Here is a 72,089-nt window from a genome sequence, read left to right on the forward strand (position 1 = left end):
TGATATTATTCATAATTTGAAGATTCGTCACTAATTTCCTTTCATTTATTTCTATTTTAAAAACATGATGCTCATTATTTTACTGAATGTACAAAGTGCTATCTTGAATTCGCAGTTAAAATAAGGATAGTTAGTTGTGACTGTCTGCATTGAAATTCTTATGAAAAAGTAAAGAAACACCGGACCGAATAGGTCTTTTAATGAAACTTACAAAGAAAGAAAACGGAGTATAATTCTTACCTTTTTCAATCTTAACAAATCTTATCACTTCGTTATCCTCTCGTGGGTGAAGCAGAACAGAAAACATTTATAAAAGACTCGTCTTGTCATAATGGTATACTTAAAAGTAACAATTTCAATTTTAATTTTAAATCCCAACAAAAATCGAAATAAATTCGAAAAAGGTTGAGACACTTTTCAATATTTTGTCTATTCACACATTATGAATGCCGCGGGATCGCACTTTTTCCACCAGCGTCCTGAAAATTTCTAAAAATTCTTAAAAAGTTTTGAAAAAATTCCAAATACCAAGCCCTGCTTTTTGCCTAACTGACTGAATAACCAACGAACAATTACATGAAACACAAAGAGACGTTGTCCAAGACGCAACGGTTATTAGCGATTTTAGCGATTCAATCAGAAGTCATAATTGTGGACGACAACCTAGTGATGAAATTATTTGTGTTGCGGTTGTGTTTCGAAACCACAACACTGGCAATTCAATAATTCAATGTGAAATCTCGACTTACACCCTGCGATATTGAGTTGTTTTTTACCGGAAACGTCCACACAGTAAAAGAATTTCAGCCAAAAACAAGAGCGAATGTTAATGGTTTTCAATCTGTCAAAAACCCTAAAGAGTGAAAGTGACGCAAGTCCTTGTATCTACTTATAAAATAACTGATATCGCTGAAGATGACGCACTCTGTGTCTCAATATGTTTTAACACAAATTTCAGTAGCATTTTAGAAAGCAATGCAACGAAAGAAATTTCACTTTTCAGGAGTCAGCATCAGAAGCGTCCACATACACAGTGAAACGTAATGAAGCTTGAAATTACAATTTTAATGTGACAAAACTTAATTGAATTCCAAATTCGGTCATCCTATGGGATATATATGGTATTGTGTTTATCAAAAAAAAATCCACAAAAAATGTATAAAGCATTCGCGCAACACTTGACCCGACTCGACCAATATCATTTTACAATTTAGTTTCATATTTTTATACGAATGGAACAACAAAGTTTGCAATAATAAAAAAGTGGCACGGAACCATCAAAATGGGTCTACTCTTTTATTATGACATTTTAAATGTTCACTTACCTTTTTTTTCATTTATATTATTCCCTGACAACCGTACAGAGGGAATAAAGGAAATATTACATTCCTGTGGGTTACGATGCTTTCGTCGGAACATTTGTTTGAAAATATGGAAAATGGAGTGCAAAACGAATCTGACTTTCACTATAATTTTCGAAGATAACCCAAGGAACAACTCAGACATTGATTACAAATTCCACTTCCTGTATTTGAATTTCATATGTGGCGCATCGTTTCGATTTTTTACTTGTATTATTTTCACTGCTACCTCTACCTCCAGATCTACTAAACATGTATCATAAAACTATATGCACACTATATTGTACCAAAATATTTAACCAGGAATTTCAATCTAAATAGGAAACACTGCCAAACGATATCATGACGCGCATACTTGTCGTATCCTGTGTTTACGTGTTGATATTTTCCAAATAAAAGTTCAGAACTTTCATAACCTATTTCTTCGCAACATTCTCCATAAAGTACACTATACACTATACACTATAAAGTAGTTTAAAAAGGTCTTTCCTGCAACTCACGATTTTTAAGCGCCTCGCTCTGCACGGCAAAAAATGAACCTGGATCGTATTGATCGCCCCAATTCACTAAGGATCTAGCTGTCATTGACAAACGCGGTCAGTGCAGTGCTTAGTGCTGACAACGTAGCATTACAACAATTCTCAGTAACGGAGAGAACTAATTTTGAAAGCTTTGAGACCATCCTTAGAATAGATTAAGTGAAATACAATATGACTTCTCCCTTTGCCTCTTTCATACGACTCGACACTAGGGTAGTCTGGTCGCGCAATTTTTACTTTCAATATATTCTTGTGTTTAGCTACGCTGTTAGATCTACCAAAAATCCAATTTAATTGTCTTTGGTCTTTGGTCTTTTGTGTAATTTTTAAAGGGAAGAAATAAAAGCGATAAATCTAAAATAAGAATTGATCACTTGAAAATTAAAATGATTGCAGGAAAATAAGAATGTGATCACAACCAGTTTTTCAAATATAACACTACGAAATAAGATTCTATCAACCTAAAATAAGAAGTGATCACAAGTAGTACCTACCACCCGCTAAATCAAATGTGATCACTAAAAATAAAGAATTTGATCACTGAAGGTAAAGAATTTGATCACTAAAAGTCCGAACGAATACACATAAAAAGCGTTTTAACACGCCGAGCGATCCGGCCCATTGCCCCGGAGCGAAGCGGAGGGCCGCAATGCGAGCCGGGCGCCGGAACGGTGTTGGTAACTTAGGAGTTAATTTTTTTTCTCTCGCATCGTCTAATAATTAGTCTGTGTAATTCATTGCACATAAAAAGCGTTTTAACACGCAGAGCGATCCGGCCCATTGCCCCGTAGCGAAGCGGAGGGCCGCAATGCGAGCCGGGCGCCGGAACGGTGTTGGTAACTTAGGTGTTAATTTTTTTTTCTCTTGCATCGTCTAATAATCAAACAGAATAATAGATAGCATATCCTTATTTCTTGCAATCAAATTTTTTATTTTGCACGATCATTTCTTTATTTTTTGTAATCAAATTCGTATAATTGTAGATCATTTCTTATTTCGAGACGATCATATGTTAGTGGTAAAATTGCATATATTTAGTGATCAAATTCTTATTTTTTGGTGATCAAATTCTATTTTTATTGCTATCATAAAAAAATTGTGATCATTTCTCTTTTTCTAGTGATCATTTCCTATTTTCTTGTGATCATTTCTTATTAAATAGCTATCACTTTAATTACATGCCATTTTTAAAGGGAAGGAACGGATTTCGAGATAAAAATACTATATTTGGTTAGTTTAGTGAAGAAGCCAAGCTGAAAAAAGATTTACCCATGGCTCCGACGCAGGCCATAAAAGTTTTTACTAATTTCAAAGTCACTTTTAAAATTTAAATTTTTTTTGTGGACCTTTGGCTGAACAGAACCCAATAGTATTTTACATTACTAGGAATAAAAAGATGAAAAGAAGAGTTTTCGTGTGAACGTTGTTAATCCGAGGCGAAGTGGCTTCGGTCAATAGACTTACGTTATCGAAAAGTGCAAGATACGGTTTTCGACGCATGTAAAAATATTTATGTTCGAAAATTACGGCTACACCAATACTCTCTCTAGCAAACAAACTTCGTTTTGCCGCTGTCAAAATACCACCTCATTACTTTGTCTGTAGAATCGTGCACTGTTGACTATTTCATAGTAGCATGTATGTGTTTGTATTTGATCCGCTTTATGAATTTAGGTTAGTTTTATATAAATATCATGTGGAGGTTTTAACCTTTTTTCCTCCGATTTCCGGGATGCGCTCTTAGCAAAAATGTTTATATCCTTTGTAAAGGGAGATCGTGTTCGTTTCAATCTTTGTAGATGAAGATTGATTCTCATTCATGAAGTTTAAAATTTTGTAAAATGAATTCTGGCTGAATAAAGAAACTTGAAACTTGAAAACTGTTGACCAATTTCTAATTTTACATGTAAAATGCAAATGCTACGTTACGTTGCATTTCTACCACCTTATGCTCAAAACAAACGAGGAACTGAAAAAGTGTTTTGGTCCTAGTTTTCATTGACAGATGCAGCAATCGCGATTTTGAATAGAAAAAGTTCTAACTTCATTCGAAAATTTCGTCATGAAAAATAGGACCAAAACACGTTTTCAATGCCTCGTTTGTTTTGAGCATTAATGAATGGAGTTAGGTTGCTAGAGAGGGTATTGTCAACACTCTACTCAACACATATATTGCTGGATGTTACAAAATTGATGACAGAGGATAACGCGGTTACGAGCCCCTGTTTCTCCTCTCTCACGGGCAGAGGTTTATGTACAATCCACTCTTCTATTTCAGGGTTCCTAACTAGAGAAGATTGTTACTGTTAAAGGTGTGGAATTATGTCTTTTAATACAATATACAGGACAATTATACTAATAGTTGAGACCGTTCCAAAATGTCCGACCAGTTAGTAAATTTCTGCTGGACACTGTCAATTCATCCTCCATCGAAAATTTATATATTTTTTTTGTATTAAACAATCGATATGCTCTGCTACTCCTAGCATAGAGCAATAACAATAAAAATCCAATTGACATTGTTGCTGGCCCATTTTTTTTTTTTGAAAAAGGATCACATACAATATAACGTAAGAGTTCAACTGCAGCGTATTAATAAGCAAAACAGTGTACCACTGTGCGCCACAAAATGAATATTTCGGGTTTTATGGGGCAGAAAAAATAATAATTTTGTTGTTGGTTGTTTAATAAATGGAGGACATTTATTTATATATTTATAACGATATAATTTTTGTTTTAAATTCATTTTTATGTTGTTGTTTTTTTTTAAATTTATACAATTTATGTTTTGTTGTTGGTTGATGTTGTCATTAACACTAAATTTTAGTTATAATATTGGGTTGTTTTTTATTACAAATATGGTTCTTTGTTGTTGCTTTTTTGTTTATGATTATGTTGATATATTTTTTAGTTTATTTTTTTAATTAAAAATATTTTTTTTTTAAATTTAATGTTTCAATTAAATTAAGAAATAAATCTAGAGAAGAAATTAATCATTTTTGTTGTGTGGATAATACAATGTAGTTCCTCTTCCGACGTTGGTACGTAAAGGATGTCTACCCATTCCAATGCTACCGTTTTTAGACTGAGAGGCCCACATCCAAGTCCCGTATAGAGTGACGATTAGAAACGTATTCCATTTAATTACATAATCCGATACGAGAATGACTATCATTTTCAAGCGGTAGGAGAACGCCACGAGAGGTTAAAAGCCCAAATTGATGGCATTGAAGTCAAACTAAGAATGGCAATCATGTTAGAGTTACAGTACTTTCAAAAGTAACCTCACTTTAGTTTCGTTAAATGTTTCGTTAATTCAATTTCTGTGAGATGTTTTTTTTTAACGTGGATGGAATTTCTTGACATTCATAGCATGTCAAACGTACTTGAATATGATCTATTGAAAAATAACATTTTTATTGAATGATCTTTCGTTGGTGACATATCATATTTTTAAATTTTCGACTGGTCTGGTACAAGAGTTCAACAAGAAAATATATTTTGCGTTTAACAACTACAATGTGACAGATTGTGATGTTGATAATGTGTCGATAAATGAGTATTTTTTCGATCAGTTTTCGTTAGTGACAAAATTTACACCAATTATTTGACATACTTTGACGCATACTCTTATCGAAATGTGAAATGAATGACATTTGCGTCTTAATTTTTTTTTTTCCACACGAGCGGAGCGAGGACTGTTGCTAAAAAAATGAACTTTGTGGAACACTATGCACAATATACTATTTCAAAAACATTTTTTATTTATTACATCTTCTATTTCCTTTACTTTACTAACACGGATTTTTTCTGCTATGTCTGACGAATGATACTCGTTAGAGCACTCCTAGCTCTAGAAAATAAAAACCGTAGAACAAGTGTTTCTTTCCTGGTTTCTCGTATGAGATAGTTGAATAATGTGGGATAGGTTTCAAACAGTGGCCTTACTGATATGCATACGGGCTTCCGATTTATATTTAGTCTGATTCTTCAAATAATGCACACATTTGATTCGATTTATATCTATCGGTAGCACTGGAAAAAGGTGGCCGTCCATTATGTATATGACCAAAAGATTCACTTTTTTTATTTATAAATTCCAGTTTGTTTTAAATTTGTTTTAATTTCCATTAATTTTTCAAAACCTGTAATTCACAAAATACGTTCACCAGCCTTTATCAATAAGAGATAATTATTTTTCGTTTTAAAAAAAGTTTAAACTACGGATAATCAAGTAATTTACAGTGATAAGTTACATATTATAAATGGTTAATTAGTCGTCCGGTGCGAGTGGTTGTGGTTCAGTAGTTGAATTTTCTTTCATTTTTCGTAAATAATGCTAAATAAAGCAAGTCGACAATTTTTTGTTAGACCACTTTGGGGCTGTTGAACAGTCATTTAAATAACTGCGGAGGAAAAAATGGTAAGTCCAGGTCACTTGTACGTCAAGATACATAAATCACTTAAAAACTTGATTTTACAAAGGCCATGGAAAGCTCATCAAATTTATCTATCCTGAGCCTCGTTAAAACCGCTAATTACTAGTTTGATCCGGGTATAACACCCCGTGGAAATATGCATGAAACTTTTGTTTCGCCAGGGGAGCTGCGGGAAATTCTCAAATTATCGAAACATTTTTTATGCAATTCAGTGAGTGGATTCGTTACGTACGTCGTCTGTGTACAATGTCGTATGAACGCATTTTAATGTACTAGTGCAATGAAGACCTTGCAAAGGTTTAATCGCAAATCCAATCGTGCGACACATGATACTGACTTCATAATAAGACTTTCTTCATTGCATAAAACGTTGCATGCGATAACATACCTTCATGCCTCCATGTTGGGATGTATAAGAGTTCTTAACGGCAGACGATATCGTTCTAACAACAGAGTGTTTTCTTTGCTTCCTCTGAGATTCCTTTGAATCTTGACAGATGGCTGATTGTTGTGTGCTTGGATCGCAAAATCCCTCACAAACGACATCCGGAAAAGGTAATGGAAACGATCAGTGTAACTTGCAAAAAAAAAACTATCGAAATTACGAAAAAGTAAATCGATTTCTTTTTAACATCGCATCTCGCACCAGAAAGGCGGCATCTTTTCGATATGTATAATAAATGAATTCAATATCGACTTTTCTGTAAACGAAACACTTTGCTTATAATATATGAAAATTTGATAGCCAATAAAAAAGAGGCAGGCGGATAAGGATACATACAAAAGAAAAACATTTTTACATTCAATTTGTTGAATTGGAAGTTAAATATAAATTATTCTTAGACATAAATCAAATCATGATGCAAAGTATAGCAATGCATCCAATAAAATCTATAATTTCAATTAATAACAAAAAGCTTAAAGGAAGACTAAAGTTCGGAATAACAATCGCAAAATTATTACCGTTCGTAACCGGCCTCAATGATTCAAAACGTCAATTAAAAATCTTTCAACTCTAAACGACAGTTTGATATGTGGTAAGAGCCAGTTTTAGTAAAACGTTAGACATACGTCGACTTCATCGATGCAATGAATCTCATCAGCGATTTCAAATTGAGCCCGTTATCTACTCGATCGAACCCGCTATCCGTTTGATCGATCTCGGCATCGATACTCATTTAATGGACCTCGTTGCCGGTTTTATCGATCTAGTCAGTTGCATTCACCACTAAGAGCCACACCTCTAGATCTAGACCACTTTAAGTGGTATAGGGCACTTCGCGGAACTGTCAACTTCCGGAAGACTCAGACTGGTACAACGGGAATTCGGGCGATGAACGAAGGGCATTTTACAGAATTTCATTCAACGCCCGAAGTAGGTAGTCATTCCATCATTGGGACACTTGGTTTTATTAAAATGTTGTGTTTTTTTCGAGCTAAATTTTTCCTCTAAAAATACCAAGTGTCAACACCTGCAGCTCGCGAAGTGATCTATATAAATTAAGATTGGCTCACCTAGTTTGTGTATATTACGTAGGTGGAAGCACGGGGTTTCAGGGGGTTTCGAACATTTAGTTTTTTCATGTTGCAGATATTGCAGTGTCAAATTCTGTCCAAGATGTGACATATTTGCAAGGTATTGGCCTTTTTCACAAAGTATAATCAGCTTAACCTTCGTAAAAAGAATCTTGAATCTGACAAGAGCACGTGTGCCAACATGTAAAAAACAAATGTTCAAAACCCCCTGCTGAACCGTGGCGATCCTCTTGTCAAACGGACAGTACATAAACAAATTCCATCATTTATAACATATCTATCGTTCAAATTTCGTGAATTTCTCGGATTTCCTCGAGTGTTCCTACATTTTTCATCAAATTTTCAAGGAATAATGAAAAATTGAAAGTGTCTGTTAGCAATGAAACATGACCTTAACATTTCGATAATGAATGGTTCTCTTAATGGTATGTGTCACAGAAAAGAGTACCATTATCAAGATCTCTGTTTTGATATGTACATTTTTTATGCCTAAAAATGGAAAACCAGAAAAAAATGAATCGATTTTCGTGTGTGTCATGCAAAGTGTTTTTTACTGTTTTAGAATTTCCCGTTTTTTTTCTGTACTGTATTGCAACGTGTAATGAATCTATGTATTGGATTAAACCTTGGTATACAGATATATAGAGAGAGGCGCTACGCTGTGAATACAGTTGTTGTAGATGGTATACCTATATATTGCAAGTACACTGTTTTTTCTCGTCAGTTTGAACGTTGCTTTCGATTTTTTTTTCTCCCTTTTCTGCATTATCTTTCCTCTGTATACATTATTTTGTTGCATTTTACCCCGTCCATTTCGGTTATTTTATGCAAACTCGTTCTATGAATGGTCAAAGAGGACTTTAAACAACAAAAATCACTATTTGCATATCTATTTATAAAACAATGAAAATAGACGGTAGTTGAAGAGTATTAACGAACACCATATACATAATATAATATACATACACCCTCGACAATTTGGTCATACACACACAGCGTTGTGTGTAGATTTTGCACATAAATACGGTAAAATGGACAAATCTGATAAAAACCATTGGACAAAATCGAGGGAAAACTCTGGAATATTCACTCGTATACATCATAACATTCAATGGTGTATTTTTGTCGGTGGTGCTGCTGGTGTTGTGTCTACTACTACTGGCCTGATATCGTGCATTCCAACGATATACAATAAAAATGTAGAAATATATTTTCTTCCAAGGTTCGTTCATGTAGTCGCCTTTTTTTTAAACATTCAAAATAATTGCATGGGCTAACAGCCAGGCCATAGATACAATACAAAACGGTCGTTTCAACTTTAAAATACAATGCATAATTTAGGATATGAAATTGGATATAAAATCAGTTTTTCATTTTCATGAATGTTAAGACAACAACAAAAAGAATTTTCATTTTTATATGGTGTTCCCGCATTCGAAGCGAGTCTGGTCTTGAAAGTACAGAAAAATAATGGCTCTCGGTGGCTACCTCTTAGAAAATATATTTTCATTCCGACAAAAAAAAAAGAAGAGAGAATGCAACAATAGATGTGATGAGGGACCATTCATACATCACGTACGGCGGAGAAGGCATACCGGTTGAGGGGGAAATGATTTGGGCTAGTTGTGTACCATTATTTTCAAGACATTTGCATTTGCACGACAATTCGCCTTGGTATTTGTTGTCAATATTTACTGGGAAGCATCTCTGTGCCAATATCAAGAATTCAGATGCCGTATCGCAATAAGTCATTCAATTTTCCGTGTGAAAATGATTTACCGGAGTTGTTTCCCCTCGGCAAATAGGTTAAGTACAGACTTTCGCGATGGCAGCAGCAAAATTTTTCATATTTTTAATTCTAAATTCTAAAATTCGTAAAATAAACCGCGACAAACAGTGGTGCATCGCAGAAATAGATCATTTTCATTATACGGTACTTGTCAACGTAACCCAACTTAATTTTTCGTCAAGTAGTCCCTAACCTCAATTAATTGACGCTGACTTCGTTTAATTTACTGGTTTTTACATGAAAATCGTTCGTTCAATTCATTCGATATTTTTCGACATGTCTGACAGCTGGGATCGTGTCTGACGTTTGCAAGGTCATGAAAATGATCTATATTCCATTGAATTAATTCGAAAATTTTCAGATTACCATTTCAGGTGTTGTTTGAACGGTCGTTCCAGTCGTCGCTTATAACAAGGAACACCCAGAAAAAGAAAATTCATACAATACTCCGAGTATGTGTAAAATTCTTCGGAAAGGTGGAATATACTTCATCAATGTATATGATACATGGACAATGTCTTCGATACGTGGAACACGTTGAAAACGTAGTTACGTATTTCGATTGTCAGATTTGAATATTCATGTGTTACGTATTGTGGTGGAATATGAATAACTTACGAGTGGGACGGAAGCTAAACGCACATCAAGTATGTTAAACGTATATAGTGGATGCTGATCTCAGACATTGAATTTGGATCATATTTATATTACTTAACACGAAGAAGATGAACGGCAAGAAAAATATTTTAGTAAATTAGAAAAATTCTCGTCAAAATACTTTCATTTTTTATTAAGTAATTTCATTTTGATAATAAGTTGCGTAACTTATACGCCACACACGTTTACGGCTATCAAAGTACGCTTCAACAATACGAAATGTCCACCAACACTACTGTACTGCTACATTAGAAAGATCGTTGGCTCATGATTGAGAGGTCCCCGGTTCAATTCCCAAAGAAGTCAATTTTTAATTTAAAGTATTTGTTACCAATGACTACTATAATGTATAATAACTTCTATAAACTGGTAAATATGGTGTAAATCGTAGGTAAATTCAATAAAATTCATATTTTTAAATCTCTGTCAAAGAGAAATACGTCTCCCACGTATTATATTCGAGCCCGCTGTATAACTACCTTACCACACTTTTTAACAGGTGGCACGAATGATATACGCATAGCACGTAAGAAATTTCGCTCAGTGAAGAAACTCCAAGGTCGAAATCATTTTTTTGACATTTCAAACTGTTGGCTAGAGTTATTTTCGTTAATCGGCTAGGCGTAAAGACGATGAAAAAGGGTATCGGTTGATTTCCACATAAATTCAGTCAATTTTATATATGACGTCATTATCAATACTGACCGCAATTCTTAACTATTAGTGAAACAGTACTAGATCATGGCACGACATACTAGTTTACCATGAAATCTACAAAAGCGCCATTCTTGTTTTCATAGCTGAATACGGTTGTTTCGTGAAGTTTTACACTGAAAAATGCAGAAGCGCCACATTCAGCTAAAGAGAATTTGCTGACAAGTGGTGAAAACGTCAACAAGATCCATGCCCTACCGTTTCAGCATTACAACATGACCGTTCATTCAAACTACAACACATTCGCTCGAATGAAATGTGTTCGGATTGTGTTCACTATAGTGGGCGGTTTCGTTTCTGTTGCTAGAAATCTCTCAAAAATTGAACTGAACGAGCTTAAGGTCTTCACTTCTGGAACAGAATTTAAATTTACGAAAAGTACGTTTAGCTTTTCACATGATGTATGTGAACTAGTGAAAGTATTTTCGAACCTTCACAAGCCACAAATACCCATGTGATGGGAGTGACTTACTGCTGAGTTAGATCGCAACGTAAAAGTGACAGATGCACAATTGCAACTCCGAATTTCATTCACAAATTGCAATTACGCATGTGTCACATTTACATTGCTCTCTAAATGACCAGTAAGCCATCATAAATACTTGGTTAACGCTATGAAAGCATTTATCACATCAACAGCGAATATCTGTGTAATCACCACACACAATGCCGCACGAGTTAGCAGGTTTAGAGTGTAGTGATGCATTGAAATTGCATTTTCAATTATGATTCGCTAGAGCTGTTCGTGTGTAAAATGGTATAGTGTTCTTAAATCATTGTTCCAGTCAATGAAATTAGATAAGTAGGTATGGCCAGTCCATACAAGTCGGAGCACATACGGATTTGCATGGCGTCACCTCAAACGAACTCATTTCTAGTGGAAATTTGCACTAGAAATGAGTTCGTTTGAGGTGGCGCCATGCAAATCCGTATGTGCTCCGGCTAGAACAAATTTGAACGTTTGGCCATACCTATCAATTTACTTTCATTGGTTCCAGTACTGTTGCCGCCACGCCTTGATTAATGATTAATGGTAATTTTAAACTATATTTTATTGCAAAACGTCAAATGACGTACTTAATATTCTCAGGTCGAAACTGTCAATGGTCGAATATTTATCTTACGAGAAATTCGAAATTCGCCTAGAGATTGATATTTCATTCGCAGTACTTTTAGCGCCCGTTGTTGGTACTGTAAGGGGAGGACAAGAAGGTCTTTTCCGATACAAAATAATCGTTAGAAAAAAACTGTAATTCCATTTTTGAAACAGGAAAAATTTATATTTTAAAGATTTATCAATTTACCGAATTTTCTCGAACCTTCGCTGCCATTTCCTTTCATCTCTTCTACGAAACAAAATAACAGAACAAAAATCGATAATATTGACATAGTTTTTCTGCCGGTCGAGACCGATCCGACAGACTACATATTACATGGAGTTTATACGTTTTATCTTAAAAAGTTTTTAACTATAATTTCATGCACTTCAAATTAACCATTTACTGTGACGCTATCGTTCCATGTGCTATAGTTAACGCTATAGACGACGCAACAATGCCTAGCGCTGAATCAGGTGTTGTTTCCTGTAATTTGTGTTCGTTTTTTTGCTTAGCAAACCGATCAAATTTTCTCTTATAATTTTTCATTGATCACTTACAATACTTAATGTGCGCATTATGCATGCTGGTTGGGTTGGCGAAATGGAATCCGGTCGCGGTGAGCTGTCACGCGACGACGATGGTGATCCATTCGTTTTGTTGTCGTCCTGTGAGAAATTTGGTGACGATGTCAAATTGTAGGTTATCTGGTCACCGCTTAAGCTGGGCTCCTTTTCCTGGTTTATATGTGAAGTAAACGAAACAAAATCTCGATTAGTTCCAAAGGTCAAACGCGGTCAGAAAAAAATTGTTTGGCCTGAGATTTCAGGTCAGGTCGGGTCTTTGAAGCAACCTGACCTGATCTGAACCTGAATTTCTCAAACCTGTCCTCAGGTTTCAGTTTGATCTGAAATTTTATGAAATTTCCGTTTAAATATGTCAAAAATTATAGGTCAACCTGGAACCTTACCTAACAGGTCGGACCTGAAATCCGAAATCAGGTTTCAGGTCATTTCAGTTCAGGTCAAATTTCATTTAATCAAATTTCAGGTCAATCGGGTTTGAGGTAAATACTAAAATTCAGGTTGACCTGATCCAGGGCCTATTTTAAGGAAATTAAATTTCCAAAAATTCTCAAATTTTTCCACCGCTTTTCGTCATTTCATCTAAAAACACAACAGATTGCATCGTAAATGTTGTTTTTACTGCCTTTTAAGTTGTTTTTCATGTCTTTGAGCTTAACTGATTACTTTGGAATGAGATCTAACAGAAAACAAAATTTTGAAATTTTAAGAATTTTTGTGAAATTTGTGAAATTTTGGAAATTTTTGGAAATTAAATTCCTTAAAATAGGCCCTGACCTGATCTGTTCCGAGCCTTATTTAGTTCATAGTGTAAAGCTACGACGGTGATTTAAGACAATAGAGGGATTGTGTCGCAGCAGTGGCTAGTATTTGGTAGTTTTACCCTACAATGTATGTTACGTACAACGGCTTTGATAACGTTCAAAAGAATTGAGTTTTGTTTAGTGAAAAAGTTTGCGATTAGGTGGATGTGGATATTGCATATGGTTGGAAACATTTGTGTCGTAATTTAAATATAATTAAAGTTGTAGCAATGCCATTGCTGCGATGGGCGAAACTGTCTAGCCATGAGAGATGTAACATGTAAAATTTATCTGTCTGCTGAGTCAAAATCTAATAAAACTTTTGCTTGCATGTCTATATTATGAAGCAATTTATCATAATTTACAGCTACAGCTCATTCCAATGGGAAAGTAGATTTTCGTAAATATTTAATAAATAAATTTAACGCTTCATGTCAATCATAAAAATCCGTTAAGCAACGAAAATATTCTCTTCAAATTGAAACAAATTGCAACACAAAATGTGTACGACGCATACTTTCGCTGTTGTAGTAAAAATGAACAGACGAGAACAACAGCGAAATTTCCATTTTATCCATTTATCTTCGTCGACTGATAGAAATGTGTAAATTGTACATCAAACAGCAAATATATATTAAGGTTGGCAGTCTCACCTCTTTGCTAGCTGAACTTCGTGGGCTCAATAAATTGTCACTTAATTCCGGATCTTCCATCATTAAATCGCTGTTTCCATTCTTTGATATGTTGTTGTTGTTCGTGCTATCATTGCCTAATTCGTAAATGTTAATCATGTGGGCCGCCTGTGAATGTACCATCAAATCCCACGGATTGGTAAAATCATCTTTGCATACGGCGCACAAAAGTTTCGTTGATGGTGGAAACGGATTTTCTGTGGATGCAGTAATCGGAAAGCGTTAATACAGAGAGAATAGCTGTTCGGTAAGGGGAAAAGACTTGACAATTTGTGTTAGCTTATGGAAATATTGATGAAAGTTAGAGCAGCATCGGTAAACATTTCTTTGATATAACATTCAGTGAAATTCGGCCGAAAACCCAAGAGCAATTTTGCGTTGAAGAGATCGACAATTCTTCTGCGTTAAACACCATAACAAATTTGTGTCCTTGTTTTAAAAGAGCTTCGAACTTCCGTTTTATACCACTTTTCCTATGGAATTTCAAAGAAGCTCAAAGCTGCGTTTTCTATTGTAACCCAATTTGCAGCGTACGTCAAACAATGGAAAACGGAAGCAAAATCGGGCTTCTCAGCAACGCAATTGGTGTGTTTTTAGCTTTACCCATGTTGAATTATAAGATTGAACAATTCCAATCCACATATAATATCGACTTTCCTACATATACGCGTATAGTATAAGTACTGCCCTACCGTGTTAAGCCGAAATACCGTATCGCATTGTTTGTGTGCTTTGGAGAGCTTTCGAAAGCTTTGGGATTCCTTTGGATTCCATTGGAAAAGTGAAATACAAAAGAAGCTTAAAGCTTGCGAAAGCTGCCTAATAGTCAAGACACAAATATGAAAACTAAGTAGACTAGAAAAGAAGCTCAAAGCTATCCAAAGCTCTTTTTAAGCAAAGACACCAATTCGATGCGGTGTTTCGATCTAACGCGACAGAGTATGCCATAATCTGCATCATTCATACTGTCGTGTTAACCAAAAACATGGCATGTCTTTTCGCATTAGCTTTTAAGAGCTTTCGAAAGCTTCTGTGAGCTTTGAGCTTCTTTTAGATTCCATTCAAAAAGTGGAACATTCCATTAGAATTCAAAATAAGCTCGAAGCTCAAAAAAAAAATCGAAAGCTTTTAAAAGCTAATGCGAAAAGACATGCTATGTTTTTGCTTAATACGGCAGCGTATGTATCGTAATGCATCGTAAATAGAATTTATTGGATTCAAATTATTGGATCTTCCAACCGCCTTTGACGAACTATTCACGTTAAAGGTTAAGGTAAATCTGAATATGCCGGGGAGCAGTCGATAAATGACGTCCACTCTTTTCCAGATTCGCAGATTTCCAAGTTCATGATTTTCCTATACCTTTAGCGTGGCGTTTGAAACTTGGCCACATTCCCTTACCTCTTTAAAAGTAAATAAAAAAAATTTTGATTTGTCACTTAATAAGCTGAGATAATCACGAAACTACATTCGCGTCACAAGCATAGAAGTTGTATTGTATTCTAAAATGAATTTAAAGAAAATACTTACTCGAATTCACGAAATTCTCTTGACATTTACATGTGAAACGCAATTTACAGTACGATCGTTTATGGTCTAGTAATTCACCCAATTCTAAGAAGCATTCTCTGCAATTTCCGCAAATTAATGTGTCTGGGTTACCTACATTCGGAAGAAAGTTTTCTGTTTGATAAGTGTGTTCGTTTTACCATCTGATACTATACATAAAGAGCGCACAAAAAGTGTTGTTATGTTCAAAATTATGCCTTTCATTCACGTAATGATGCGACTCACTGATATTACGTTTTAATGAGAAATTTGATAATTTTTTACGTTTTCATTGTTTCTAAGAATTGTTCCAGCCAAAGTTTACCATTTAAGCGTTTTGTGGATGCATTTATTGTTCAGTAGGGGGGTCCAAAAAATAAAAGTGTCGAGGAAGTTGGCGGACCCCTGGGAAAATAAACCTTTATGGCCTCCTGATAAAAATTGTATATGGGGCCGATGCGATCCGAGTTGGTTTATGGGTCGCTCAAGGACGAAATGTGTGAAAAAACACTGAAATTTTCCATAAATTTTTTCCATTACTTTGTATGAGAAATTTTTTTTAACGACAATATCAAACTTTTTTGGTCCAGACAACTTAGATTAGATGCAAAAGCAACAAAAATGCGTTGGTTCCACTTTTTGGAATTTTTATATCGTCTGGGCACACCTAACAATATCGATATAGACAAAAATCGACATATAATTTCCAAGTAATACAAAGTCAGGCGAGGTCACTATTTAAATTAAGTGTTAGGTGTCGTTGTAAAGGTAATGACAGTGGCTTTCTAACGAGCCCACACACAATAAGTTTCAAGTTGGTGTCTTGACGTAACAGTCATTTGAAAATTGCCTGAGTTCACGACCCTGACATTTTTGCACCAAAATCGATTTCTATATAGCTTCAAAAAATTGTTTTCGAAAAAATTTCTTTTTGCAATGAAAGCTTATGCCATAAGCTCTCGTTAGACATGAATATATCCGATGCACATCCCATAAATGTTTTGGAAGAACCCAAAGACTGAGTGAACAGATTACGAATCTATGACTGACTTGGGAGCTGCGAATGCACTTACAAATCATTAAATCGGTCTCTTTGGATTATTCTGAAGTGAAATAATCCAACTCACCTTAAGAAGTGACCTCAGCATCTGTTAGTTACGTTCAATTTTTCATTAACCCTCATTTTCGTGGTTTTTCACATACTTCGTCATTGAGCGACCCCTAAATCGATTCGGATCGAGTCCCATATATATTTTTTATCAGTGGGTCATATAGGTTCGTTTTCCCCGGGGTCCGCCAATTTTCTCGAAACTTTTATTTTCCCATACGATTCTGGACCCCCTATTGTTCAGGGAAATTTGAGAAAATAGAAAATTTTAACGAGAACGATGCAATTTCGTTAGAGTTAGAATTTCCTATTTTCTCAGAAGTGAACGAAACGTTTTTCATGTGTACATGCTCTGGTTAACCGTTATTCTCCACGAAAAACCAATGCATCTGTTCGCCGTATAAGCATTTTGCAATAACAATGTTTAAAGACAATGGTAGAAACTTGGTTATTACAAAATGGTGTCCTTTGAAGACATAAAGCGACAGCCAAAATGAGAAAAGTTTTATTTTCTCATTATGGGGGAGAAAGTTCTTCACTTTTCTCACTAGAAATGTCATTCAATCAATCGTGAGTGCAGTGCGATCAAAGCCAGTGATTCAAAATGAATTTTTGATCGTAAACGGATGCAAAACGGAGAACTTTTTTGTAAACGAGGTTAGTGCGACTCATTTGCTTTTGATTCGAGCAATTTACGACCTTCAATTTGCTCTGACTCATACAACCCACCAAAAGGGAAAAAGGTGAAATTAGAAAACGAACTGATTGGTGATATCTCTGAGAAAACCCAATGAAATGATGCAAAAAACACAAATAAACAAAAGAACTCAATTGCCCATATCAAAACCTACTGTTACATTTGCTACATTATGCTTCTAGGTTGTGGAATGTTCTTAAATGTGGTTTAAATCTAAACTACAAAGATAGGACACTGTTTGCCTTTCTTCGTCTGATCTATCGACCATTCATTGAAGTTTAAAAACTCTTTCTAAAATGACAATTCATTCGGCTAGTAACGTAACACAATCACCTTTCCAACCTCCAAAACCAGAACATATCACGAAAACTTTCAATTTCTTTAAATGAAAAGCGCTTTTCGTCAAAAACTTGTACGATAAAGTGTTACAATTCCAGTTTCTGTTCTATTTTACCCCCCACTTATACAACGAACTCGCAACATATATCCTCCAGGCAAATGCCTTTTGGCAAGACAACACATGTTTCATATCGCATGCTATTTAGAATACAATTCATAACGTCCTCATTATTGTCACACCATTTTCATTGTTATATGGGTGCTGAATTTACGTGTACGTATGGAATATATAAATGCAAAGTGTATACGAGGGAAAATGATCCGGGATGAAGTTTGAAAGATTTTTGTGATATAAAACATATGTTGATACGTTGTTAAAGACGTGATAATTATTCATGGTGTGATGACAAAGTTTTCAATTTTAAGTATTGTCGTATGTGTGAGTCCTATGTAAAAGGAGCGAGCAAAGCTACAGCGATTGCATATATTCGACTGCAGACATGAGCGTCGTGAAAATTGTTTCGGCATCCAATTTTTCCTTTGTTCAAGTATGATTTCCATTAAAAAAGTGTTCTCCGTTTCGCCTCCGTGTAAGAGCGAACTGTCAAGTAAACCTAGCAAAGATGAATCGTTTGGAAATCAAGCCCTAAGTCAAGAATACAACCGGAATGAAATTCTCATTCATTTTTCCACACTAGCTGAAAATTTTGACAGATGAACCATATGTTTTGTGTCAAAATTTCATTTCTCCTGCTGGTTCTATACTTGACTTTAAGACGTCAAGAAACGTCATGGCAGAAACTCTCAATCTACTTCAAACCCTACTTGCTTGTTGCCAGCCCACGTACCCTATCATATCCATATAGTTCCAAACCGTCTCCTATCCTTTGAATACCAAAAGTCCCAGGATTTGTTACATTATCGGATTCGTAGATTCCAAAATACATACTGCTTTGCACATGTAAAAAGTGCCACTTTCGCATCTCAGCTGTTTTGCACGGCTTTTCGATTTCTCAAAACAGTAAGTCTCACAATCACCCCGAAATAATCCCATAAAATCGCCAAATAATATCCCGAGACTGATTTACCCCTAGCTCTCAACGATTCGAGGGGAACTTGTCCCTCTCAATGATTCGTTGTACCAATCCAGAAATCCGTAACTTCAGAGAAAAATTTGAAAGAAAATGGATGCTTGAAGCCAAGCACAATATCGTAGCAAGGACGGCTTATCCTTGTATCGCTTGCAATACAAAAATCCAGATAATCAGCAAAGACTACTGACATTCTAGATATGACGACGTGCATCATCAATTTTTGAACGAATTATTTGAAGAGGCGGCTTACAAATCTTTATGCTCATCGCTGTGTGCACACATATATTTATGGTGCATATGGAAACAAAGAACCGATTTGCTTCAACATCTCTTTTTGGAATACATTGTTGTAGACAGAAATAATTATTGTTGCTCGAATACGACAATAGTTTATTTTCCCAAGTATGTGGCAGTGGCATGGTATATATATGACGACTACCAGCGTTAAAAAGTTTTGCAAATACTTCGGTATAATATGGTTTTAAGCCACCCAGAGACGCAGCACAATAGAATATATATATATGATGGCATACACACCCGAAGTATTGAAATTTTAATATAAATTTCGGGTAAATAAATACAAAATATATACAAAAACACACACAGCACAAAATAATAGAAAACAAAATTACAATAAAACGTAATAACTTACTGTAAACTTTGAACGGTCCGAGCAAATGCTGTTGTCCATTTGTGTACATTGTCGGATTCTGGTCTCCATTGATGCCATTGCTGCAACCGTTTGCATTGTTGCCATTCGATATGGGACTTGATGGCAACAATATTTGTTGCTGTTGTTGTTGCTGCTGCTGCTGCTGTTGTGGCGAATTAACTTTCGTATTAACAAGTACATTTCCTCGAGTTTGCGGCGTCATTAATCTTTGGCGTTTTATTGGTCTGGGTGCCGTTGTTGGGAACAATTGTGACGTATAGTAGCTGGGAAAAGTGGATACAACAAAAGAGTATGAGCATAATATGCGGTATTTGCGGTGGGTAAAGTTGCGGATAATTGAGTGGATTTGCCATTAATACACGGTCCTGCTGTTGTAGTTATGTTATGTGTTTTTCTAGGTCGTACTGTGCCTTTTGGCCTGCAGTTAAATAAACATTTTACATTTCACATTGTCTCGAAAGTACATTGCAGTTAGGAATCAATTTAATGTTATAATTGAGAGCTGGGGTGACTTTGGCGATGATTTTCAGAGGAGATGGTCGCATTTTCTATCATGTGGATTTGTCCCGATATGATTTGTTATTCTTCAACGTATATGGCGAATACAACAGGCGTTTCGCGTTTGGTTTTAGAAAAGCTACTTTCATCCTATTTATATGTCGACAAATAATCGTAGACAGATGATATTAGTGTCAGAACAGAACAGGATGCTGCCACTGAAAGAGTTTTAAGGGATTCTTTTTAAAAAAACGACCTGCCGAAATCGGATCCATTTTCCAGTGGACTTTTTCATTTCTGCCTAGATAGGTATTGGTCCTTGGAAGGAAAAACCATGAACCGTACAAGGTCGTGTGAGGTGTCATTAGAAAGGTAATTGCATGTACTTCGGGTCAAATGGCCACCATTTTGTAATAACAAAGTTTCTACCATTTAAAAAATGTCTTTAAACACGGTTATTGCAAAATGCTGCTGAAATAGTCTTATATGTGGGTTAAATGCACCCACGACGAGCTACGAGCAGTTAAACAAAATGCGTTTTTTTTTCGGCGACTACAAGTTACATTCACTTCCGAATACAGTGTCAACAAATCTACGATTAGCCGCTTAAAAGCTCTGATACGATATGACAAAAGCTTAAAAGCAATGAAAGCGAGAGTTTGTCGACAGACCCTATGAAAAAAATAGTTTCGGGTGCCTTATGATGGAAATGGTGGTAAAATTTGTGAATCCAAGCCGAAGGAGGGTAGTAATCGTCATTTGTCTCAAAATATGTACTCGATAATGCAAAAAAAATCACTTCAGTTGAGATGTAAGTGTAGCCTCACAAAAATTGGGCATAACCCATTGACATGAGAGTTAAAAAAACTTAAGGGTTTTATTTTCATAGTTTTTTGGGTATGTGCAAGTTGTTAAATCTGACTTTTAGAATCAAGGGAAGATCAGCGTAAAGTCAATCATTAATTGTTTACATATTTTGCGGAGATCTAAAAGTTGTAAAATTCGGAATTGAAAAGCCACCAATCAAATGTACAAAGTTTAGTTACCTTGCCATTGATGTGTCTGTCGTTGATTTGTTACATTTTACTACCTCAGTACGATGAAACGATAATCAAAATTACAAAATTTGTTAATAACAACACCAATTAGGGGGAGGACAAAGTACAGTGTACATTATGAAAATTACCGTTTTCTTGGCTTTGCAGTTTTATTTTGATTGTGACATGTTATTGTAACACCTAGTGGGAACCTTGGTAACAATGAATATGGATATGCGCAAAAGTCAAAGAACGGGTTAATGTTTGGCATAAGAATCAGTTAGAAATTATTGTGACGTTGAAAGGTAAATTGACCAAATTTATTTTAACGTTGCAATGCGAATTATGTAAATCTTTTCTTAATTAAGCGCTACAACTACTTTAAATGAAAAATAAAAGCACGCAGAACCAACATTTGCGGAATATTATTTCAAATTAATTTGAAACTTTTCCCAAATCTCGTGCTTCAAGGTCTGGCAAATTTGTGGAACTGGTGGAACTTGTGGCATTTATTACAGGGAAAGAACGTTCTCAAAATAATTAACAAATCTGGTACTTCACAGTCTGAAAAATGTTTGTAACTGGAGGAACTTGTGACATTTATTACAGGGAAAGAACGTTCTCCAAATAAGTACCAAATCTAATACTTCACTGTTACGGACGTGAGCCAATCGAGAAACAATTCATTATCGAAGGATTTTATGAACGATCCCTTCGGCTCACTGAACGTTGCCACATGTAAATTTATAACAAAAAATCATCCAACGCTGTCACTAGCATCGCCGGAGGAACAGAGTTACATTGCAAGTCGTACGGGACAGACGTGCGTGAATCAATTTGTCTAAATTTAAGTTTGTCGAATTCCGTCTCATCCTAAGAAATTACAATTGATTCTCAAATCGTCTACGTAAACAGAAAGCTTAGTCAATTGTTCGCGGCAAATTTATTACTCGACGATAGTCATAGTTTACGACAGGTGTGCAAGAAATACTATCCAATTTTAAAGCTCTCAGTTGACTTGAGAACCAATAAACGAAATACAATAATCGACGTAGTCGTTTCACTCGGGTCAACCGTGCTCTTAGAAGCTTAGTACAAACGACTGGCCGTAACATTCACAGTCTGAAAAATTTGTGTAACTGGAGGAACTTGTGATATTTGTTGAAAGTAACGAACGTTCTCAAAGGAAGTAAACGAAATCTGGTCCTTCAAAGTCTACAAAATTTGTGGAACTGGAGGAACTGGTGACATTTATTTAAAGAAGCGAACGTTCTCAAAGTAAGTACCAAATCTGGTACTTCAAAAACTGAATAATTTGTGGAAGGGAGGAACTAGACGCATTTTATAAAGGAAACGAACATTTTTCCTGTTAGCTCGTCTAAGAGATAAGTTCCTTCAATTTTTTTGCAATCTTTCGTTTTCACGAAAATCAGAAATTTATCTCCTTATACATATCTACTCGTGATGCATTAGCAGCACTTTCAAGGTGTGCTACATGTTTTACGCCAGTATCTATAAAAAAAAAGCGAAACACTAAAATCACTTTATGATTCCTCAACAATTTGCTTCCAATGGGCCACAAAACGTGCTTTTTATCGTCGAAATAATCTAAACCGGGCTTCTACCACATCATTAAATTTAAACACTAAAATTCCGCGAATCCTGTACCGAATGTTTCACAATATTATTGCAATCCCTCTACACATGCATAGCATCATACAATATCGTTGCGTTCGCTCGCTCGCTTTGAAATAATAAACCGAGGCTTATAAACTTATGTACATTTAAAACGCCATTTATTCACGCCCGTGAAATTACTCGCATTTTACCAATTCGAATGCGATAAGCTCACATGTCGTGATTTGCTAAATATAAATTCGGGAAACGCGGGGGTAGAGGCGAATAAAAAAAAAATATTATTAAATTCTATATCTCTGTGCAAATAATAATATTCTCATGAAATAATGCTCGGCTATGAATTTTAATGTCACATCAATGTATTATAGAAAATTATATTGAATGTGACATGCAGAAATGGATTATTATTAGCATAAATCATGAATAATTGCATTTAAAATCAGAATATTGTATTAGCGAAACTGTTCCGAAATAGTGATTCACTCTTCAGCAATAGTTTTCTATAATCAACTTCGGGTAAAAAGCTTCGAAATCCAGAGATAGATTTCCATATTTTATTGAATACTGACGATTTGACATATTTCCACAACTGTTTCTGACAGTGAAACCAGACTTTTCGTTTAGGCTTTATTTATACCATACAATTCAATAAATTTTTAAGTATTCATCATATGTGCAACATAAAATTTACCTGTCATAATAGTAATCCCTGGATTTGCATATGAAATTAAAAAAAAAAAATTGAAATTAGTGGTCACATTTTCACTTTCATTTCGGTTAATTTTTACCAATCGTTTCCAGTTTTTGTGACATTTTGTCGTTTTCTGCCGATTTGGTGTGGTTTCGGCTCTGCCACCATATTTACATCTGGAACATAAATTAAAATAAAATAAAATTACTTCACATTCTGGTCTGGTTTCATAATTTTTACTGGCCGAAAAACGTTTTGCAAGTTTAGGTGGGATCAGGTGTGAAAAATTTCACGAATAAATAAAAGTCCAGATAAAATTTAAGGAGAGCGAAAACGATTAAAATTTAACTTGTCAGCTGTCAAATATTCCATAAATGAAAAAAAAAATGAGAGTCGAATTTCATTTACAAACAAAATAAATTCTTATGTGATCTCTATCATTTTGACGTCTGACCCACCAAATTAACTGGTCAGAAATCGCTCTCAGTGAACACTCCACAAAGTGTTAACTGAAAGCGAAGAATTTTCGCCGAAGAACAATTAACTGGTCCTGAGGTCAATGTCAAAAATTTATGAATGGAAAATCAATCGAAGTTCTGGCCTCATGGTCAGTTAATTGTAACTGAGCCAAAATCTATCTCCGTTAACACTATACAGTCACTATCGAGATCAGTTGAATTAACTGGTTTATTCCCCTTTTTACATACAAATTTTGACATATCGAGCTCAGTTAAATTAACTGGTTTTTTCCGCTGTTTTTACGATCTTTTAACACTGTATATAATACAAAATTTATTTATTTTTTGTATGAAGGAGGAGGGAAAGTGTTCAAATAATCTCATGATAGGGTAACACAATGGAGTAATTATAGTTATATAGACTGATAAAAGAGGAGTATTGTACCGAAAATGTGAGACGTTTTCCTGGAGGGGATTAGGAAAGTTTAGATAAAATTTGTGATAGGAAATTAAGGTAGGAAATATTGTATGAAATGTGATAGTTTCTGTAAGTTAGGTCTTTTCATAGTACTTCTCATAGCATTATCATAGAAAACATTCGTAAGCTGATGAAATCACAGCATGTTTCGAAATGTTTCTTTTGTAAAGACAGCTGACTTATTTTCGTTGTATGAGTTAACAATCTTAACCACTAAAGGTGCCAAAGTAGCTTGTTATTTGAGTGTAAATGCTAGGAAAGGTTCTATGGATTTTTTTGAGAAAAAAAACTCTCTGACGAACTATTGAAAAATTTCTGGAAAATGTGATAAATGTGTGGGAGCCAAAAATTACGAAAATTTGATTAAACTTTGTCTGAAAGTGGTCCAAGTAACCTAAACAGCATAATTGATCCAACTAAAAGCTCATTTGAAAGGTATTAGCGCAACTTTTGGAAAAATTAAAATTGAAGCCAAAGAAGACTGAGTATCACAAATTGTGACTCACAATTCAGCTCATTGACTGTCAAAATTGGTTCGAGGTGTTGACGTCCCACTGACACAGTAAAATGTCTTAGTAATGAAAGGGCTTCTTGCAACCAGATCACAAGTTCATTGAAACATCGATAATTCTTTTACTTCTGACCAAAGCACGTCAAGCAAAAGTGATCATAGTCGACAGCTGCCAAATAGAGTACTATTTTGTATGAAATGGTTTTTACATGCGTCGAAAATCGTACTTTTCATGTTTCAAGCACGTCTTTCGAAGCCCTCAGCATGTAAAATCCATTACATAACTCGGAATAAAAATGAAAAGTCTCGTTTTCGTGTGTTTATTGACCCACGAAAAATCTATTTTACATCTTTTTAGCCCCAGTAATGCAGTAGTATTTTACATAACTAGTGATAAAAAGATGAAAAGTAGAGTTTTCGTGTGAATGTTGTTGATCCGAGGCGAAGCCGAGGTCAACAAACACACGAAAACGAGACATTTCATTTTTATTTCGAGTTATGTAATGGATTTTACATGCTGAGGGCGTCGAAAGAAGTGATTGAAACATGAAAAGTACGGTTTTCGACGCATGTAGCACGTAAAATACTATTTATAGTGTTTTACAGTTGTGTGACACATCGTCAAATTTCAGTAACCTATTCAGAGTACCACTCATGCTTGAAGTGCGTTTTTCTGACCAATCTTTTCAATACTCATACATTTGACAATAACATTGGTGGCCAAACTAAGAGGTAATTGGTTATGGGACAGTTACAAACCTTATTGACAAATAGCAAACCGATGGAAAAATGGTAACAAGACGTAAGTTAAGTAGGCTATCTCTATTCTATTCCTCTCTTTGTGGCAACATAACTATGTAACTACATGACATTTATCGGTAACATAAATTTGGTTACTGTTTCATCCTATTATCAATCAAACGTATCCGAAATCTAATCTAATACAATTAGACATAACACTAAGAATCTATTACACGGGATCTACAATAAATAATATTGCCCATAACTTCACTGAATATTTAACCTTTCACAGACAATTTAATTACAAAAGTCAACCCCCGGAAAAAAAAAACATTTAAATTATGAAGTTGAAAATTCTATATTCTTCCACCACCGAACTGACATTACCCTTTAAACATCTATAACATAACCTGCCAGCACAAAACCAATTCATTAAAATATTTTCCAACCATCTTTCTACCGTTCCATATGAAAAACCATTCACCATAACTGTGTAAAGCCTACATAATCTGGGTGCAAAACTGTCATAATATCAGAAAATTCTCTCTAAACATTTTCTACAACAACCCACATAGATATTTATTCTCTATTCGCACCCCCCACATTTGCATAAGTTATTTACTTATTTATTCATTAAGTAAATTTTTAACCCACAAAATTTCCACCTAGAAATACCTGCCACAGAGTTGGCAGTTATTTACTCAAACCCTTTAAATTTGGTTTTAATCCCTGATTAATTGTGTAAATTCTGTGAATGTGTTTGCATTTACTATATAGAACATTTGTGGTGTGTATTATGAGGGACAAGGCGTTGTGCACATTTAAGTTGTTTGGCTAAACACGTTAAGAAAATTGTCCCAAGCATATAAGATGCTAAGACTATTTAAATTTTGTGCAAAGTACCCCTAATGAACGTTGTAGATACGACAAATTATCAGGAACTGGGAATGATAGATTTGATATTTTAAATTTTCGATGCGAGATGAGAGACTCCGTTCAGGAGTAACATGTACCTTTAGAATCAGACCGTATGTGGTAAGCCAATTTTAATACATTTTCACAAAACTTGTTGCGGCGACCAATACCACAGACATTTCTGCAGAGATGGTGAGTTGACCTAGAGTAAAATGCATAGCTTTCCAGTCTCGAATGGTTATTCGAAAAACTATTTTGTGATGGATATCGTCATTTTATCAAGGTCATTCCCGTCATTCCATACATTCCTTACAAATGACCCGAAAAGAACTTCTTTTAACTTTCACGAGCAACAGAATGTTTGAAACTTTTTTCCGTTTCGATAGTTTACACATTGTCCTTGAAGTACTGGAGATGTACTTGGGTAAGGTTGCATTCAGATTGCCAAACAAGTGATTCAAAGACTGAAGATAATATCTGTGGAAATAAACTCGTGGAATTCATTAAAATAGGAAAATATTTCCAACGTTCCTTATAGATGTAAAAGCATTTTTTACTGAAGTAAGTTGTTACTTAGTATATCATCCTAGCATCTGTTATTAGCAACCACGACAAGAATAATAGATGGTCTTTTACTGCAGTTCTCTTGCAGAATGTATAATATAAATATTGAAGTAATAGATTTTGGATAAAACATCAAAATATACGTCCCACAAGTGAAGTCACAGATTGAATGATTTTGTTGCAATACGTTTCCTTTGTCTAAAATCTCGTTTTTGTTACTTCACATCTCACGGACATTGTTTTACGAAACTCTCGTTGAAATTTGCAAACTTGTAAACAGATAAAAAAGAGGACAAATGACGCTGGTGTTTCAAACTCTACAAACCTGTTGTTTCAAAAGACATCTCATTCCAATAAATATCAATTTTTGATAAGATCTCTATATTTTGTTAATATTTTCTTAATATTCTTATGGTCTTTTAAAAACTAAGTGGCTATTCCCATCCTGAATAACATCAATATTTTTGTAAATGTTGCATTTACATCATAAAGATAAGGCAAGCAAACAAATAATGTAACTTTATATCAACGATACATTCGTAGACTCATTTACAGTAATTGTCTGTCTTTCCAATTTTCCAATAAAACTGCGTTAAAGCAATTGAAATGAACAAACCAAAGTTATAGGTAGGCATACGTTAAAGGCATATTACTGTATCGATTTAAAACATTTTATTCGTGAAAACTTTTGCCATTCCCCGGTGCCCCACCACGATTATTAATATCTAGCTCTTAATAGCTATGCTATCAACTTTAATACACCCCATGTAGCGGATAGAGAGCTAAATAATTTCCTTGGCCAACTGTTGGTTTTGATGGTGCATGTAGTATGGAGTGAAAAAAAACAGCGGTAGAAGTTTTACTGGTACAGACTGGTACTATAACTTACAACTCCGCGCACACAGCCCGAAAGTAAAGGAAAAAAAAACCTACATAATGTATATCCGACAGTACAACTAATCTAGAAATTGCACAAGCAGAAAAAAAAGATTATTTCTTGAAAGTTTTAAATGCTTTATTAAACAGCGCGTTCACTGAAATAATTTTTTTTCTTCTGTTAGTAAAAATGATATTTATTTTGAGCCATTTCAGTCGCGTGTGGTGATGCACGTATAGTGAATAAATATTTGAAAGTTTCGGGGTTCTTTTTTTCCATTCTTTTGGTAATATGCAACTTTATAATTTGAAGCCTTTTGAAGCAATATTTTGGTGGGATGTATACATATTACATATGTACGATGGCTGTATGTATTCATAAAAATCGTTCTAATGCATACTAAAATATTCCATGTGGCAAGAATATTCGATAATGGTGCATCGAAAAATAAGCTGGTAAAGTCTTTTTGATGCATTCAAACATTACAATTCTTTTATGTGAATTTGCAAAGTGGATTTAACATTAACATACAGAAAAATACTTAATTCACTAGCTTTTCATTGCTTTTCCTACGATCACAATATCTAAAATGGAAGCAGAATAAAATGATAGAGTCTGGTTTCTGACAATTCAATTTCGATTGGAAAAATCAGACTCGATCATTTTATTTTGCTTTTACCTTATTTTCCTAACAATGGAAACAGAAATTTTGAGCTTGACAACACACCCAGTGGGATCCTCATTTTTACAAGCGTCACATTTACACACTACTATAAAAACCCACATATGTACAACTTAGATCGTATTATTACGTAATAGCCCTTTATGCAGCTTAACATCATAATGTGAAAAGTTTGCAGACTTTAGATGCATCTGTGGCATAAATTGTTGAATGAATCTCGGTGCAAAGTGCACAATTTTTTTCACTCACGATGTGTATTACGACACGGGGCCGTATTACACATCTACAGCCAACAGCCTAATAAAGTACTTTGCACTCGATGTCATTAATAACAATGAATGTACATACAATCGCTAAACCGAACTGGTGTGCATACGTTATTTTGCACCAGCTGGTCACATACAATTCCAAATGGGACCAGCTGGTGCAAAATAACGTATGCACACCAGTTCGGCTTAGCGATTGTACCACAGAGAAATGATAAGTTGGTACGCCTGTGGCGAGATAGAAGGAACATGTCGAAAAAATTGGCACCTCTCTTGAGGCATACCAACTTATCATTTCGCTGACATACCAGGTATATCTGACTATAGATCAAAATTTTGACCACTGGCAGTGTGATCGCACACCAAATTTTTGTGTGCTAACTAACTAACAGCAAACTTCACGAAACGGGGTATATTTGAATTCTTTGTTACGTAAACGATTAAACTGAAAATTCTGACAAAAAAGTTAATTGAACAATTTGAAGTAACCAAGAAATGTTTATATTTCAAGTTAAGCACAATAAAATCAGTAGATTGTTCCGAGAAATGATAAATTTTATGTTGAATTTCTCAGAATTTAAAAAAATATTCCGCTTTTGTGAGGTTGGTTGAAATTTAGTTAGCACACAAAATCAAGCCAAAGTGAACTAGGTACTGTCATTAGTTTCGTCAACTGAAGAGATCTATAGACTGTTGGGGGAGGTCAAGCAGATCCCCATTTTATTAGTTACGTGGGGACACACAAAACAGAATTCACCTACTATGAAACTGTCAAATTTGAGAATCCATCTTCTACGAAAATGTATGAAAACGTCAAATTTTGTGTTTGTCACCCGCGTATCTGTATCTGCGCAATGAAAGTGTAAAACAGGTATGGTCTATTGTCCGCCCGGAGGACATAAAAATTTGATTTTCGTACTTAAACGCACTCATTTTTATATTAACTTGACATAAAATATGAGTGCGTTTAAGACGAATTCGGTGATAGGTATGGTCTATTGTCCGCCCGACATAAAAATTTGATTTTCGTACTTAAACGCACTCATTTTCATATTATTTTGACATAAAATGTAAGTGCGTTTAAGACGAATTCGGCGATCGACCATACCTGTTCTATACTCTAATTGTGTCTGCGAGACCTCCTTAAAGTTAACATCCTTGCAAGGTGTGGCCGATTCTTCAAAATCTGTCGATTTGTCTTGAACGCACTCATAATTTTTTCAAAATAATATGAAAATGGGTGCGTTAGAATGCGTTTTTAAAGTTGTTATGCCCTCCTAGGTGACATTAGCCTATACCTGGGTGGTTCATATTCATTGACAAATTACCATTTCATACACATTTATCTAAGGTAAAAGCAAAATAAAATGATCGAGTCTGATTTTTGACAATTGAATTTCAATTGTCAAAAACCAGACTCGATCATTTTATTTTGCTTTCATTTTACTTATGAAAAACAATGATCTCCCAACTATGTTTAAAAAAGTATTCGTAAATATTTCTAGTGGAGCCTGATCAACCATAGACAATAGACATATCTGCCGTTTTTCGGTTACATCAACGCACTTCAAGCTTGAGTGTTACACTAAATAGGGTACTGAAACTAGGCATTGTATCAAGCAAATGTAAAATACTGTAAAAAAAACTATTTCATACAAAATAGTCCTCTATTTGGTAGGTGTCAATGTCGAGTCGACTTAGATCATTTTTGCTTGAAGTCCGTTGGTTAAAAATAAATCGTTTTTGTAGATTAGACAATTCGTACTTACCCAATAATTGACTTAAAATAGTTCGACCATCTTCACCGTGGCATGCGTTCCGAGCATCGAAAGGATTCGTAAATTGTACAAATGCATATCCTTTGTGCATGGAAATACCTGCGAAAGGAAATGTAGGGTGGAATGAGTATTGTTGTTTAAGAAACTTTCTTTTTGTCAGGAAACTTTTATTTAAATAAAAATTGCTTTCGCTAAATTGAATGAGCTTTTCATCATGAGAACACTGTTTCCATTTCAAAGCTGTCTTTAATTATTGCGCTGTTTAAATCGAACTACCTTAAATGCAACATTACTGTTTCAATAGATTTAAATGAATCGATAATGTTCGTTTTCCTTGAATTCCAATTCAACACATAATTTGAAATCGATTCTATCTTTTAAAAAAATGGTTTGATTCTAAAAAAATGGACGTAAAGCAAACAACATTTGATCCAACCACATTAAACGCTTCGTATTTTCTCAACAGGATGTCAATTCCGAAATTGAACACACATTTAATGAATGTCATGGAGAAAACCACACAAAGTTAATTTTGAAATAGACACAGATGTAATTAATCGGTCGGTGGTACACTGAAATTTTGTGTGAATTTAATGTGAGACTAACTGGAACAAGATAATAAGGGGCCGTTCATAAATTACGTGACGCAAAGATCAGGATTTTCGAGAACCCCACTCTCCCATGCCACCCAAAATGTATGAGAATTTTAAAAAAATGGACGTGGAAGCCTTGCAATTCTTTACCCCTCTTAAATTTACGTAATCTGTGAACGAACTCTAAAAAAATTAACAAGTGGCCGTTGCAAACGAAATATTGGCTAAATCTACTTATTATACAAGATTGGGGCATCCATTCGTTGTTGGAGTCCGGGAATCTTGGGACATGAGTTCAGTGAAACAACGATTAATACGGAGAAAAGTTAAATACGTCAGAACATGACGAATATATAATTTAGACTAAATGTTACTTTGATTACAAATTGATACGATTGCTATGTCGATCTCCAACACTCCTCCTCAATCAAATCAATTTGTACGTCTCAATTTTGCATATTGATTCGTTGAACAAACAATTTAAAGAAGAATCAGTCTCCTCCTGAATTAACGATTTCCGTCGAGTCTATTAATTTATATATTCAAACAGTCCTTGTGCAATGCTTGATTATGCTACGCCATGCAAGACTATGCATTCTGCCATGCTCAGCTATGTGACTTTCTATGGTACGCCAATCACTATGCTCAGCTAAACAAATTGCCATGTCGTTGCTATGCAATGCTACACCGACGCTACGCCATCATATATCTTCACCGAAATAATGTCTCCAATCTTCCAAACTTCATGTGAATCTCCAACCAATATTTAGCTATGCTGCTACGCTTTGCTACGTTGCTATGACTTGCTACGCCAGTATGACTTGCTACGCTACTATTTCGCTATGCAATTCTATGCTGTTATGCAATTTTATGCCACAATGCAATGCTTTGCTTCGGCATGCTAAATTACGCTTCATTAATTGATTTCCACACGATTTAATTAACGTCCCTGGGCCCATAACCTGTTGGAGTCCGGGAATCTTGGGACATGAGTTCAGTGAAACAACGATTAATACGGAGAAAAGTTTAATACGTCAGAACATGACGAATATATAATTTAGACTAAATGTTACTTTGATTACAAATTGATACGATTGCTATGTCGATCTCCAACATTCGTGCCAATAAATTCAATTTTTTCAAAAATGTTTTGACGTTTGACAAGTGCTTATTGGACGTTTTGCGAATAAGATGTGAAAATTGTTAAACCAGGCGAGGTCGAGATTGACAACATAATATCGTATGTGCAGAATTCCAACAAGGCACAAGTTAGTAACAAACTTTCATATAAAGAGACCTGGCTGACAACACTGAGTGTTCCCCTCAAATGACAAATCTTTACGACAGTGGGATAATAATTGTTGCAAACGTAACTGTAGCCTAATTTGCTATCTGCTTTATTAAAAAAAATACGCATATCGAATTGATTGGATGCAATGAGTTTTTTTTATCACAAAATTCTGTATGGTTAGTTTTGCGGCAGAACCAAATTATTTCCCTTTATTGCCATAAAACGACTGACAAATTTTCTAATAATACAAAAATTGCGAGAAAAAATACAGTGCAATGTTTTTGCAATTTGTCACATATTCGCATTTCCATCGCATATATTCATTGAACGAAAAAGCTTATAGTACTATGCGTAATGATAAACAAAATAGAAAAAAAGCACACAAAAAAATGGTATTGTGAAATATTAATTGAATTTCTGCAAATGAAAAAGTAACAAAAAAGAAATAATATTTTTGGTCATTCGACAATACATAGTAACATCCTAGCTGAGATTTATGGAGGCATCGGCATTTTTTTTTATTAATTCAATCAATTTTTTTTAAACGTCAAAATGTAATATTTTCTAGTTGAATCGAACGCCCAATTTGCATGCTTTAATGGTTATTTTTGCAATTTAGTGAGTGACTTCGTTACACTTCGTGATTTACGTCGCCTGTGTGCAATGTCGTTTGAAACAGTTTTAGTTCATACAGAAATGAGTGCGAAAAATTTGTATTTGTAAGATAACAACAATATTTTATGCAATTCAGTGATGATATTTGCAACTTACGCAGCCTCTGTGCAATGTTATATGAACGTATTTTGCAAGGGACCTTATCACACTAGTGCACTAGTATTCATACATTGATAACATTTTTGCCGCTGCCTGTTGAGACATGGCAGATATTAACTGACTTTGTTGTTGGTAACATTTGCATTGCAATATAGTCTCTCAGGATTGCAACAGTGGCCTATGTGAGGGAGGTTTTGTTGTTTATTTCAATGAACGTCCCACATAGTGTAGATAAAATTTGTTCTATCGTTAATTAGTAATTTATGCAACTACATCGTGTGACAAAAACTACCACTTTCGCAACGTGTTGTATACAACGTTTTCTGCAACCAGCTGCGAAAAATGAACTTTTGAAATGCAAAACATAACTCTACCTTTAACATACAACCTACTGTATGAACGAAATATGGTATGAACGATCAAGTAGACTAGATGTGATGTTATAACCACATCGTGTGACAAAAACAACCACTTTTCTCAACTAGTTGCATAAATTACTAATGAACGATGAACGACGCTCAATAGCCGAATGGTTAGAGGTGTTGCTCGATAAGCATTGGGTTTTGGTGTCGGTGGTTCGAAATTTGGTCAGGGCAGAATTTTTATTTACGGTTAATGGTTCAGACGTTCAGAAGAAGTGGTGAAAAGTAAATCCATTTCACCACTAGTGATGAAAGGCATATTTGAAAATCCATTTCACAACTAGTGGTGAAAAGTAAAACAGAGAAAAAAGACCATTCGATCGCCACTCTAAAACTAAATGCAATAATCTTCTTCATTACGTTATTAAAAACAGGCACTGTTCTACATAAAACGTTTTTCGCACCTAAAATACATCAACCAGTCATTCACATACAAGTGAGCGAGACGCGTATGTAAAATTGTGGCTATACTTTGACAGATACAGGAATCGCAAATTTCGATAGAGAAATTTCTAACTTTATTTGGCAGTTCCGACATTTCATTTTCATTTACGCCTAATCACGTAAAGCATTGTACCTCCGAGGTAGTAATATACTATTACGGCATCCCATTGTTTGACACAGCCATATCCGTGGATATAGAACTACGTTCTCTGATATGATACTCAATTTGAAATCATGGCAAGTAACCATTTTACAAGAGCAACAAAATTCAGAATTTTAAATTTTCCAGCATCCTTGTTGGATATCATTACCGGTTTCTTTTTTACTATTTGCAGAAAACTTTTAATTAATTCAAGCAATGAAATGGAAAATGAAAGAGTTCTTCGAATACAGAAATTACTTTCGTTCTAAATATTCTGTTCTCCGTGCAAAATTTATCTTTACGCAAATTTTACATCTTCCTTTCAATGTTGTTTTAAAAATAACTTTACCATACTTATATCCCTCTGGAAACTCTTTTTACTATCACGGTTTGTTGATTGCATATGGCGCTGCTGATTCCTCCACAAATTTATTAGGTAAATGGTTTATTAGAACGTATACACTAGTGCGCACTGTGATACTAGGAATTGTTTACATATTCGCATACCTGCATCATTTATTTAATTCGTACAAAAATAAAATAAAATAATTAAATTAACGAACCGTAAAATTAATTTACCGAACTGATGTTATAATTACTCTAATATGCCATTTCAATTTCGTTTAATTACATTTGGAATGGTATTTAAGAATGAACGAAAACACACCGTATCATACTATCCACGCTGCCGCTGCACCAGAAGCAGCAATTTAATCTATTTCAGTCGCGTCCACAAATTATTCCCTCAAAATTTTTGTTTGGAATTTTTAAAATGGCTATGGCAATGTCGTTGGTCGACTCAAAATTTCATTACAACGTAATTATCACCAGCAACGGTATGCAGTAAATCATAGCCATACGAGAATTCTTCACGAGAGATTCTTGTTCTTAAATGCCATTACGGAAATTTTACAGTTTGTCTTTTATTCGCTTTTTTCGTTGTTGGTAAATGATGAATGGTGGTAGCAAAAGAGAGAATATTTTGCAAGAAAAAAAAAACCGAAAGAGTGAAATCCGAATCCGTGGACGGTCACTTGCTACAGCCGACACATCACGCTCACTTTAAAAGATGTGGAATCTTACAGCGACTAACATTCTAAAAACCAGATTTCAGTTTTTCGAAGTTGCGGGAAATTGTAATAAGATGTCATGAGTCTAAACAAATATTTTTATGATAAAATTATTCCTTTTCCTTTTCGTTCTATAATGTAGTTTCAAATTATTAAAAATTCCAATATTTCCAGCTCTAACGTTTCCATCGTCGAATTTAGAATCATACGTTAAATTTTGTACTCCACGAACGAGCCGATCAATGCCGGGTAATCATTACGGAGCCAGAATAACACAACGAATTTCCAAATTAAGGAGACTTTTGAAATGAGAAAATGAAAATAAAAAGTGTTTTCGTTGAAAAACATCGAAAAATTCAACAGAAAACAAACATTTCACAAAAAGATGTATTGTGGCCACAATGGCACTTTTGTATCGACAGTAGGTCTTCAAAAATTTTAAGTCTTGAAATGGCTTCAGAAATCGAGCGTGCGTTTTTGTGCTTTTTGTAATGCAAACATTACAAAATTACAAAATTCCGCTACACCAAAAACGCGGATTCGATTTGTAAAGCCATTAGGAAAGTGACAACTTTTTAATTGGTGAACTTTGAAAGAGCATAAAAAAGTTCTCTAAAGTTTACCTTTGAACCAGAAAAAAAGGAGGTTCAAGGTCCTACATTCGCTCATGGAACCTTGCGAAAAACGTAATATTATGCCAAAAACGCAAGGTTCAGGGAGCGTCCAAGGTCCCAGCAACTTTTTCTCTGGTTCAAACTTTTGTGAACTTTTTTACACTCTTTCAAAGTTCACCAATTAAAAAGTTGTCACTTATGTATGTGTAGGAAAATCATTTAAAGACTAGGAACCTCCTCGTGTAACTTAATTAAAGAACTACGAACCATAAAAGTAAATGAAAATTTAAGGCACTAGCTCAAACAAACAAAAATGCAGGAAAAGTTAATTCAAATAATATGCAATTTTTTCCAAATGCACATAATACGTTCTTAACGAGCATTTATGTATCCATTCGAATGTTGAATACATAGCATAATCGACGAGTTAAACAAAAAAACCACCCTTTATGTTTACCCCTTTGATGTAACGTTTTGTGTTAGTAGCTTAGCATTTCGTTGTTATTAACTTAAAATAGTAAAAGCAAAAATTTACCTGCCAATCGACCATACTTTTGAAACATTCTCTCGACATCTGTTTTTGAACATTGAAAAGTATTCAAATTTCCAACGAAGACTCTTGAATTAACCGCCTGTGGATCTTGGGAATTAGTCTGATTGGATAACTTTGACATCTTCATGATAACGGTTTGCGTTGAGTATCTGAAAAGAAAACATTTTTTTTAATAAAGTGATTTCCAGGTTATAAGTTAGTAGATTCCATTAGATGTAGCGGAAGTAATTTCTTACATAAGGTGAACTCTAAAGTATATTTGTGAACAACGAGCTTTGGAAACTGTTATTTCGACAAGGTAGATTTACAAGTGAACACCCAAAAACTTGAGTAAAGTGCTGCCGTATTAACCAAAAACATCGCATGTCTTTTCGCATTAGCTTTTAAAGGCTTTCGAGATTATTTTTTTTGAGCTTCGAATGGAATGTTCCACTTTTTGAATGAAATGTAAAAGAAGCTCACAGAAGCTTTCGAAAGCTCTTAAAAGCTAATGCGAAAAGACATGCGATGTTTTTGGTTAACACGGCAGAGGGACAGTTTACTCTTTTTTAGAGACTTTTTACTCACGGTTTGTGAGTAAAATGCCTCAATTGTCAAAGTGATAAAGGATACGGAAAATGTGTCTGCCGACTATTCGAATCTTAGGATCGGTAGACTTTCTACCACTTGACTAGTTGACAAGTATTGTACCATTGCGCACTCTTATCACTCTCGTGTAATGGATTTGAGTGATTTTTTTGTAAGTGGGCCAGGCTCCGTCTGAGCTATTTTTTAGCGACGCTTTGTTCACATGCCCAGATATAGTCCTTCCAGCTAGTGAACTTCCAACAAAAGTCGAAAATGAGTGTTTTTGTGCGTGATTTATTGCCTTTAAAATATCAAAAATAATGTTTCAGTCAAAGGCTGGAAATTTTGATGCCCAGTACTTTCCAACTGGCAACCAGCCTGATTTCCAGGTACGTCTAACCGCAAACAGTGAGGCATTCTCGGAACAAAGATGTGGTAATGCCAATATAAAGGCAGAGGTGTAAGTGCCAGATAGCAATATTTTTTGAGTAAAAACTAAAGAGAGTCAGAGTCTCAACCATCTCAGCCAATTTAAATTCTTCGCCCAATTATACTCTGCTTCAAGACATCAACGGCAATAATATGACAAATAAAATGCAACTCTTCAGGCTGGTTTTCTACATTTAATAATGTCACATTGAAATACCTCTTACACATTACCTGCCAGAACTTTCGTTCTTATGATATTCAGTTACGGTAACATTCAATTAGTTTACATGAAGTCAAGTGCATCTCATTCAATGCGAAATAACAATCATCATTGATATAAATAAATTAGAACCAGTTGCTTTTTCCATTCGAAACAGTCCGGAATTTCGCTTTCAATCTTTCAATATAATAGCAAATGAATGAAAGAACAGAACCAAACTGTGTACATAACAACAGCAGCATCCATCCATCCAACCCAGGAAAGATGTTCGACTTGAAGGAGTATAAGCACAACTTTTTCTTCTCTTTTTTTATTCTTCTTCGTCTTCCATTCTTCTTCAACAACTAAAATAAATATAAAAACAAACTCGAATTGTAATTGGATTAATATTGTTTTGTATCATTCCCTGGGAGGTACAATAATCATATAATAAAGAATTAATGAATATCAGCGGGTCACGCTGAGTATGGATATTGGAAAAGTAAATTGTATAAATGCATCACGTAATGTCTTTGTATTTGCTCAATTAGATATCCTTTTGGGTCTATAAACTACAAGATGCTTCTTGCCCCCGTACCCCGTATACTATTTTATGTATAATAATGAATAGTGAATGTGATAGTATAATCGAGCCGTATGTATATATACAGATCGGGGCAGACGTATATGCATATAGGTATACAGTGTGTGGTAGCATCTTATACCACGTATTTGTATATTCTACGATATGTGCTACGATTATTGCAGAGGCGCCGAATAACATAAATATTTTTCTTTCCCAACATTCTAGCAATTCTTCCTTGATATTTATGGGTGGATATAAACAATGGACAGTGGTAAATTTATTGAATTGTTAATGCTGATGCTGATGAAATGAACATTTTCGTTTTTTTTTTTTTAGTTTTCACTTAAATTATTTAGGATATTTGTAAATGAAATTTAATTGAAAATTGTGCGGCTAACCCATCAGCCAAAGTTACCGGAATGTTTGTGTTTAGAATTCGATAATTTGCGATAGTGTAAACACGCTCGTCCGGAATTGTTGACACATTAAGGTAAACAATATGAATGTTCAATGGACGCATAGAGTGATGAAGTTTGCAGAATATTCAATCGGATAGAAATGAAAACCGAAACAATTTCTCTTGTGTGGTTTATGCATAAATTTCAGGCTTGTCAATTGAAGACCTAGATTCTTCTGGTACCCGAGACTAGACTGTTCGTCCTTCATCTACAATCCATAACTAATCCACAAAAAAGAATTGTGTCGGTTTCATATACCTCAGAGAAACCAAGAACGATACCATTCGACAGAATTTTGTAATTTAAACATGCCACATCTGAGTCAGTGGCAACACCATTTTCTAGTGGCTCCCTCCATCGACTTAGAGGGGAACGTATTGTGTACTAAAAATTGTAAAAGGGATAAAATCCACGGAAGCGTTCATATTTCCAACGTTCTGAAAGAACAGGTTAAGAAATTCACAAAGGCAACCTTTGTTAGGCGCACTCAGACTTATAGATTGTGTGAAAAGTCAACTAATTTGAAAAGTTTCTTTCTGTAACTTGAAATTGAAACCTGTATGGCGCCACAGAGAAACTTGACTTGACCTTCACGATTAAATAAATGAATAAAAAAATAAAACAAACCACGTATCTAATTCCATGTCTATGTCGCTACCTCTCAAGTACAATATACCTTGAATTGATCTTGCTTGAAGCTGTTAAAAAATGATTTTTTTAAAGTAGCTGATTCAACCACGAGGGGTGAACCATCCTTTTTTTCGAAGGATTATTTGGTGATTATTTCAGAGTGGTTCAACCATTGCACAGTTCAATTTTTTTTGTGTGCACCGAACAACTGAAATACGACGTATTACTCGCAAAAGTTGTGAAAGACTACTTGATAATTTGATTGTTCGTCGAAAAGTGATGTATTGATTTATTTGAGTGATTGTCTATATCAGTTGTCCTTAGCACAAAACGTTGTTTGTACACAACGAATTTTGAAAACCGACGCATTATCTATTTCTGTGTTTTACTTGAGTTTCTGATTTCTCCATACAAAAATACATGCAAAATTCACAAAAAACCAGTAAACCACGAAACAGAAAATGTGTCGATTTTCGAAATTCCGCGAGTGTAGACAGGAAAACTCGATTTTTTCAGCAGCTGTCCTAAATTTTCTTTGTAGCTCGTGAGTAAAACTTAGGACGGCTTCTGAAAAAATCTACTTTTATTGTATTCGTACAAAAAATACTATTCAGAGCACCCATGTCTGTCCTTTGAGATTAACAGTAGACAAGTTTATGCTATTCTGTCATAGGTTTCGTGTCTTTTGCCATGATTTTAGACACAACAATTTATCAACATAATTAACGATGTAACGAATTAATTATAATTTCAAAATGTTATGCATCACCGTACACTAATTTCCATCATCTATCTTTTAATAGGAATCGCGCAAAGACATAATTCTTACACTTAAAATAGCGTAACGCACTTCAAGACATTGCTTATCCATCAACAACATCAACTATGGCACACTGAATAAACAAAAATATGTTTGAGATGCTTCATTAAACGCTGATGAAATTTTTATCGGTTATATGAGTCAAACTGTAATGACTTAAAGATGGCTTTTCATTTTTGAAGCGTAAAAAAACGACGAAGAGGGAAAAAATTCTCGCATGAAATATTGGATTGAATATAATTTTTTTTTTATTGATGTGCGAGAAGATGGTGAGGATGCACACTTTTAAAATAATTTTAATTAATTAACTTCGCTTGCGTCGATCCAATTACGTTTAAAATATAAAATACGAACAAAATCTAATTATAAAATAAAATTGAAATTTATTGATGTGACCTTAATTACCGTTGAAATATCACAGCGTAACGAATCAGCTAGAGAATTTTCCCTAAATACTCATCTATTTCGCTGGATTTTTTTTATTCTTATTCTTAATAAGAAAAATAAGAAAAGTGAATTGAAAATATTTTCATTCGGTACGAATGGTAGTACCATAATGTTAGAGAGAAGCATATACACACAGTTGGATGTAGGAAAAAATAGAAAAAATCTCTTACTTCATCGATTTTTACCTTTAGATTCCAGTGTGACGAAATTTCATTTTGTTATTTCTTCGTCTTTGATGTTTTAAAACTATTTTTCACATCGTTTAGTTGAAGCATAAATAGACATCTGGTAAATTTAGATTGGTGTCTGATGTGTTACTCAAATGATGAGTATTACTTACACATAGCATCGGTTGGATGGTGGAATATTACTATGCATCAGAACGTAAAACCTAAAGAAGTAATAGATTTTTCATCAAATACAAGACGATACTTTAAACAAAAGCAGTAACAGGCTTCATGGCGGTACGAGGTTGTAGTTTATCATAGGTTCAATTATGTTGCATGCAGGAGAAAGGTTAAATTTAGAACTTCTGGAGGTTTTTATCGTAGTTAGAGTTTAAGTGAAAGTTTTCCGTAATTTAAAAACTTATAGATATCCGATGACAGTTTCGTATTTGAGTCTTGACTATAAATCAATTTATTTAGTGTCCAGCTAAAACAGCAAACATAAAACAGCATCAAAACATAAAACACATAATCATAGATTAGAGAGCTTTCAGCAGCTTTAAGCTTCTTTTGTATTCCACCGAAATATTTCACTTTTCCATTGGAATCTAAAAGAAGTCCAAAGCTTTCGAAAGCTCTCCAAAGCACACAAACGATGGCTTAACACTGTAGATGAAAAGTACGTCTTTTGACGTTTTTCAATAATACTCTGAGCGCCAATTCACCTTAATGCTAAGAGTGGTCAATACGATTTGAACCCTTAAGGCGGCAACTGTCTTATATTATCAAACCATGGCGGCAGTGGTACGTTGTTGCAAGAACACTATGAGGGATTTTTTTGAAAGTGGACCAGGCTCCGTCGGAGCTATTTTTTCGAGGCGGTTTGTTCATATGCCCAGATAGCCCTTGGTCCCAATAGTCCAAAACCGCTGTCGTTTAACTTTCATATTTGCGTCTTGGCTGGTGGTGAAGGTGCAAAAGTCGAAAAAAGGGTGTTTTTATACGTGATTTACTGCCGCTACAGACAATGGACACACATGTGTGGCGGCTCGTTGGATAGGTACTGTACAGGAGAACCGGGGCAAGCATAGATATCTTACATGTTCTGTGCCATTGTTCGAAAATAACAAAAATATTGTGTCAGTTAAAGGCCGTAAATTTTGATGAACTTCAAAAGGTGATATCTCGCACCTGGAGAATGTTTATGGTTAGATCATTGGATGCAGACATCAAAAACAGCATAATTCGTGTATTTTTCTAAAATCAATATTTTGCTTTCGAGTGAAGGAAGACATTTGCTTTATACCCAAAAAAGTATCCTGAAAACTTTCACTTCTATGGCAATTGAGGTATAATTGTAGAGCTGGGTTAAGCCTCTATCAGGGCAACCACTGATCTGTACAACAACAGTCACCAGGCACAAAATATCACCTAATAAAGCTCATCAAAATTTCCGGCCTTTGACTGATACATACTTTTTGTTATTTTCGAATAGTGCTTGAGTACACATTTGATATCTGTCTTTGCCCCGGGTCTCCTGGACAGTACCTATCCAACGAGCCGCCACACATGTGTGTCCATCGTCTGCAGCGGCAGTAAATCACGTATAAAAAACCTTTTATTTTCGACTTTTGCACCTTCAACACCAGACAAGACGCAAACATGAAAATTAAACGACTACGGTTTTGGACTATTGGGACCAAGGGCTATCTGGGCATATGAACAAACCGTCGCAAAAAGTAGCTCCGACGGAGCCTGGTCCACTTTCGAAAAAATCCCTCTATACCAATCAGGGAAAATATTCGCGAAAATATTTTCTCGAATTTTCTTAAATTTTCGCGATTTTCTTGAAAACTTTTCGTAAAAATTCATGAAAATTTCAGAAAATCGCGAAAATTTGAGAAAATATTGTCGCGATTATAGACACTGATACCAATTTACACACGAGCAGCACTAGCGAATCATAAGTTGATTGATTGATTTAATTTATCCATGACAAAAAATGTGTACCCTATAAGTACGCTGACGGAACCGAAAACAGTCAGCCTGCATTAAATTTGAACTTCGCCATTTGCTACTCCTTTTGTTTAAATCATCCCACGTTTGATGCCGATCATGTGTCATGTTGTCGATAGCAACTGATTAGTCGTATTTAAAAATTTAACTAAAATTGGAACATACCGTCTCTTCTATGTCACATACATCCACTAAACGAGACACTAAAATAGCTCATTGTTCATTTCATTAATTCAGTTTTTTTAAACCTTTTTTTTAGAGACTATCCGTCGTCTGGATATGCATTACTTGGTTAGAGTTGACATCCTAATATAGACGATTGGAAAGCATGTATAAAAAAGGTATATTAACAGCATTAGCTTTTGCATGTTATGTCACCGGTATATATCCAGCATTCAATGTAATGGTGCTTAAGCAAGTTAGAGGAGAATATTTAAATTATTTTGTGTAGACTGTAGACTGCATAGAGAGAATGATAATATTTGTGTAGATGCTATTCGTGAACGTAATGTCCTAAAGTTAACTAAGCATCATTATTTCGGTAGTTGGAGATGCAGTGTGTTGATGGCTGCAACGATGCATACATACACTGAATGGCTCGTATGATGCAGTCCATATACGATGAATATTTGTGTATATATCTAGCCTACATTCAGGTGAGACATCAATTAAGTTCTTAAATTTACTCAGAGTGTATACTTCGAGGCGTCTAGACTGAACTTGCTATTGGCTGTAACGGGCTAGTGAGGTCTCTAAACAAATAGAAAAGCAGAATGGATCTACTTACTGTTTTGCACACGTACCAAATCCCACTGCATTTAAAACATTGTGTGGAAAAGCTTCTTAATTAAGATGCAGAAGATGCGTTACACACGTTTTGAGGAGAAGTGTGTGCAATTTCTCAAAAGACTTAAAAGACCTCCTGCCTCGCGTTCAGATTGGGTAGAAAACAAATTTTGTGAACTAATTTTCAATCTAAACTTTACTCATTATAGTGTTATACATACGTCATTTCGAGTGGTTGTGGTCGATGTCTAGACGTGAAAGATTCGTTTACAGTATTATAATATTCGTCTATCACACAGCGAGTGTTTTAATTGAATTAAAAATCGCCACATTTGCTTCCACCGAAAAATTAAATAAATAAAAATTCACCGAAAATTCTGCCATCGTTATGTCAACTGCACGTAACCGTTTCATAAAAAAGCGACAGAAAAAAAAAACCTTTTTTTTAAATACATTGTCATCATATAAATGTGTTCGCGCATGAGAAAATATTAATAAATTCCAATTAAACATGACACATATCCATCATCGAAGAGCCAAAAAAAACCCATACGCTTTAGACGTGCGTTACTGCCAGAAAACAGTATAAACTGTTCGACATATGAATTGTGAAAATACCTGTTGAAACGAATTATTCGCTGGCGAAACGGACGCACATTATACAACACACACCATATTGATCTCGTGTTATTTATATTACGAATTTTTATTTTGACAACCGCAAGTATTTGCTTCAATTTATTCGCGTAAATATAACAAAATATATAAAATGAAAATGTGAAAAAAAAAACCATGAAACGATGAAGCATTATAAATAATTTATCAAAGAATTAATGTTTGTTGGCATTCATGTACGTTGAAAATAAATTTATTTAAAATAGATCACAGTTCAGTAAAATCAAATGAATTCGGTGGGAGGTGAAAAGGTAGAAAATAAAAACTAAACAATTAAATTGAAATATATTTCATTTTATTACGGCCGAAACGCACTCAGAAATATTGAAGTATTCCTGAGTGCGTTTTTGCCGTAATTTGCATAAAACCACAAAACCTTCTTCTCGGTAATTTTGGAGACTTACAATTGTTAAAAGTTTCCCATGTGCAGAATGAGCACCAGCTGAATCTACTAACACACACTTATTGTATGATAAACAATCAAAACACATTCTTAACAATGTGTTTTACTTCATTCATACGGTGTTATGTGTAGCTAAAGTAGCTCCTTAGAATTGTTTACAAACTGGAGCTACGCAGGTCACTTGTTATGTTTTATTATTATGAAAAATAAATGAAATGAAATGTGCGCGAATAGATGACGACGTTAACGTAGAAATGAACTGTGGTTGAGTCTTGCATCTTGCATCAGGTAATAATCACCATTTCTGAAGTGGCGACATCTGTTCATTTTCATAGCAATTTTACGGTTCAACATAGAACTAGTCCAAATTTTTCATTTGGGCCATCGTTGCTTCTACTGCTGAATATGAAGTAACATACAGCTAATAGAACTATTTATTGCATTCTATATATTTAGCTATCATTTTCTTACCAATCTGGATTTTCTACGATATGCGTGATACACACTAGGCATACCCTCGGTAAGACTCTCCTGACCTAAGAGTAATTACTCTAAGCTCTTGGCGCACAAAAATAAAAGTCGTAGAACAAATGTTTTTCGAATCGAGTAACTATTTGGTGAGGTACTAATATACATGTATAGGTAGGCTTTCGGTGTATCAGTGCGCCAGTAATTATGTCGCGAATGGGGGATATAAATTGTCACACGTTAATTTTAATCGACATAAAACATTAGTCTAGGCAGATTAAAAATAAATTTTCAAATACTCTATCCTCCACAGCACGCAAAGAATTGCTGCAAATGAATGTGACCATAAATAAATACTTTCCGCAAAGATTAATAAACATTCAATTGTTAGTTTTAAATCGAGTTACGGCGTTCCAATTTTCGTATATTTCACGTTTTCAATTTCATTTATTTTCTGCGGTGCAATAAACGGGGAAAAACATTAAAAAAAATATAAATTTTCATATTTATGCAAATTAATTGGCTTTTCGCGCATATCCAACCATTCACAAAAGCTACAAATTGTTCTTCATTAATAGCTAATTTGATTATCGTCTATGGCTGTTTCCGTTGCAATTATTGCCATTTCGAAGCTTTCATTTAATATATTTTCAAAAACAGAAACAGTGAAAAATTTATTAATTTTTAATGAATATGGAACGAGGTACTAAAATATCACACAATGGAAAATGCTACGAGCAAAAATTTTGGATTATAGCTTACTCTAGCTCTTTCTATCTGCATCGCAACTCTTTCTAGCAGATCAATTCGAAAAGATTAACGTTCAATCTGCGAAAATTAACTATTTGTTTTGATAAAATGTCAGAGAACAAAAGCTAACAAACGTCAGTTTCACGTAAGGCATTATAGATTTGTTCCTAGTAACTGTAAACACGAGTTTTCACTGTTCGAACGAACACGATTTCATCCACAGAGATCGGATTTTACATAAATGTTGATGAGGTTATGTCTCTATGAATGAAATGTGACAGTAATGTGACAGCTCGTATGGCTTAAAACAGACCTATTCACGTCGTTACGCGTGATGTCAGTAAATGGCATGCTTCTTGATAGTGGCAGCACTAATTCGGTATTATTTCAAAGTTGAAATGTCAATAGACCTTTCCAGCACCTCAAAATTCACAGAATCATAGCACTGAACCAAGCATGAGAACAGAATTTTCAAGTGAGGTCTACTCGACGCAGTAGTCAAAATTTCTTATATAAATTAAGTTTGTAAGGTTGGTATAATGCCTACTGCGTCATAATTTTATTTATAAAAAGAGAGAAGATTTTCCCTTAAAAAACTCTGTTCTAGTGCTTCGTCCAGATCTATTACAGAATTAAAAAGCAAATAGGAGAAAGCTTCAAATCTGATTTTTTTTTGTATTTTTCAAAAAACGTTTTCAACATTTGCTTACTGTCTACCTGCTTCCAATGACGCGGCCTGCAACTGACAAAAGACCTTCACAAACTAACCTTCCACTAACCCTTTCAAACATCGACTAGTCGTAAAGATGTACTAATTTGACGTAACCCGATGAATTTATGTACAGTCTACATTTAGGCTAGGCTTGAGATATGAATTAAGAGCGATTTTCTAGCCTACATTTGTGCGCAAAAATATTCGTTTTTTGAAATCATCAAAATCTTTTTTTGAAAAAGTAAAACCATTAAAGCATGTAAAAATGTGTTACTTTTAAGGGAAAAATTGGTTTGTGGTCGATAACTTAACCCACTTGGAGAAACCTTTGCAAAACACACAAATTTACACATTTGCAAAGGTTTCTCCAAGAACCAATTTTTCTCTTAAAAGTACCACATTTTTGCGTGCTTTAATGGTTTTACTTTTTCAAAAAAAGATTTTGGTTCAGAGAAATCATCAAAAACGAATATTTTTGCGCACAAACATAGGCTAGAAAATTGCCAAGGGGTGATCGCTCTTAAGCAGATAAAGTTTTTCCAAAAGTATTTGCATACTTCAAGGCGTGGTTCAGAAGTCACGTTAGGCCGGTGGTCCAAACTAAACTTGTTATTGGTCATAAAAGATGGTTAGTGAGGTCTCTAAACAAAGCCAAGCCACACAAAATATCCCTCAAACTCAGTTAAAAGTATCCAATTTTGTGAAGAAAGGAAAAACAGTGGACCACCCTAATAGTATGTTGATTCATAATTGAAATTGTAAAATTGAATGTATATACCTTTCCATTCCAAACTTGAAACTCACATTCAGCATATTGAAATTCTCCCATTTACAAACAACTTCCATTTTACGTGTGGTTGTCCATGGTATTTCCACTAACAAATGTTATCATTACGTCGCCTTTCTACCAAGAATTTCATATTTTCCCTGATTCGTTTCAATTTAATTGAAAGCAAAATATTACAACTAGTGCTGTGATTACACAGATTTTAGTTGACACTTTTACTTCCACCGATATATTGTGACGATATTTTCCCCAGAATGTAAACTTCACAGGCACACGAATCTCGTTCCACAAATTGCAATAACAAAGTTAATGATGAATATATATTTTGCCATCAATACTTGTTGGCATTTTGCTTTCATCGAACCATATTTCTCTCGTTAGCATCGTCGAAGTTTAACTCCATTAAATGCATACATCAATGGTGTTACATTGAAACTATTTTGCATTTATTATTGTATGGCATATTGCAATTAGATAGACTTTATTGGATTAATTTGGCGTGTGTTAGCAGCTTCACTGCAGTATTATCCAAGAGTATATAAATGCAAAAGGATTTATGAACGAGCTTTATGAAGGGGCTTAATCAAAGGTTCATGTACTAGAAATACTTCAATAAGACTATTGCTGAAATAGGTAAGTCGAAAAGGTTACACACTCTTTTGATTAAACTGATTTACCTGATTAAACAGTGATTAACCATTGATTGACCAAGTCAAACATCGTAACTTAGCTAGAAATCGTGATAACTCAATGAAATACAATCATTTAGCTCGAGAGATCACGGTACCGTCTTAATTTTTGTTAAATCAAATTGAGCAACCCATCGGGTAAGCCTGTCAATTGAATCGGATGTGCAAGGTTTCTGTAGCGAATGGTTTTTGTCACTGTTTCGTTTCGATCTGTGAGAAGTATTAAATACGTCTTTCGACATTTTGCATTAAAATGCTGTTCAAAAATACCGTTTCTCATCAGGCCATGGCGACAGTGACAAGAAAATGACAAACCTCCAGGAAGTAGGTCATACCTTTGTACATGTACATCTCCAGCGGATCATAGGAGATGTTAGGGAAATGTTACGGAAAGGCTTCTGTGATTGAGATAATCCATTTTGCATTAATTTGTCCTTTTCAAAAGTTGACGAGAAAGAACTCGGAATTAAAATTCTCAATAATTGTTGGTTCAATCGGTTGGTTGGTGCAATCCAAATAAAGTTCCAGTTGAACCTAGTTCGCTGTTAATGAAAAAACCGAAAAACGACGCATTTTCTAACTCCGGTCGTTCTATCCTGAATCTGGAAATCAGTAAAGCCAACAATAATACAGCCTGGGTGTGGGTGAACTGAGATTGTCATTTTCAAAATTATAAAAAAAAAATCGTTTTGTACGCGGAAGTAAAAGAAATATTTATGAACACCTTCGCTCTTCGTTATAATTAACTCATGATTTTAATTTTTTAATTTTAATTTCTTTCTTTTTTTTTCTAAATATTCACTGTAACTATAAAGAACTCGAACACTTCACATTCACTCATTCACCTCTGATATTTAAAATTTTTTTTATTGAAACCATTTTTCCATTAACACTTCTCTTGAGAACGTATCTAAAATCTAACTGAGCGAAAATATCGTTTAATAAGACGTGATGATATGAGTAGATATTTTATCAGCAATTTATTTGCAATCATAAAGATGTTAGAAATTTAGATTTATTTTCGTGGAAAAAACATTTTTTTTCGTGAGATAGAGAAATTCATTACGACTTGTTTATGGTGATCGAGTTGACGGCTGAATGATGTTTAGAATTTAATGCAAAGGAAGAGGAAGATACATTTGAGAAATGAATCAATTCAAAGATTGTTTGGCTATGCATTGTTGTTGCGGTTCAGAAACTTCGTTTTAAATCCTATTCATAAAAATCAAAATTTTGAGTTCAATTTTAAACAGAATAATTGGCGTAAATATTCATATACAGTAAAACAACCAATTACAAGGCCCTTCAATACGAACGAACAAAAGAAAATACTCGTAATGGACACTGCTTTTAAACAAAAACCTTCTTAAGAGGTTCCGAGCCTACGCTGAAATTGTAGCATACATTTCTGCGTTTCGAAATTTTTGATCGCTGATATCTTTTTACGAGAGCCCTTTTTGAAAAATGTACGACCACATTTTCGAGTAAAAATATGTCAGCTTTGAATAAAAAATAAAATTGTCTGTGAAAGTTTCATGTGCTTTGAGAAAACTGTACCTATGTCCCAAATTTGCATCAAAGGTACACTTTTCTCAAAGCACATGGAACTTTCACAGACAATTTTATTTTTTATTCAAAGATGACATAATTTTACTCGAAAATGTGGTCGTACATTTTTCAAAAAGGGCTCTCGTAAAAAGATATCAGCGATCAAAAATTTCGAAACGCAGAAATGTAGGCTACAATTTCAGCGTAGGCTCGGAAGCTCTTAATAGACATGGATGATTTGCTGAAAAGCATATATTTAGGCGTATTTTAAATAGCTGATTTTAGATGATAACTTTTCACAATAAACTTTTTTCTCAAATGTACGACCGCAATAACGACTACGAATGTTTCAATAAAAGTTTTCAGTAAAAGTTAGATTTAGTTGTAGCAGTTAAACTAGCTCTGAGAAACGTCTACAGAAACACAAAAACGTAGGCTACAATTTTCGCCCTCTTAAGACTCAGTATACATGTGAAAGATTAAAGAAAATCAACAGAAACGACAATCCGATTGAACAACAATCGTCCAACCATACAAAGGCTGGTTTACAGATTAAACCACTTATCTTCGAAAGATTACTGAAACGACTGTATCAGCAATTGAACGTGGTACCTTAACGTTCTTTGAAACATCGTTACAACTTTTGGTAATCGTTGCTCTTACACCAAAGCCTTAAATATACGAAACGCAAAAATTTATCGAAAGTACAGCCAAAAGAATTGACTTTAATAATAAATCGGTTATGAGGCATCGGTACCTAGCTAAAATTGTAGCCTATATCTGCGTGTCTCGTATTTCATTTTTGTCATCAGAATCCTTTTTGAAAAATATACGACCGCAATAACGACCGCGAATGTCGTTTGACCAGCTCTGAGAAAAGTGAACAGTTTAACGGAATTTCCATCTTCTGTCGTTATTGCGGTCGTACATTTTTGAAAAAGGATTCTGGTGGAAAGATATCACCAAAAGTAAACTAAAATCCAGAATTTAAAAAAACGCGCAAATGTATGCTTTTCAGCAAAGCATCGATTCCTCTTAAACAATCATTATGATGGCATAGTTTTGGCCAAAAGAAGAATGTAGATTATGTTGTCTACGCACAGGCATATTTGCTATATTCGGTAAAAAAAATGCACCGTGATGGATCCTCGGTAAAAAATTAATTTCAAGAATTCTTGGACAGGAATAAGTCACTAAGTCGACGATTAGAAATTTGTTGGAACAATAATGGTATGATTGCAGGGAGGTATGAATGAAAAAAATTGGATTTATCGTAAAAAGTTGGTCTCACTTTTTTTTTAACAATTCAATTTCTTCAACGTGTTGCACCGAATTTTATAACGCTTTACCGTGACATACATTTGAGAACTTCAGCATTTTTTACTGTAATGATTTCGAAAAATGATCGTTTTTGTTGGAAATTATTGTACAAAGTCATTACAGTAAAAAAACGCTGAAGTTCTCAAATATACCAACCCAGAAGAACAATTCAAACATGTAAAGTACAAGTTACAAGTTTACTGAAACTTAAAATTGTTTCAACTTTGTTTACAATTTAAAACTTGATTGATCGACTAAAATCACAATCACAACTTCACAATAACATTGCACAATTGATTCAGCACTTCAACTCATTCAAATTTAACTCTGAAATAAGAAAGTGCACAAGGAAATAACGCAGAGATTTTGTCCTGCTTTATGATTTTATCAAATCTTTTCGTCAAAAGTTTTTAGAATTCCAGTGTGGATTCCAGTGTTATCGTAGAATCATCAACACCGACAAAATGTTTGTAGTAAATCTGTACTGTAGTAGACAGTGCAGACGTAGATAGTAGACATGCACTGTAGTGTTTACTACTTCAATCAGTCGATGATTGGTTTGGTGAGGTGGATATAAAATTCATGAAATTTCCCGAAAAATAGTGAAAATTTGCAAAAATTCTCGAAAAATTGTAAAAATTTGTGAAAAGTTCTCGAAAAATCGTGAAAATTCTTGACAAGAATTTCCGAAAATTTTTTGTTAATTTTTATTAAGGTTCAAGGACTTCAACAATTTTATCGAAAATTGGCCCACATATGATCTCAAAAATCAAGCGACAAGACTATCAAGGAGAAAACATTTTCAAACTGATGTTCGTCACTGCCTGAACTCTAGTTGAACTAGAATAACTTGAATAACTCAAGGTTTACTCTAGTTCGAAATAAAAAAAAATGTTCAATGAATTGCTACTAGCCGTACAGACTCTGTGCTACAGAGTTCGTTCAAAAGATCAAAAGGTCCTCTACTACCTCCGGTTGATGGTTTATTTTGTTTTGAAAAACGAAAGTGAAAAAGAAAATATTTTTTACATCTTTTAATCTCTCACCTCTGCTCCGAATTCACTACTCCCAAAGTATAAGTACGATGTTTGTGTTGGCACTGTAATTTATTGAGAAACCTTTGCTGCCATAAAGACCGGTTAATTTATTATTTTATTTTATTTTTCTCGTTCTTCACAATTCTGAAATTTATTTTTATTATCTTTCCGTACATTCACTTGTTTCTAAATGCAATATTAAATAAGAATTTTTTTTTTATTATTATTTTCTTCACATATTCTTCCAAGCAATTTACGTTTATTTATTCAACACTTTTTTTTAACAACAGAGGAAAGGAAAATTCTTTTCTTTGTTTTCTATTTAAAAATTTCGAACACGCAATTTTTCACACATGAATCATAGAAAAGTACCCGCAACAAATTATTTATTACTTTTGATACACAGAAGATAAAAAACGAAAGCATGCACCCCCGAACGAAGAAAACTGCCACACACACCGTTTACTTCTGATATGTAATATCTTTCCTAAACCATAACCGTTATGAATGGGCTGTATGTTTTACACGACAAATATTATCTCGGAACACCTCTTACTCTTTTTTGTGCCGTCGTTGGTTTTTTGCTTCTTCTCTACCGTCGTCGTCTTGCGGTACAATAATAATAATAAACCTGTCAACCAACCGTCGCCGAAAAAAATGTACCACCGAAAAAAGTATATTTTCAAATACAAAACCAGTCGACTCGACAAAGTGTTCGGAAAAACACGTCCAACCTGTTTCACAAGTTTTCACAAACTGATTTTCCCCTTCGCTATATTGTTTAAGTTTTCCCATTCAGTGTTTGAATGCAAGTAAAATTTGTGGCTACAGAGAAATGCTCGCGCGTTTGGGCTGAATGTGTGTATAATATTTCGTCGTTCTGTTTCACTGCAAGATGAATGTTTGAATATTACGATTATTTTTGCTATGTTATATACGAACGGTTGATGATGACGAAGAACATGAAATCGGAAAAAGTCTGAAGGATATGAGGGAATTTACGATGTGGTGCAATATATATCTGTGATTATTTTGCATCTCTCAATATTTAAGTTGCAGCACATGGGAACGTATTGTAACTATGGTGGATTCGCGAGAGAATCGTCGAGAGACAAGCATTGAAAAAGGATGCAATGTTGCTGGTTTCACTAGTAATTAAGTTTATAAATTGAAGCTTAGGCGAGACAGAGGCGATTGATTATATTTTTAGTAAAGCTCATAATGCATTTTTTCAACTGTGACAACTGCATGAGACATGGATTCTTATTGGCAACTTTCATTCTGAAAACTCCGAAAAATTCTGACAAAACTCCGAAATATTCCGACAAAACTCCGAAAATTTCAGAATGTTTTCGGAATTTGAACTTTTCCAAATTTTTCAGCATTTTCAGAATTTTTCAAAATTCAAATTCCCAACAAAAGGCTTTATGTTAGGGGGTTTCGATTTGAGTGAACAAACGAATTGAGTAAGACGAATCAGCTATCGATTAGATTTGTCACGATCTATTCACCAAAAAGGTCCTTACCCGCCAAATTGCATAAATATGAATTCCTGCCATCATCAAAGACGGACGTACTATTTGAATGGTCCCTCATACATCATCACGATCCATCATAATTCTGTTATTAATTCTCTGCCACTATTTCAATATTCCACCTTCTAATTGAGTTGAATTTCACCGCCAGAACAAACTGTTTGCTCAAGATAATGTGTGCTACACTTTGCTTTGCATTTGATTTATACTGTAAAATGACCATAATTTCGTTCCGTAGCAATGTAATCCTTATTTGCGATAAAAATTATTACATTTCAAGCTGATGAAATCGTCCAGAATGCCATAAGGTGTGTGGAGATAAGAATGCGAGAAATGGAAATATTTACTTAAAATGGAATTTAATAGAAACCAGTGAGAACACCTCAGTCCTATTCGTCGTATTGTTGTATGAAGGGGGTACAGGCGAAGTATTTTTTTGCACTCATACAGATGGTTTCGAAATTGATTTAGAACTCTAGGTAAGTAATTTTTCTGTCAAAACATCACTCGAATGCAGTACAAAAAGGATAATGATGTCCTAGAAGCGTTCAAATCGGTAAATTATTATCTTTTAATTGGTAAAATGTTATCGGTACTTTTGAATACTTTTATCGGTACTCAGGAACTCGCTATCGGTAGTTCATAATTTTTCTATCGGTACCTCTTTTATCGGTCATTTATTATTTTTTATCGGTAAAGTTGAATTTTTTCATCGGTCGAATATAATATCCCATAATTGAATCGACCAAAGTACATATCATATTACTATACTAGAGTCTTTATTCAACATAATGTTTCCATCTTTTCTATGGGGATACAAACTAACGGCAGGTGAGAAACATTTTTAATTTTGAACAATTTTGAGTTACACAATTTTCAACCTGTATGTGTTTCTTAGTCTTCGAAGTACTAGATTCGGAACTCGAGCATGGTGCAACCATCGATATAATTATGGTGCAACACATTTACAGATATCGATTCAATCAAAAAAATAAAATTTCATTGGCTGCATAATCTTCTCAAAAAACACAAATTCGCGCAAATTTCACATTTCCATTTCTATACCATTGTCAACTATCGTTTATTAAATTTTGTTGAAAATTCGAATTTTTCGTCAGAAATTGATGTAGCTGTGTACGTATTCAACGCTAATTAGTGACGGTATTTTTCCGTAAAGCTATTTTGACATATTCCGAAATTTATCCAATTTGTGAAATATGATTTCATGGCGACTGAAAAAGCCGATCTCATATTTTTTAATGTTCTCTATCTGACGGTAGAGAGATCATAAGCTAACTACGCCAAAATTTCATTGATATCAAGGGGGACAAGCAATTACCGATGGTGTATGGATTTTAGGTTTGGTGGCTATACTTCTATGAAAAGACTGAAAGGCTACACTATGTTAGAGACAGATTTTCATCACTAAGTTGTTGCCTACATATGAGCGCACAATTATGAGGGATTTTTTGAAATTGGACCAGACTCCGTCGGAGCTTTTTTTGGCGACACTTTATTTACATGCCCAGATAGCCACTGGCACCAATAGTCTAAAACCGCAGTCGTTTAATTTTAATATTATTTCATTGGCTGGAAAACTTCCATCAAAAGTCGAAAAAGGGTATTTTTTGTCCGTGATTTACTGCCGCTACAGGCTATGGACAAGCATGTGTGTCGGTTCATTGGATAGGTATTGTCCAGGAGATACGGGGCAAGCACAGACATCTTCCATATCCTGTAACACTGTTCGAAAATAACAAAAAAATTGTTTCAGACAAAGGCCGGAAATTTTTATGAACTTCAAAAGCTGATATCTGAGAAAACTCAATATTTCACGAAAATTTACACATATTTTGAGTTATCTAGGACTTAGGTTGCATCTCCACAAACATTTAAAATGTTTAATGGAACCTAACACATTTTAACACCAAACGATGGTCGTACTTTTTCCAAAAAGGATGCGAGTCCAAAATTATCATCAAAATAGTACAAATTTTGCACTTAAATGTAGGCATCAATTTAGCCATGTGTAGATTCCTCTTAAGGTCGCGAACTAAGGAAACGTCGTAAAACAAATTTAGAAAATTTTATGAAGAATCCATACTATTTCATTCAAATATCACAAATGATTTTCTCAATTCTTCCATTTAAACTGCACATAAAACAAATATTTTTACAGAATACATTGACATCACAATACAATATGGTAAAATACTACAATTTGTTTTGTTAAATTTTCGGTTAAATTCATTCGAATAATTTCAATTTGTAATAATTACGCACGTAATAATTAAATGTAGCTAGTAATATCGCATTATTACTTTTTTTTTATTGCAATTGCGAATTAATATATGTTTTCGGCATTATTATAATGGTTGAAGAATAACAAAACGAGTTGCCGCTCATTATCAATGTGCTGTTGCTGCTTTCCATGCAATAATCCCGAGGGGTAACCGACTCGGGAAATTGAATACACACCCTCAAAGGAATTGCCGGAGTATCCGGTAAATAATTGGAATTGATGGAACTGACCGGAATTGATCTGAATTGGCAGGAATTGATCGGAATTGATAGGAATTGACTGGAAATATGTGGAATTGAAAGTAAATGAGAGTAAATGCTGATAAGTGCGATTATCGGAAAGAAGGACCAGCGAATGCAAAACCACATTATTTCCTTTCTGTTTTAATTTTAAAAGCTCCCGCACAATAAATAACAGTGTACAGTGTTGATCAGTTCCATTTTAGAACAGGTCCAACGTCCTTTTATGTTCAAAATATGCACACTGAAGGATTCTTCTTCAGAGGATTCTTGTGAGTCAGATACGGAAGAGTTTGAGCCGCAACAAACAAGTGAATATTCGTCGGGGGAATGTTAGGCTGGGGCATTGCCGGTGCGAAATGCTCCAGTTTCAAACCAAATTTACAAAAAAATGCAATTGTTTTGTATGAAGCATGGACTTTTGCGCGGAGAATGTTACTTTTTTGTGTGTATGAAAGATGGACTTTTGCGCGGAGGAACGAATTGTTTTTTTTTGTGTATGAAGCTTGGACTTTTGCGCGGAGGAACGTTTTGTGTATAAAGTCGATGGACTATTGCGCGGAGGAGCGATTAAAGAAATAAAAGGAATTAAGAGCAATTAAAAGGAATTGACAGGAAGTACCTTTAGAAATTGAAAGGGTATCGAAAGGAAATTGAAAGGGAATTGAAAGGAATTGAACGGAATTGAAAGGAATTGAAAGGAAATAGAGCGAATCCGGCAATTAGACGAGTTGGTGCAGTAATTGAGGTAATTAAACGGAATTGAAAGGAATTAGAAATTGATTTACCACCATTTTGGCCAGTCGGTTACCCCTCGAATAATCCGTAATTTAAAGCGCAAAAACTAACTGTAAACTAAATTTTCCGGAAGTTTTCATCTCGTTGTTGTATTAATTAGAGTGAATTTTGAAATCTATGCAACCCCATAGTTACCAGTGGCAGGTAGATGCTTGAAGATGCATAGAAAATTTGATGAATCATCTCCAATCATTCACTATCGACCTATAACTATTTCGTATCCAAAGGGGAGAAATTGTCTGTAACCAAATATTGTTAGCTCAATGCTCACATTAAAAGTCATTTTCGGACATGAATTGCTTAAATTAATTGAACGAAAAATAGTTGGATTTAGTCACATACATGGTGATGGTGAAGTACGTTTTATCATTTCATTTTTATTATAATTCACTCAAGTTAATTTTTTTTTCAAATTTATAACTTCGGGTACCTTTATCCTTCTGTTATTGTGTTCCATTACACTCGCGGAATTTTGAAAATCGACACATTTTCGGTTTCGTGATTTACTGGTTTTTTGTGAATTTTGCATGCATTTCTATATGGAGAAATTAGAAACTCAAGTAAAACACAGAAACAGAAAATGTGTCGATTTTCAAAATTCCTTATGTGTATGACGATTTCAACAAAAGTGGTGTTGGATTCGTTGTTTCACGTGCTACAGAAAAGGCATCTTTAGTGAATCATAAGAAAAATGAGACTGGACTGAACAATTTTTGATAAATACCACTTCATGTGATATCATTGAAATTTAGACATAAGTTTGCTGTTTGCTTCAGCTGTCTTTCAGCTGCACTGATCCAAACAAAACTGCTTATATAGAGAAATACTAATTTCAATAACTAGAGACCAAATAAGTTGCATATATGGACTGTAGAGTAATTACGGCATAAACAACGAAAACTATTTCACATGGAAATTCAGAATGGAATTGTTGTTAATAAAAGAAGATGTGTGGGACGTCGTTACGGGAACAGCACCAGTATTGGCATCCGATAGATCAAATCAGTCAGCAATCGATAAATGGAAAAAGAGCGATGATAAGGCCAGAGCTACAATTGGTTTGTTGGATAACCTATTGAGTCCCATTAGATCCAAGACAACTGCAAAGCAGATGTGGGATACCCTCAAAGATACACGAGAAAAGTACATTAAGCAACAAAGTCATATTAATGCGGCGCATCTGCGGAGCGAAAATGGAAGATGACGGAAATATGGAGGAACACATCGACGAGTTAACCGGTCTGTTTCAAAGGCTTGTCGCATTAGGCGAAATGCAGTTATTGAACAGTTGGACGGTGGCAATGATACTCAGCATTCTCCCGGCCAGCTATAGTACGTTGGTCACCGCACAAGAAACCAGACCAGAGGCAGATTGAACGTTGTCACTCGTTCAGTCGAAGCTGATTGGGGAATATCGTCAGCGAAAGGCCAGCGGAAATCTCGAAAATGCCAGCAGCAACGATTCAATTATGAAAGTCAGCGGCAAAGAATCATTATGCTTCTTTTGCGATGTGCCTGGGCACTTTAAAAGTTCTTGTCCGAGATACATTGCGTGGAAAGATAAACAAGACGGAAAGGCGGTAGACCAAGCAAAGTTGGTGGAACGAAACACAGCGTCAGGTTGGACAGAACCAAACCAAGAGGTTTTGTTTTGATTTTAAGGAATGAGTGAATTAAATAATTAGAGGTGGTGTTGGAATGCAATTATTTACACGTAGCCAACACTGCATCGTTTATCCATAATTATAATTACGACAACACTGCCAATGAGTTGTTATCATATTTGCTCGTCGTAGCATTGTGTCCTTTCACTTTTTGTGTTGGAACTCAGACGAAAAAGTTGTTTACAATAAAACGATGATTTTTTTCCAAGCAAAGGGGTGACTTTTCTTGTGTGATTTCTCATCAGGATCAATTGCAACAAAGCGATTATAAATTTTTTACTCGAAAGATTTTAGTCAAATCAATTCAATTTATAATTTCAAATCAATGAAGACAACTTCCTAAAAATGAAAACAGTCAGGCTTGATTGAGTCCCCAATCTGTGTCAACAATAAATTTGAAACGTAAATCTTTGTAAAATAAAAATCATCTAAACTCAGATGAGTAATGCAAATTGTCTCTTTAGTCGGTCCCTCCACTTGCATTACACACTACGTCTCAATTCGCTTATTTGTCTGTTATAACGACGATACACCAACATACATCTAAATAACTGATCCTTAACGAAAACATGACACCTTGCAACCATAAATAATAAACGTATCTGTGCCAGATGACTTCAACTTAAGTACATATAATTAGAGCAGGAATGTTGCCATGATAGCTGACTTGTATGTGTATCTCTCTATACACCGTTAACGATGCTATCATCTATTATCACATTAATCGACCTAAATAACGATGTTACGATGTTTTCTTGACTTCTATTCGGCACAAAGAATGCTACATCCTTTTAGAATATGAGAGCACACAACACGGAGCCATGGAGGCAATGTTGTTATACCATGAATTGACTTTAGTTTGCCAGACATCCCTACACAAAAGGATATTTATCATTGCAAAATCTTTTTAGTTTCTTTTTTATTGTCGCAGAATAAACGACAAGGTCTTTTTTGGTATACATAACATTCTTTTCAACGAAACTACATTTCCACTTTGATAAGCGACGAAAGATGGTGGTGGTTGGAGGTGGTATAGTGTGTATTAGTGCGGAGAAATTCGAAATTTCGTGTCTTAAAGTTAAAATCGTTGCATAGTTGTAAAAATGTATACCGCACAGCACATTATACCTATAAGGAGATGTAATAAAGCTCTTTAACTCCTTTATCCGTATAACTGTACAATTCTATCTGCATAGAGGAAAATCTCGGATTGGATTTTGGAATATTTTTTTTTTCGGGATTATGTGTTCGTAGTCGATGTCGATATATATTTTTGCTAACTTACACCTTCGGTAAAATGACTTCCTTTGAATTCTTGAAGTTCCTAGAGGTCTTTTTTGAAAGATTTTCTTTCTTAATTTCCCAAGTAGATTCTACGTTAAAACTATGTGAACATATCTAAAGCTCACAACAGGTCAGGTCCACCTGAAAACTTGACCTGAAATATCTGAAACCTGATTTGACATGAAATAAAAAAACCTGACCTGAACTTACATATAACCTGATTTGACCTGAAATAGAATAATCTGACGTGAGCTGATCGGACAGGTTGTAAGGTAATCTGACACTTTACGAAAAAAAAATCTATTTTACTCCTGACCTGAATCCCACAGATTCTTTTTTCATAACCTGAACCTGACCTGTTCCGATCCTTACATTTCATTGCATTTTTCGTATGCACAAATCACGTTAATGAATGGTGACGATGACGGAGTGCTCGAGAAAATGTGACTGTTCTAACAAATCTGGGTCAATTTTGACCCTATTTTGTATGACGGATGGGAAGGTGAATCCATATTAAATTCAATAAAACAGCATGACATTGTTTGTATACGACCTCTTACGAGAACAGCGACCTGCAGTTGTTTTTCAGCTGGTCTACTCATACAAACAAAACTGCTCATGCGTCTTTGTACGGTTTTACCACTACCACGCGCACACTTGTAACTATTTCATCTGTACAAGTATAAGTCCTTGAGTTTGTATGAGTGGATCAGCTGAAAAACAGCTGTTAAACCAAATTCATATCTAATTTTCACTGACGTCGATCGACTCATGTACGAAGAGCTTAATATCATAGTTTTTAATGCTGGATGCAATTTCCTTCAATTAGGACGGAGTCTTTCAATATTTTGATAGATATGACTTTCAAAGGACTCCACTGTTAATCACAGATTTTTGCCTGTGTATAACGGTTCCCATAAATACTCAGCTCATCCACTTCGAGGATAAATTCATATTTCGAAAAGTCTTTTTCCACATTTGAAACATATGATGTTTTATAACACACCGCATATTATATACCGCATAAGTTTTGCTTGGCAAAATATTATGAGAGCTTTTAAATGTACGTTCATGGTCTTATGATAGTGTACGTGTAGTGTATGTACGACAATAGTGGAAAAACTGGGAGAAATAGTTGTCAGCCGAAAATATAATTCATTTCGATAAAATTAGGAAGTTTCATTCTTTACATGGTTTTGTAAATGTAAACCAATTAGAATTGGAATGACTGAACTTTGTTGTATTTTTTCGAGTGTTAGGTTTAAAAGTTTCTATAAACGAACACGCATCGACAAGTAAGAAAACAAATCATGGAATTACACCATTAAGTTAGGTAGTTAATATTGGAATGGTCCCTATTTTCAAAGACAACTTAATTCGCCATGTTTCAAATAAATAAAATAGAATTTTCGGTGTCAGATCCGTAGAAAAGTCTTCGTTAAGTCTTCAGTAAGATGTCCTCATTTCGGTAATCTGGCATGTCACTGCGCGAAATGATTTATCGGATTTCGGTCGGAATTTCGCTGCAAAATTTTCTGTTACAATGCCAACCTTCAGTAACACCGTCTCGATCTCGACCACTTTTGTAAAAACTTTCGATAACCTTATTGTATCTGAACGACAGAGGGATGCTAATATTACGACTGGGTCGTTTCGACGGATAGAGGGAATATGTCGAATGACAGTTGGGTTTTTGATAGAGAATTCAATACATTTTCTCTCAACCAATTTCAAAATCATTCGACATTTTCCCTCTATCCGTCGAAACGACCCAGTCGTCATATTAACATCTATCTGCTGAGCGACGTTTACTAATTGTTGACGGTAATAGATTGTCGAATTTATTTCTTACTTGACCGCATTTTAGTACGTTTTAGTGCAGCGCTGCCGGCAAATCGGTCTTTATATACACAAAATTTCATATGAGTGTAACTCGGTCTGTAAAATCATAACTTGTGTTGGTGTATACATCTATAAAATACACACTTTTTAGAAAACGAGCAGCGGATCTCTCAAAAATTGTGACAACTGCGTTAAACTCGCAAGAGTTCACCATTACTTCAAGAGGTCCATTTCTAGGTGTTTTTCAGATTTCTACAGTACTGACCGACTTTTTGCAAAACCTCGACAACACGGTCTGAAATTTTTTTCCTTTCTTTTTCAATCGTCAAGGGCCATTCTTGATTGATAATTATCGAAAATTTCTTTCGATTGATAATATCGATATTCTAATTCTTCAATTAAAACGTATTCGTTTCGTAATAGATGGCCTTGCTTCCACCCTAATGGTGCGAAGGAAGCAACGCCATCTATTTTGATTTCTTATATATTAACCCGATGTTTCCGTAAAAGTCACATTGATTTTGTAGCGGCGAATTCGTTATTTACACAAAAGTCCATTTTCTCTGAGTGTGTCCCATTTATGATTATGATTCGATTGAGAAAGGAGATGAAATTGTTCGAACTATGCATAGACATAAGAAGTAACTTCTTCAGGGTAGTCAATTTAACCTTGTCAGCAACGACAAAAATAAGTGATGAGCTCTTGTGGCAGTATCTTCATTTCATTAGGTTTTTCTTAAAAAGACTTTCGTTACCATTTTCATTCGCAACATTACAAAAGTGATGGTGAAATCATAAGGCCGAGTGTACTTTGTACAGTTTTAATAAACGCAAAATAATAATAATAAATTATGATGAATAACAAACACTACATCAACCATTTCTTTTTCTTTTTCTGAACTGGTATCCCAATTTAGATATTGTATGTGTGATCTCATTCGGTTTCATAGTCAATTATATACCACACCGGTTTACGCGAAAACCATTCAAAATTTTATACTTCTTCTCTCTATATGTGTAATGCTGAATTCCCAAAGTGAATTGTGCTTTAATTTACCTGAAAATTCTTTGGCTCACATCCAACTCTTTTCATATTTTCCATCCCGCTTACACCATTCGGATTATAATCCAAACAAACAATTTTTGCCATGTGATGTATAAATATTGCGCTTAATGTGAATGAAATGTAGCGAACATTATAAACTTCTTCATTTCGAGAAGAAGGAAAAAAAACAGAAATAGGTTTTCTAGACAGAGGAGATGAGAGGGATTTCTATTTGGAAATTTAACAGCAATTATTTTACAACCATAAATCCTTATTATTTACCACGTTCATCATTTTGGTTAGAATGTTGCTATAAGCTCCTCTGCGTTTGGCAGTATGTGATGTTGTAACTTTTAAGGTTGCAGTTTGTTTATTTACAATATACAAGACAGTTCAAAAAAACATTGGTTTAGTAAGTCTATGTGCTTCATTAATACAGCGTACAATGGAGAGGATATGGAATCTTTACTAAAAGAGTAACAATTTTCCCATGAGAAAAACCTCGGATAAAACTGTTCAAAAATTCCAAGGCAACAATTGCATTTTCCGATGCAGTGCTCTAAGAACGCTATACCAATTTGCACATCGAAAAGTCTAGCGAATTATAATTTAAAAGAAATTTCAATTCATAACTAACCTTTCCCACTTGTGACAATCAGACAATCGTAAACTTGAGTGGCTAATCATTATGGCCAGCCGGTGAAATGAAATTCTGACAGAAAATGTATGGGCCTTCTGTCAAAATGTTCAGCTCGTGGAAAAAATGTATGAAAATATCATTACACCGGCTGGTTGGGTACTTGACTCATGGTGGCAAAATTTTGCCCGAATAAAGAAAAATGTAGATCGAATTGTCTTCAAAATTTTCATCACGGTACAAAATCGTTTAAAATAATGGCTTGGCCAAAAATACGGCACTAAGTTTTGCGATTTGGTTCGGGCTTATCGATTGGCGCATTTATATTGTAAACACTTCTACTATCTCTATTGAACCAAAGCTCTAAATGAATTTTATTGACATCAAACAGACAATCCAGATATATGTCTAATTCAACGGAGTACCGTGTGTGCCACTGGTATTGTGGCGTCAAGGTATTCCACATTCACAGCAAATAGCTTTTCCACGAAGTAGAAAATACCGCAACAATCTAAACAGATTCCCACCACTCAACAAGTTTAATTAGACCAATTTTGTAGAATGAGTTGTTTTCGGCGGCTCTATTTACGTGGCAATATAAATGTGTATGTGTGAAGGGTGAGGGGATATATATATAAAACGGATACAACAATTATTGTTGATAAAATCTGCTGATGTTCTAAGCTTTTAATGCTGAATTACACATAAGTCGAGTGCTTTCACGCATCCATCTGTCATCCATCTTAATGTATATGATGTATTGTACGAACATTTAAAGTATACATCGTTTTGGTACGTGTCATTAGAAGTTTTGGTTTTGTTTTCAGAATGTTGTTTTAAGAGGATTTTATGTACTTTACCACATAATCAGTTGGTGGTGCTATACAGCAGTAAGTTTGGTAGATATTTTGCCCTTTGTTTCATTTTTCATATGTTGCATGTTTATATAAAATATTATATTTTTTGCTGTCGTTTGTATGGGTGTGTATGTGTGTGTGTCAAGCGAAGATGGATATCACCACACACCCATTCACATACCCCGAAAATTTTCCGTACACCAACTCACAATTGTATCACCAAATCATGCAAATTTTGTATGATGATATATAATGTATGTCTACGTCGTCCCGCACCACAAAATCATATACACACCGAAATAAGGATGTAGAACAACACACCAGTGTCATTTACATACAACTAACTTTTCATCTTTTTGAAAATGGGAATTAACTGATTTATGTTTGCATTATGTTTTTTGGCTACGGAAAATTTGTATTTATTACAGTAACACCACCATTTGATGCGAGAGTTGGTTTTTAGTGGTAGTGTGAAAAATTCACATCAAACTTTTGAAGCTCAGATTTAAACAACACATATCTGTGGAATTATGAAGTAACGAAAATTCGAGCCAATTCATATGGTTATTATGGCACTATACTTGCGATATAAAAGTTACCGTACGTACGTACGATATTAAAAACGATATTAGAGAACTTTAGCAAATCATACAATAACGACAGTACCAATAATTCCCAACAATAACGAAAACGATATTGACACGGAAAAATTTTATCATTGTGAATGAGGCGAGATAAGTAAATATGTTCACAAATCATGGTGAAAGTAGATACTTAAACAAAAATGAAATTCAAATAGAAGCACATAACTTTTCGGGTTGAAATTGTCTATATACTGCCGTATAGTCGCGAAATTACACTATTAACATAGAAATCTAGCGCTACTCTAAATTCCTTGCCAATTTGGCGCTCTAAAGGCGAGCTATGTCAGCCATAACTAAAAGGAAATCCACACTTTCTAAGTAGTGACACCGGTTTCCCTGATACAAAAATGAGTGTATTTCAATTGGGCGGTATCCCGGTATAAATAAAAGGAAAATCCACACTTTCTAAGTCGGTATTCCGGCATTCGTGATACAAAATGCGTGTATCTCAGTTGAGATACCGACATTCGTGATACCAAATGCGTGTATCTCAGTTGGGATTCCGGCATCCGTGATACAAAATGCGTGAATATCAGTTGGGATACCAGTATCCCGGTATAAGTAAAAGAATTATCTACACTCGGTATACCGGCATCCGTGATACAAAATGCGTGAATATCAATTGGGATACCGGCATCCGTGATGCAAAATGCGTGTATCTCAATTGGGATACCGGCATTCGTGATACAAAATGCGTGTATCTCAGTTGAGATACCGACATTCGTGATACAAAATGCGTGTATATCAGTTGGGATTCCGGCATCCGTGATACAAAATGCGTGAATATTTTTTTTTTTTTACATAATCACAGCCTTTATTCAACACTTTCTTTTGACTTCTTTACAAGGTACATAACACAAATCGTCGGGATTAATCAGAACAGATTTTACAGCGACATGAACTTCAATTAATTTTATGCATTTAAGCTACTATAATTTACCAATTAACATTCCGCGCATCGAATGTATTAAAACAAGACAAATGCGTGAATATCAGTTGGGATACCAGTATCCCGGTATAAGTAAAAGAAAAGGCTGAAGGTTTTTGAGAATAAATGCCTTCGTATGGCAATAAACTTCAGAAGGTCAAGAACGAATTATAAATTTATATCTACTGAGGAACTGCACAGAATTGCGAAAGTACCAAGACTCAACGTGTACTTATACAAATTGGCTAAAAATGTGCTTAGCAAGACCTATTTACATGATAACACTGTTATCAGTAAATTTGGTAATTTTTCAAACGAAAGAATCGCTAACTGTATTTTCAAACCCCCTCACTCGCTGATAAGAGGCCTTTACTCTAAGCTGTTGTCTTTAGACACACGCGCATCTTGAAATTTTATTTCCCATTGACAATAATAATTATTGAAAATTAAGAATTTATTGGTTTCTTTCTACTTTGATTTGTTAACAACAGATTAGTTGTATCTCTAGGTTAAGTAATCCCCCCCCCTTCAAAAAAATAAGAATATTGATTGTTTTTATATACTTTTTTCAATCTATAAGGTGATATGCCTACTGAAATTTCATTTTACAGAAAAAATTTTACTCTCTGAATTATCGAGTCCAAACACGAATCAAAATGTAGAAATCTCGAACATAAATTTGAAAAAGTCTGGATGACTGTAAATTTATTTTAACCTCAAATATTTATGTAAAAACTAATTGTGTACTTAATTTGATTGAATAAACTAAATATACAAAAAAAAAAAAAAAAAAGTAAAAGAAAAATCTACACTCGGTTTACCGGCATCCGTGATACAAAATGCGTGTATCTCAGTTGAGATACCGACATTCGTGATACAAAATGCGTGTATCTCAGTTGAGATACCGGCATTCGTGATACAAAATCCACATTTTCTAGGTTGGGATACCGGTATCCCTGATACAATATGCGTCGGTATTAGAATAAAATCTGCATCTCAAAAATATATGTGCCTGAAACGCAACTGAATCTACCGCCAACCTATCACCAAGTACTCGTAAAAATTTTCTAAATCAAGTTAGCCATTGAAAAGTGCATATATGAGTGCGAAATGTCCCTATCTAATCTCGCGCGGAGCATTGCCACAGTTTATATATAGAAACCTGAAATTTTTGTTTTTTCGAATTTAATTTTTGATAAAAGTATCTACTTTCACAAGAAAGTTTGAATTCTACCACCACATGACACACCATGATTTGTGAACATATTTACCCATCTCACCTCATTCACAATGATACAATTTTTCCGTGTCAATATCGTTTTCGTTATTGTTGAGAATTATTGGTTTTGTCGTTATTGTGTGATTTGCTAAAGTTCTCTCGCTCGAAAATTTTGTACCCGTTTTCTGGACGATGTTATCGTTCAAAAAATGATTTCGATTCGAACCGTTTACTCCATCTCCTATAAAAATATCTGTTTGAACGATAATATCGTTTCTTCGACGGTAGTATAAAAAACGGTGTTATCAATACCCCCTCACTGATAAAAAAGTAACCGCGCTGGACGTATACTATACGTAGTGGACGTGTAAATTGGCTGGCAGACAGCTATTTTCGGATCGTACTTCGGGTACGTTAGTACACGTGTGGTGCGTCAGTAAACGTCCCGTACGTTTGCTCTGGTATCTGAAGTAAAATGAAACTTTGATGTACATTATTTCATCAAATTTCGTTATTTTTATTTTTTTTTCTTTCTATTTTTCGTGTTTTTATTCATATTTATCGTAAGTTTTTCTTAGTTAAAATTTTTTGTCATGTTTGGTGCTGAGCTGGATTTGAACTGAGAACCTCTTGATCTCGGAGCGGCGCTTATACCAAATACCAATGTTGCTATTAAGACATACTACATTGATAGTCGCATTGTGAAGTGTTGGTAGAAGAAGGTAAGCGTGGAGCACGTTTGTACACGAAGCTTATACATGCTGTACGTTTACTTATATGACACACATTATGAAACTTTGAAAATATATTTACTGCAACTGCGCTGCGAAAACTGAACTTTTTGAATGCGTGATTTGGGTGGCGATCGAAGAGTCTTTTTTTCTCTGTTTTCTATGTTTTACTTTTCACCACTAGTGGTGAAATGGATTTTCATGTATGCTTTTCGTCACTAGTGGTGAAATGGATTTATTTTTCACCACTCCTTCTGAATATCTGAACCATTAACCGTAAATAAAAATTCTGCCCTGACCAAATTTCGAACCACCGACACCAAGACCCAATGCTTATCGAGCAACACCTCTAACCATTCGGCTATTGAAATATATCGTCTATCTCGTGACAAACCGTCGCAATCGCAGTGAACCAATTTTTGAAGCGTACATAAATGCATTCTACATGATCGTTCATACCATATTTCGTTCATACAGTAGAATGTACGTTAAAGGTCAAGTTATGTTTTGCATTTCAAACGTTCATTTTTCGCAACTTGTTGCAGAAAACGTTGTATGCAACACGTTGGAAAAGTGGTAGTTTTTGTAGATACGGACTATCCTGTTCAAAGACAAAAGGTACAAGGATTCGACATGCATCAGCAAATATTGTCTTCCAGCGAGCTCTACGATCAGCGGAAGTTCCTGCAATCTTGGAACCCCCCGGATGCTCAAGACCAGATGGAAAACAACCAGACGCTTAAGTCTCGTACCATGTGGAAAATCCCTTCTCTGGGATTATACATGTCGAGACACTTTCAACCCTTCATATCTGGAATCAAGTTCAAGACATGTAGGATATGCTGCAGAACCGGCCGAAGATAGGAGAATTCGCCAATATTCTGATTTGTCCAAGCAATTCTGTGCCCATCGGCTCGGAAACTTCAGGAGTCATTGGTAAACATGGGTTAAATTTAATGAAGAAGATAGGCAGGAAAATGGCAGATGTCACAAACGAAAAATGGTCTACATCATACCTGATTCAACGCATTAGTATAGCAATAGAAAACGGAAATGTCGCTTCTATATTGGGCACGATACCAAACCACTCACAACGATACCCAATGATTAAACATGTCGTTTTAAACACTAAGATTTTTAAGAATAGAATAACTTAGGCATCGCCAGTGAGGCATCTGTTTAAATGTACGAATTCGTTGGTTAGAACAGTAAAAAAGATGTAGACCACATTAATACTCTACTCTAATTCGTAGATTTGAACAGATTTTGCGGTACCAATACCTGAACTATCCAAAAATGTGATTTCCGTAGGTTCGAAAATAGCTTATTACGTTACTAGGGAAAACAAGAAATTGATTTGGGAAATTACAGTATTACAAAACTCGGGATAAAAATGAAAAGTCACTTGGATCAATAAAATTCACACGAAAACTAGACTTTTCAACTTTTTATTTCTTGTCAAATCCGTTGTCAATCCATTGAGAAACATTTTCGCTCTAACTGATTGGCATCAATTAAAAATTTTAAATGTAAAGTTTACGGATAGTTTTCGTATATTTTTCAAGTTTTACGAAAGACGAAAAAAACTATTACCAGAGTAGCAGGTGTGCTCATTCCATGAAATGTTTTGTGGATATTCTTCGCAAATGTTTTAAACATCCGTCATTATACGAAAATGTAGTTGGAAATAACCAAATTAGTTCATTTAAAGTTTTACAAAAATTACCAGCGAAAAAAAAATTCTTGTGAAAAACACTCATGTCCCATTGCAATAAAGAAACTTTAATTTACATTCCCACTGACCTACCGCACTACATCAAATTCGTATTTCACTTAAAATCGTTTTCAATAAATTATTAGGTTATTATCTTGCAAAATACATCTCCCATTACATTCTATATACAATTTTCCACCTATAAAGAAAAACTGTAAAATATTGGTTCTATTCTCGTATCTACAAGTACTTAAAGTGTGTGTTTATTACGTTAAACTTCTTCCAATATGAAATGATTAAACGATCTACACTCTGTGCGCTCTTGCAAGAACAGTATTATAACCTCGTATAAAATGTAGGTACATAACGCTGCTGGTTTTTTTTCTTCTCTGTATTACTCTCATTGTCGAAGGAAGGAAAAATTCGAAGATAAAAAAATGTTCGCATCGAAACAAAAATTTTTGGTTTCTTTTTGCTGGAAATAATAAAATCATCATATCCAACGAAGTGACCAACGAACACTGAAATGTTATTTAAACCTTCTTGGTTACAGTTGAGGCTATGTACCACAACGGGTAGAGCGCATGCCCTGGAATTTTCTTGGGGAAATTCGGTCTGACTATTATTTTTTCAACGATAATTTTTTAAGTATTAATACTCGGTTAAACATTGTTTATAGAGAGAGAATTTGTATAGCAGCAGAGCACGAACAAATTTATAAATATTTAATTGAGCCAAAGAAAACGTTTACGGGATCTAGAGAAAAACAAATTTCATTTCACAGGTCAGCGACAATATGCGAATCATATTCAAAATGACACATTCAGCATTTTCTTAATTTGTTTAATCAGAGCACTTCAAGCATGAGTGGTACTCTAAAAATAGAGTACTGAAACAGGACAGTGTATGTTACAAATTTTGGCAGTGTGTAAAAAATTGAAAAAAAAACAAAATGGTAACTCTATTTGACAGATGCCGCTCCGATCACTCATGCTTGAAGTGCATTTAATACGCTTTCTTTATAAATTTATTTGTAAAGGCGTTCCGATTGCTTATGGGTCCAGATGGTAGCTGGTATCATTGGTTGTCGATACGTCGATTCAGTTACGTGACCATATAAGTCTAATAAGTCTTTTAATCTGAATCGCTTTTACTAGCTACACCCAAAAGAAACTCGCTTTCCGTCAATGACAATAACGTCACGACATCGTAAATATACATGCAGGATGGAGTCGTTCTTCGGAATTCTTATTGGGTAGATTAGAGACCTAGATAGAAGCATGTGACTAAGTCACAGTGACTTCAAAGAATGAATTTCAACTGAGATCAAAAGAGACGCAAATTCGATTTTCAAGTCAGACATGTTTCAATTCAAACTGGATGCTTCCCGATCTTACTACTGAAATAATTTGTCATTTGTCAACAGTTGGGTTTATTTCCAAAAATCGAGGCCTTATTATGAATTAAAGGTCTTTCGTCGAATGATACAACCCGTTTGTGTATTTACAATGTTACAGTAACGTTAAATCACTTTCATTCTCATATTAAGAAAGAAGACACCGACAATTGGTGAATTCTAAGAAAATTGAATTTTCATTGATTTAACTTTGAATAGTTTTTTTTTTTTTTGTACTTCACACGTACCCCCACAAAGAAGTGATAATAAATTGGGTTTTAAAAAAAAAAAAATAGCCTGACGATGACAATATGAGTTTTTTGAAGAAGAAAAATCATCGTCAGCCTATTGGGAATGACGATAAATGAATGAAATTACATTTTTCTTATAATTCAATAATTGAATCGATTTGAATTTCGTATAAGGAAGCTTTGACATTCGCCAAAAGCTATACGAAACAACACGTTTTTATATGTCACAAAGCTCAGGGTCTACAATTCTAGTGAGTGGTTTTTCAGGTAATTTTTGCCAATATTGGTCTCTCTAAATGTTACTCTGCCTACACATTGCAACACGAAATAGACCTAATTCATATTTAGACCCGTACGAAGTACTGGGGTCTTATAGGTTTACGCATACGTTTGTAACACGTCGAATTGGACTCCCTGAGTAAGGGGAAACCTATTGCGGTTGTCTAGAGATGCCAAATCCGCGAAAAAAAAAATATACGTCTGTCCGTCTGTCCGTCTGCACGATAACTTGAGTAAAACGCATCCGATTTTGAAAATTCTTTTTTTCCCCGTTTGGTAATGTCAAAAGACAGGCTAAGTTCGAAGATGAGTGATTTTGGATCGACCCCTCCCGAGCTGTGGCCCAATAAGTGCTTTACGGTTTTTCGAAGATATCTCCGGACATTTAAACGTTAAACTTGTAAGTGATACGTCAAATAAAAGGTATTTACAATACCGATCGACAAAAAAAAGTTTATGGAAATCGGATGACCGACTCGTGAGTTAGACCCCTTGGTGTGGAACAGGCACAGGGCAGCAAGCA

At 34.8% G+C, this 72,089-nt stretch overlaps 1 protein-coding gene across 1 annotated transcript; it reads right to left on the bottom strand.

Moving 5' to 3' along the window:
* Positions 1–12,502: 12,502 nt before the first annotated feature.
* On the bottom strand, positions 12,503–53,034 carry LOC119073312. The gene is made up of 10 exons (XM_037178704.1): positions 52,211–53,034; positions 36,690–36,856; positions 30,796–30,903; positions 23,632–23,710; positions 23,535–23,552; positions 19,650–19,933; positions 15,742–15,873; positions 14,173–14,408; positions 12,693–12,869; positions 12,503–12,618 (listed from the first exon to the last, which is right to left on the bottom strand). The coding sequence occupies exons 2-10, from the start codon at positions 36,832–36,834 to the stop codon at positions 12,535–12,537; spliced, it is 1,263 nt and encodes a 420-aa protein (XP_037034599.1). The 5' UTR covers positions 36,835–36,856; positions 52,211–53,034; the 3' UTR covers positions 12,503–12,534.
* Positions 53,035–72,089: the final 19,055 nt, after the last annotated feature.

Source organism: Bradysia coprophila, chromosome II (genome assembly GCF_014529535.1).
Source record: "Bradysia coprophila strain Holo2 chromosome II, BU_Bcop_v1, whole genome shotgun sequence".
Taxonomy (NCBI): Eukaryota; Metazoa; Arthropoda; class Insecta; order Diptera; family Sciaridae; genus Bradysia; species Bradysia coprophila.

Bases quoted from the DNA above. Each gene is read 5' to 3' on its own strand.
- LOC119073312 (XM_037178704.1), bottom strand. From the start codon at position 36,834: ATGAAGATGTCAAAGTTATCCAATCAGACTAATTCCCAAGATCCACAG. The intron at 15,874-19,649 runs GTAAGTTATTAC...TTCCGAATGTAG, and splicing joins CGGACCGTTCAAAGTTTACA to GTAACCCAGACACATTAATT. The intron at 14,409-15,741 runs GTAAGTATTTTC...CTGCATCCACAG, and splicing joins AGAGAATTTCGTGAATTCGA to AAAATCCGTTTCCACCATCA.